Source organism: Schistocerca serialis, chromosome 9 (genome assembly GCF_023864345.2).
Source record: "Schistocerca serialis cubense isolate TAMUIC-IGC-003099 chromosome 9, iqSchSeri2.2, whole genome shotgun sequence".
In the NCBI taxonomy this organism is placed as follows: Eukaryota; Metazoa; Arthropoda; class Insecta; order Orthoptera; family Acrididae; genus Schistocerca; species Schistocerca serialis.
The window spans coordinates 530,582,771-530,654,859 of record NC_064646.1 but is presented as its reverse complement, the minus strand read 5'-3'; positions in this window follow the sequence as shown (position 1 = coordinate 530,654,859).

Here is a 72,089-nt window from a genome sequence, read left to right as displayed (position 1 = left end):
CCCTCTGACCTTCTTATTGACGATGAAACACAGAAATTGCAACGGAATTAAATACAAAAGGCACAATGCCGACTTAAGTAGAAGAAGACTAACTCTTCTTACTTTCTATGTTTTGAACCATTCCTGTGACACTAGTTATAGATTCTGATGCTTCAATTCAGGTCTACTGTATCCCTAGGACCTTCTTTTTGTGATGAAACACAGAAATTGCGACGGAATTAAATACAAAAGGCACAATGCCGACTTAAGTACAAGAAGACTGACTCTTCTAACTGTCTATGTTTAAAACCATTCATGTGACACTAGTTACAGATTCCGATGCTTCACTCCAGGTTTACTGTATCCCTTGGACCTTCTTATTGACGATGAAACACAGAAATTGCATCGGAATTAAATACAAAAAGCACAATGCCGACTTAAGTAAAAGAAGACTGACTCTTCTAACTGTCTATGTTTAAAACCATTCCTGTGACACTAGTTATAGATTCGGATGCTTCACTTCAGGTTTACTGTATCCCTATGACTTTCTTATTGACGATGAAACGCAGAAATTGCATCGGAATTAAATAGAAAAGGCACTATGCTGACTTACGTACAAGACGACTGACTTTTCTTACTGTCTAAGTTTTGAACAATTCCTGTGACACTAGTTATAGATTCCGATGCTTCACTTCAGGTTTATTGTATCCCTCTGACCTTCTTATTGACTATGAAACACAGACATTGCATCGTAATTAAATAGAAACGCCACAATGCCTACTTAAGTACAAGAAGACAGACTCTTCATACTGGCTATGTTTTGAACCATCCTGTGACACTAGTTATAGATTCCGATGCTTGACTTCAGTTTTACTGTATCCCTTGGACCTTCTTATTGACGATGAATCACAGAAATTGCATCGGAATTAAATACAAAAGGCACAATGCCGTCTTAAGTGCAAGAAGATTGACTCTTCTTACTGACAATTTTTTGAACCATTCCTGTGACACTAGTTATAGATTCCGATGCTTCACTTCAGGTTTACTGTATCCCTCTGACCTTCTTATTGACGATGAAACACTGAAATCGCATCGGAATTAAATACAAAAGGCACAATGCCGACTTAAGTACAAGAAGACTGACGCTTCTTACTGACTATGTTTTGAACCATTCCTGTGACACTAGTTATAGATTCCGAAGCTTCACTCCAGGTTTACTGTATCCCTTGGACCTTCTTATTGACGATGAAACACAGATATTGCATCGGAACTAAATAGAAAAGGCACAATGCAGACTTAAGTACAAGAAGACTGACTCTTCTTACTGTTTATGTTTTAAACCGTTCCTGTGACACTAGTTATAGATTCCGATGCTTCATTCCAGGTTTACTGCATCCCTATGACCTTCTTGTTGACGATGAAACACAGAAATTGCATCGGAATTAAATAGAAAAGGCACAATGCCGACTTAAGTACAAGACGACTGACTTTGCTTACTGTCTATGTTTTGAACCATTTCTGTGACACTAGTTATAGATTCCGATGCTTCACATCTGCTTTACTGTATCCCTTGGACCTTCTTATTGACGATGAAACACAGAAATTGCATCGGAATTAAATAGAAAAGTCACAATGCCGACTTAAGTACAAGAAGACTGACTCTTATTACTGACTATGTTTTGAACCATTCCTGTGACACTAGTTATAGATCCCGATGCTTCACTTCAGGTTTATTGTATCCCTCTGACCTTCTTATTGACGAGGAAACACAGATATTGCATCGGAATTAAATAGAAACGCCACAATGCCTACTTAAGTACAAGAAGACAGACTTTTCATACTGGCTATGTTTTGACCATCCTGTGACACTAGTTATAGATTCCGATGCTTGACTTCAGTTTTACTGTATCCCTTGGACCTTCTTATTGACGATGAAACACAGAAATTGCATCGGAATTAAATACAATAGGCACAATGCCTTCTTAAGTGCAAGAAGAGTGACTCTTCTTACTGACAATTTTGTGAACCATTCCTGTGACACTAGTTATAGATTCCGATGCTTCACTTCAGGTTTACTGTATCCCTATGACCTTCATATTGACGATGAAACACAGAATTTGAATCGGAATTAAATACATAATGCACAATGCCGAATTAAGTACATGAAGACTGACTCTTCTTACAGTCTATGTTTTGAACCATTCCTGTGACACTAGTTATAGACACCGATGTTTCACTCCAGGTTTACTGTATCTCTTGGACCTTCTTATTGACTATGAAACACAGAAATTGCATCGGAATTAAATACAAAAAGCACAATGCCATCTTAAGTAAAAGAAGTCAGACTTCCCTTACTGTCTATGTTTTGAACGATTCCTGTGACACTAGTTATAGATTCCGATGCTTCACTCTAGGTTTACTGTATCCCTCGGACCTGCTTATTGACGATGAAACACAGAAATTGCATCACAATTAAATAGAAAATGCACAATGATGTCTTAAGTACAAGAAGACTGACTCTTCTTACTGACTATGATTTGAACGATTCCTGTGACACTAGTTATAAATTCCGATGCTTCACTTCAGGTTTACTGTATACGTTGGACCTTCGTATTGACGATGAAACGCAGAAATTGCATGGGAATTAAATAGAAAAGGCACAATGCCGACTTAAGTACAAGAATACTGACTCATCTTACTGTCTATGTATTGAACCGTCTCTGGGACACTAGTTATAGATTCCGATGCATCACTCAAGGTATACTGTATCCCCTGGACCTCCTTATTGACGATGAAACACAGAAAGTGCATCGGAATTAAATAAAAAAGGCACAATGCCGACTTAAGTACAAGAAGACTGACTCTTCTTACTGACTATGTTTGAACCATTCCTGTGACACTAGTTATGGATTATGATACTTCACTTAAGGTTTACTGTATCCCTCTGACCTTCTTATTGACGATGAAACACTGAAATTGCATCGGAATTAAATACAACAGGCGCAATGCCGACTTAAGTACAAGAAGACTGACTCTTCTTACTGACTATGTTTTGATCCATTCTTGTGACACTAGTTATAGATTCCAATGCTTCACTTCAGGTTTACTGTATCCCTTAAATCTTCTTATTGACGACGAAACGCAGAAATTGCATCGGAATTAAACACAAAAGGCACAATGCCGACTTAAGTACAAGAAGACTGACTCTTCAAACTATCTATGTTTTGAACCATTCCTGTGACTCTAGTTATAGATTCCGATGCGTCACTTCAGGTTTACTGTATCCCTCTGACCTTCTTATTGACGATGAGACACAGAAATTGCATCGGAATTAAATACAAAAGGCACAATGCCGACTTAAGTAGAAGAAGACTAACTCTTCTTACTTTCTATGTTTTGAACCATTCCTGTGACACTAGTTATAGATTATGATGCTTCAATTCAGGTCTACTGTATCCCTAGGACCTTCTTTTAGTGATGTAACACAGAAATTGCATCGGAATTAAATAGAAAAGGCACTATGCCGACTTACGTACAAGACGACTGACTTTTCTTACTGTCTATGTTTTGAACCATTCCTGTGACACTAGTTATAGATTCCGATGCTTCACATCTGGTTTACTGTATCCCTTGGACCTTCTTATTGACGATGAAAAACAGAAATTGCATCGGAATTAAATAGAAAAGTCACAATGCCGACTTAAGTACAAGAAGACTGACTCTTCTTACTGACTATATTTTAAGCCATTCCTGTGACACTAGTTATAGATCCCGATGCTTCACTTCAGGTTTATTGTATCCCTCTGACCTTCTTATTGACTATGAAACACAGACATTGCATCGTAATTAAATAGAAACGCCACAATGCCTACTTAAGTACAAGAAGACAGACTCTTCATACTGGCTATGTTTTGAACCAACCTGTGACACTAGTTATAGATTCCGATGCTTGACTTCAGTTTTACTGTATCCCTTGGACCTTCTTATTGACATTGAAACACAGAAATTGCATCGGAATTAAATACAAAAGGCACAATGCCGTCTTAAGTGCAAGAAGATTGACTCTTCTTACTGACAATTTTTTGAACCATTCCTGTGACACTAGTTATAGATTCCGATGCTTCACTTCAGGTTTACTGTATCCCTCTGACCTTCTTATTGACGATGAAACACTGAAATCGCATCGGAATTAAATACAAAAGGCACAATGCCGAATTATTTACAAGAAGACTGACTCTTCTTACTGTCAATGTTTTGAACGATTCCTGTGACACTAGTTATATACTCCGATGCTTCACTCCAGGTTCAATGTAACCCTTGGACCTTCATATTCACGATGAAACTCAGAAATTACATCGGACCTAAATACAAAAGGCACAATGCCGACTTAAGTAAAAGAATACTGACTCTTCTTACTGTCTATGCTTTTAACCATCCCTGTGACACTAGTTATAGATTCCGATGCTTCACTCCAGGTTTACTGTATCCCTTGGTCCTTCTTTTTGACGATGAAACATAGAAATTGCATCGGAATGAAATACAAAAGGCACAATGCCGACTTAAGGACAAGAAGACTGACTCTTCTTACTGACTATGATTTGAACCATTCCTGTGACACTAGTTATAAATACCGATGCTTCACTTCAGGTTTACTGTATCCCTTGGACCTTCTTATTGACGATGAAACACAGAAATTGCGTCGGAATTAAATACAAAAGGCACAATGCAGAATTAAGTACAAGAAGACTGAGTCTTCTTACTGTCTATGTTTTGAACCATTCCTGTGACACTAGTTATAGATTCCGAAGCTTCACTCCAGGTTTACTGTATCCCTTGGACCCTCTTATTGAGGATGAAACACAGAAATTGCATCGGAATTAAAAAAAAATCACAATGCCGACTAAAGTACAAGAAGACTGACTCTTCTTACAGTCTATGTTTTGAACCATTCCTGTGACACTAGTTATAGATTCCGGTGCTTCACTCCAGGTTTACAGTATCCCTTGGACCTTCTTATTGACGATTAAACACAGAAATTGCATCAGAATGAAATAGAAAATGCACAATGCCGACTTAAGTACAAGAAGACTGACGCTTCTTACTGACTATGTTTTGAACCATTCCTGTTACACTAGTTATAGATTCCGATGCTTCACTTCAGGTTTACAGTATCCCTTGGACCTTCTCATTGACGATGAAAATCAGATATTGCATCGGAACTAAATAGAAAAGGCACAATGCAGACTTAAGTACAAGAAGACTGACTCTTCTTACTGTTTATGTTTTGAACCGTTCCTGTGACACTAGTTATAGATTCCGATGCTTCATTCCAGGTTTACTGTATCCCTTGGACCTTCTTATTGACGATGAAACACAGAAATTGGATCGGAATGAAATACAAAAGGCACAATGCCGACTTAAGTACAAGACGACTGACTTTTCTTATTGTCTATGTTTTGAACCATTCCTGTGACACTAGTTTTAGATTCCGATGCTTCACATCTGGTTTACTGTATCCCTTGGCCATTCTTATTGACGATGAACACAGAAATTGCATCAGAATTAAATAGAAAAGGCACAATGCCGACTTCAGTACAAGACGGCTGACGATTCTTACTGACTATGTTTTGAACCATTCCTGTGACACCAGTTATAGATTCCGATTTTTCACTTCAGGGTTACTGTATCCCTTGGACCTTCTTATTGACGATGAAACACAGATATTGCATCGGAATTAAATAGAAAAGGCGCAATGCCGACTTAATTACAAGAAGACTGTCTCTTCTTACTGTTTATGCTTTGAACCAATCCTGTGACACTAGTTATAGATTCCGATGCTTCAATTCAGGTCCACTGTATCCCTTGGACCTTCTTATTGACGATGAATTTCAGAGATTGCATCGGAATATAATACAAAAGGCACAATGCCGACTGAAGTACAAGAAGACTGACTCTTCCTACTGTCAATGTTTTGAACCATTCCTGTGACACTAGTAATAGATCCCGATGCTTCACTTCAGGTTTACTGTATCCCTCAGATCTTCTTATTGACGATGAAACACAGAAATTGCATCGAAATTAAATACAAAAGGCACAATGTCGAGTTAAGTACAAGAAGACTGACTCTTCTTACTGTCTATGCTTTGAACCATTCTTGTGACACTAGTTATAGATACCGATGCTTCAATTCAGGTCTACTGTATCCCTTGGACCTTCTTATTGACGATGAAACACAGAGATTGCATCGGAATATAATACAAAAGGCACAATGCCGACTTAAGTACAAGAAGACTGACTCTTCCTACTGTCAATGTTTGGAACCATTCCTGTGACACTAGTAATAGATCCCGATGCTTCACTTCAGGTTTACTGTATCCCTCTGATCTTCTTACTGAGGATGAAACACAGAAATTGCATCGGAATTAAATACAAAAGGCACAATGTCGAGTTAAGTACAAGAAGACTGATTGCTCCTACTGTCTATGTTTAAAACCACTCCTGTGACACTAGTTATAGATTCCGATGCTTCACTACCGGTTGACTGTATCCCTCTGATCTTCTTATTGACGATGAAACAAAGAAATTGCATCGGAATTAAATACAAAAGGCACAATGCCGACTTAAGTACAAGAAGACTGACTCTTTTTACTGACTATGCTTTGAACCATTCCTGTGACACTAGTTATAGATTCGGATGCTTCACTTCAGGTTTACTGCATCCCTATGACCTTCTTGTTGACGATGAATCACAGAAATTGCATCGGAATTAAATAGAAAAGGCACAATGCCGACTTAAGTACAAGACGACTGACTTTTCTTACTGTCTATGTTTTGAACCATTCCTGTGACACTAGTTATAGATTCCGATGCTTCACATCTGCTTTACTGTATCCCTTGGACCTTCGTATTGACGATGAAACACAGAAATTGCATCGGAATTAAATAGAAAAGTCACAATGCCGACTTAAGTACAAGAAGACTGACTCTTCTTACTGACTATGTTTTGAACCATTCCTGTGACACTAGTTACAGATCCCGATGCTTCACTTCAGGTTTATTGTATCCCTCTGACCTTCTTATTGACGAGGAAACACAGACATTGCATCGGAATTAAATAGAAACGCCACAATGCCTACTTAAGTACAAGAAGACAGACTTTTCATACTGGCTATGTTTTGACCATCCTGTGACACTAGTTATAGATTCCGATGCTTGACTTCAGTTTTACTGTATCCCTTGGACCTTCTTATTGACGATGAAACACAGAAATTGCATCGGAATTAAATACAATAGGCACAATGCCTTCTTAAGTGCAAGAAGAGTGACTCTTCTTACTGACAATTTTGTGAACCATTCCTGTGACACTAGTTATAGATTCCGATGCTTCACTTCAGGTTTACTGTATCCCTATGACCTTCATATTGACGATGAAACACAGAATTTGAATCGGAATTAAATACATAATGCACAATGCCGAATTAAGTACATGAAGACTGACTCTTCTTACAGTCTATGTTTTGAACCATTCCTGTGACACTAGTTATAGACACCGATGTTTCACTCCAGGTTTACTGTATCTCTTGGACCTTCTTATTGACGATGAAACAGAGAAATTGCATCGGAATTAAATACAAAAAGCACAATGCCATCTTAAGTAAAAGAAGTCAGACTTCCCTTACTGTCTATGTTTTGAACGATTCCTGTGACACTAGTTATAGATTCCGATGCTTCACTCTAGGTTTACTGTATCCCTCGGACCTGCTTATTGACGATGAAACACAGAAATTGCATCACAATTAAATAGAAAATGCACAATGATGTCTTAAGTACAAGAAGACTGACTCTTCTTACTGACTATGATTTGAACGATTCCTGTGACACTAGTTATAAATTCCGATGCTTCACTTCAGGTTTACTGTATACGTTGGACCTTCGTATTGACGATGAAACGCAGAAATTGCATGGGAATTAAATAGAAAAGGCACAATGCCGACTTAAGTACAAGAATACTGACTCATCTTACTGTCTATGTATTGAACCGTCTCTGGGACACTAGTTATAGATTCCGATGCATCACTCAAGGTATACTGTATCCCCTGGACCTCCTTATTGACGATGAAACACAGAAAGTGCATCGGAATTAAATAAAAAAGGCACAATGCCGACTTAAGTACAAGAAGACTGACTCTTCTTACTGACTATGTTTGAACCATTCCTGTGACACTAGTTATGGATTATGATACTTCACGTAAGGTTTACTGTATCCCTCTGACCTTCTTATTGACGATGAAACACTGAAATTGCATCGGAATTAAATACAACAGGCGCAATGCCGACTTAAGTACAAGAAGACTGACTCTTCTTACTGACTATGTTTTGATCCATTCTTGTGACACTAGTTATAGATTCCAATGCTTCACTTCAGGTTTACTGTATCCCTTAAATCTTCTTATTGACGACGAAACGCAGAAATTGCATCGGAATTAAACACAAAAGGCACAATGCCGACTTAAGTACAAGAAGACTGACTCTTCATACTATCTATGTTTTGAACCATTCCTGTGACTCTAGTTATAGATTCCGATGCGTCACTTCAGGTTTACTGTATCCCTCTGACCTTCTTATTGACGATGAGACACAGAAATTGCATCGGAATTAAATACAAAAGGCACAATGCCGACTTAAGTAGAAGAAGACTAACTCTTCTTACTTTCTATGTTTTGAACCATTCCTGTGACACTAGTTATAGATTCTGATGCTTCAATTCAGGTCTACTGTATCCCTAGGACCTTCTTTTTGTGATGTAACACAGAAATTGCATCGGAATTAAATAGAAAAGGCACTATGCCGACTTACGTACAAGACGACTGACTTTTCTTACTGTCTATGTTTTGAACCATTCCTGTGACACTAGTTATAGATTCCGATGCTTCACATCTGGTTTACTGTATCCCTTGGACCTTCTTATTGACGATGAAAAACAGAAATTGCATCGGAATTAAATAGAAAAGTCACAATGCCGACTTAAGTACAAGAAGACTGACTCTTCTTACTGACTATATTTTAAGCCATTCCTGTGACACTAGTTATAGATCCCGATGCTTCACTTCAGGTTTATTGTATCCCTCTGACCTTCTTATTGACTATGAAACACAGACAAATTCATCGTAATTAAATAGAAACGCAACAATGCCTACTTAAGTACAAGAAGACAGACTCTTCATACTGGCTATGTTTTGAACCAACCTGTGACACTAGTTATAGATTCCGATGCTTGACTTCAGTTTTACTGTATCCCTTGGACCTTCTTATTGACATTGAAACACAGAAATTGCATCGGAATTAAATACAAAAGGCACAATGCCGTCTTAAGTGCAAGAAGATTGACTCTTCTTACTGACAATTTTTTGAACCATTCCTGTGACACTAGTTATAGATTCCGATGCTTCACTTCAGGTTTACTGTATCCCTCTGACCTTCTTATTGACGATGAAACACTGAAATCGCATCGGAATTAAATACAAAAGGCACAATGCCGAATTATTTACAAGAAGACTGACTCTTCTTACTGTCAATGTTTTGAACGATTCCTGTGACACTAGTTATATACTCCGATGCTTCACTCCAGGTTCAATGTAACCCTTGGACCTTCATATTCACGATGAAACTCAGAAATTACATCGGACCTAAATACAAAAGGCACAATGCCGACTTAAGTAAAAGAATACTGACTCTTCTTACTGTCTATGCTTTTAACCATCCCTGTGACACTAGTTATAGATTCCGATGCTTCACTCCAGGTTTACTGTATCCCTTGGTCCTTCTTTTTGACGATGAAACATAGAAATTGCATCGGAATGAAATACAAAAGGCACAATGCCGACTTAAGGACAAGAAGACTGACTCTTCTTACTGACTATGATTTGAACCATTCCTGTGACACTAGTTATAAATACCGATGCTTCACTTCAGGTTTACTGTATCCCTTGGACCTTCTTATTGACGATGAAACACAGAAATTGCGTCGGAATTAAATACAAAAGGCACAATGCAGAATTAAGTACAAGAAGACTGAGTCTTCTTACTGTCTATGTTTTGAACCATTCCTGTGACACTAGTTATAGATTCCGAAGCTTCACTCCAGGTTTACTGTATCCCTTGGACCCTCTTATTGACGATGAAACACAGAAATTGCATCGGAATTAAAAAAAAATCACAATGCCGACTAAAGTACAAGAAGACTGACTCTTCTTACAGTCTATGTTTTGAACCATTCCTGTGACACTAGTTATAGATTCCGGTGCTTCACTCCAGGTTTACAGTATCCCTTGGACCTTCTTATTGACGATTAAACACAGAAATTGCATCAGAATGAAATAGAAAATGCACAATGCCGACTTAAGTACAAGAAGACTGACGCTTCTTACTGACTATGTTTTGAACCATTCCTGTTACACTAGTTATAGATTCCGATGCTTCACTTCAGGTTTACAGTATCCCTTGGATCTTCTCATTGACGATGAAAATCAGATATTGCATCGGAACTAAATAGAAAAGGCACAATGCAGACTTAAGTACAAGAAGACTGACTCTTCTTACTGTTTATGTTTTGAACCATTCCTGTGACACTAGTTATAGATTCCGATGCTTCATTCCAGGTTTACTGTATCCCTTGGACCTTCTTATTGACGATGAAACACAGAAATTGGATCGGAATGAAATACAAAAGGCACAATGCCGACTTAAGTACAAGACGACTGACTTTTCTTATTGTCTATGTTTTGAACCATTCCTGTGACACTAGTTTTAGATTCCGATGCTTCACATCTGGTTTACTGTATCCCTTGGCCATTCTTATTGACGATGAACACAGAAATTGCATCAGAATTAAATAGAAAAGGCACAATGCCGACTTCAGTACAAGACGGCTGACGATTCTTACTGACTATGTTTTGAACCATTCCTGTGACACCAGTTATAGATTCCGATTTTTCACTTCAGGGTTACTGTATCCCTTGGACCTTCTTATTGACGATGAAACACAGATATTGCATCGGAATTAAATAGAAAAGGCGCAATGCCGACTTAATTACAAGAAGACTGTCTCTTCTTACTGTTTATGCTTTGAACCAATCCTGTGACACTAGTTATAGATTCCGATGCTTCAATTCAGGTCCACTGTATCCCTTGGACCTTCTTATTGACGATGAATTTCAGAGATTGCATCGGAATATAATACAAAAGGCACAATGCCGACTGAAGTACAAGAAGACTGACTCTTCCTACTGTCAATGTTTTGAACCATTCCTGTGACACTAGTAATAGATCCCGATGCTTCACTTCAGGTTTACTGTATCCCTCAGATCTTCTTATTGACGATGAAACACAGAAATTGCATCGAAATTAAATACAAAAGGCACAATGTCGAGTTAAGTACAAGAAGACTGACTCTTCTTACTGTCTATGCTTTGAACCATTCTTGTGACACTAGTTATAGATACCGATGCTTCAATTCAGGTCTACTGTATCCCTTGGACCTTCTTATTGACGATGAAACACAGAGATTGCATCGGAATATAATACAAAAGGCACAATGCCGACTTAAGTACAAGAAGACTGACTCTTCCTACTGTCAATGTTTGGAACCATTCCTGTGACACTAGTAATAGATCCCGATGCTTCACTTCAGGTTTACTGTATCCCTCTGATCTTCTTACTGAGGATGAAACACAGAAATTGCATCGGAATTAAATACAAAAGGCACAATGTCGAGTTAAGTACAAGAAGACTGATTGTTCCTACTGTCTATGTTTAAAACCACTCCTGTGACACTAGTTATAGATTCCGATGCTTCACTACCGGTTTACTGTATCCCTCTGATCTTCTTATTGACGATGAAACAAAGAAATTGCATCGGAATTAAATACAAATGGCACAATGCCGACTTAAGTACAAGAAGACTGACTCTTTTTACTGACTATGCTTTGAACCATTCCTGTGACACTAGTTATAGATTCGGATGCTTCACTTCAGGTTTACTGCATCCCTATGACCTTCTTGTTGACGATGAATCACAGAAATTGCATCGGAATTAAATAGAAAAGGCACAATGCCGACTTAAGTACAAGACGACTGACTTTTCTTACTGTCTATGTTTTGAACCATTCCTGTGACACTAGTTATAGATTCCGATGCTTCACATCTGCTTTACTGTATCCACTGGACCTTCGTATTGACGATGAAACACAGAAATTGCATCGGAATTAAATAGAAAAGTCACAATGCCGACTTAAGTACAAGAAGACTGACTCTTCTTACTGACTATGTTTTGAACCATTCCTGTGACACTAGTTACAGATCCCGATGCTTCACTTCAGGTTTATTGTATCCCTCTGACCTTCTTATTGACGAGGAAACACAGACATTGCATCGGAATTAAATAGAAACGCCACAATGCCTACTTAAGTACAAGAAGACAGACTTTTCATACTGGCTATGTTTTGACCATCCTGTGACACTAGTTATAGATTCCGATGCTTGACTTCAGTTTTACTGTATCCCTTGGACCTTCTTATTGACGATGAAACACAGAAATTGCATCGGAATTAAATACAAAAAGCACAATGCCATCTTAAGTAAAAGAAGTCAGACTTCCCTTACTGTCTATGTTTTGAACGATTCCTGTGACACTAGTTGTAGATTCCGATGCTTCTCTCTAGGTTTACTGTATCCCTCGGACCTGCTTATTGACGATGAAACACAGAAATTGCATCACAATTAAATAGAAAATGCACAATGATGTGTTAAGTACAAGAAGACTGACTCTTCTTACTGACTATGATTTGAACGATTCCTGTGACACTAGTTATAAATTCCGATGCTTCACTTCAGGTTTACTGTATACCTTGGACCTTCGTATTGACGATGAAACGCAGATATTGCATGGGAATTAAATAGAAAAGGCACAATGCCGACTTAAGTACAAGAATACTGACTCATCTAACTGTCTATGTATTGAACCGTCTCTGGGACAGTAGTTATAGATTCCGATGCTTCACTCAAGGTTTACTGTATCCCCTGGACCTCCTTATTGACGATGAAACACAGAAATTGCATCGGAATTAAATAAAAAAGGCGCAATGCCGACTTAAGTACAAGAAGACTGACTCTTCTTACTGACTATGTTTGAACCATTCCTGTGACACTAGTTATGGATTATGATACTTCACTTAAGGTTTACTGTATCCCTCTGACCTTCTTATTGACGATGAAACACTGAAATTGCATCGGAATTAAATACAACAGGCGCAATGCCGACTTAAGTACAAGAAGACTGACTCTTCTTACTGACTATGTTTTGATCCATTCTTGTGACACTAGTTATAGATTCCAATGCTTCACTTCAGGTTTACTGTATGCCTTGCACCTTCTTATTGACGACGAAACACAGAAATTGCATCGGAATTAAACACAAAAGGCCCAATGCCGACTTAAGTACAAGAAGACTGACTCTTCTTACTATCTATGTTTTGAACCATTCCTGTGACTCTAGTTATAGATTCCGATGCGTCACTTCAGGTTTACTGTATCCCTCTGACCTTCTTATTGACGATGAAACACAGAAATTGCATCGGAATTAAATACAAAAGGCACAATGCCGACTTAAGTAGAAGAAGACTAACTCTTCTTACTTTCTATGTTTTGAACCATTCCTGTGACACTAGTTATAGATTCTGATGCTTCAATTCAGGTCTACTGTATCCCTAGGACCTTCTTTTTGTGATGAAACACAGAAATTGCGACGGAATTAAATACAAAAGGCACAATGCCGACTTAAGTACAAGAAGACTGACTCTTCTAACTGTCTATGTTTAAAACCATTCATGTGACACTAGTTACAGATTCCGATGCTTCACTCCAGGTTTACTGTATCCCTTGGACCTTCTTATTGACGATGAAACACAGAAATTGCATCGGAATTAAATACAAAAAGCACAATGCCGACTTAAGTAAAAGAAGACTGACTCTTCTAACTGTCTATGTTTAAAACCATTCCTGTGACACTAGTTATAGATTCGGATGCTTCACTTCAGGTTTACTGTATCCCTATGACTTTCTTATTGACGATGAAACGCAGAAATTGCATCGGAATTAAATAGAAAAGGCACTATGCTGACTTACGTACAAGACGACTGACTTTTCTTACTGTCTAAGTTTTGAACAATTCCTGTGACACTAATTATAGATTCCGATGCTTCACATCTGGTTTACTGTATCCCTTGGACCTTCTTATTGACGATGAAAAACAGAAATTGCATCGGAATTAAATAGAAAAGTCACAATGCCGACTTAAGTACAAGAAGACTGACTCTTCTTACTGACTATATTTTAAGCCATTCCTGTGACACTAGTTATAGATCCCGATGCTTCACTTCAGGTTTATTGTATCCCTCTGACCTTCTTATTGACTATGAAACACAGACATTGCATCGTAATTAAATAGAAACGCCACAATGCCTACTTAAGTACAAGAAGACAGACTCTTCATACTGGCTATGTTTTGAACCATCCTGTGACACTAGTTATAGATTCCGATGCTTGACTTCAGTTTTACTGTATCCCTTGGACCTTCTTATTGACGATGAATCACAGAAATTGCATCGGAATTAAATACAAAAGGCACAATGCCGTCTTAAGTGCAAGAAGATTGACTCTTCTTACTGACAATTTTTTGAACCATTCCTGTGACACTAGTTATAGATTCCGATGCTTCACTTCAGGTTTACTGTATCCCTCTGACCTTCTTATTGACGATGAAACACTGAAATCGCATCGGAATTAAATACAAAAGGCACAATGCCGAATTATTTACAAGAAGACTGACTCTTCTTACTGTCAATGTTTTGAACCATTCCTGTGACACTAGTTATATACTCCGATGCTTCACTCCAGGTTCAATGTAACCCTTGGACCTTCATATTCACGATGAAACTCAGAAATTACATCGGACCTAAATACAAAAGGCACAATGCCGACTTAAGTAAAAGAATACTGACTCTTCTTACTGTCTATGCTTTTAACCATCCCTGTGACACTAGTTATAGATTCCGAAGCTTCACTCCAGGTTTACTGTATCCCTTGGACCCTCTTATTGACGATGAAACACAGAAATTGCATCGGAATTAAAAAAAATCACAATGCCGACTAAAGTACAAGAAGACTGACTCTTCTTACAGTCTATGTTTTCAACCATTCCTGTGACACTAGTTATAGATTCCGGAGCTTCACTCCAGGTTTACAGTATCCCTTGGACCTTCTTATTGACGATGAAACACAGAAATTGCATCAGAATGAAATAGAAAATGCACAATGCCGACTTAAGTACAAGAAGACTGACGCTTCTTACTGACTATGTTTTGAACCATTCCTGTGACACTAGTTATAGATTCCGAAGCTTCACTCCAGGTTTACTGTATCCCTTGGACCTTCTTATTGACGATGAAACACAGATATTGCATCGGAACTAAATAGAAAAGGCACAATGCAGACTTAAGTACAAGAAGACTGACTCTTCTTACTGTTTATGTTTTAAACCGTTCCTGTGACACTAGTTATAGATTCCGATGCTTCATTCCAGGTTTACTGCATCCCTATGACCTTCTTGTTGACGATGAAACACAGAAATTGCATCGGAATTAAATAGAAAAGGCACAATGCCGACTTAAGTACAAGACGACTGACTTTGCTTACTGTCTATGTTTTGAACCATTCCTGTGACACTAGTTATAGATTCCGATGCTTCACATCTGCTTTACTGTATCCCTTGGACCTTCTTATTGACGATGAAACACAGAAATTGCATCGGAATTAAATAGAAAAGTCACAATGCCGACTTAAGTACAAGAAGACTGACTCTTCTTACTGACTATGTTTTGAACCATTCCTGTGACACTAGTTATAGATCCCGATGCTTCAATTCAGGTTTATTGTATCCCTCTGACCTTCTTATTGACGAGGAAACACAGATATTGCATCGGAATTAAATAGAAACGCCACAATGCCTACTTAAGTACAAGAAGACAGACTTTTCATACTGGCTATGTTTTGACCATCCTGTGACACTAGTTATAGATTCCGATGCTTGACTTCAGTTTTACTGTATCCCTTGGACCTTCTTATTGACGATGAAACACAGAAATTGCATCGGAATTAAATACAATAGGCACAATGCCTTCTTAAGTGCAAGAAGAGTGACTCTTCTTACTGACAATTTTGTGAACCATTCCTGTGACACTAGTTATAGATTCCGATGCTTCACTTCAGGTTTACTGTATCCCTATGACCTTCATATTGACGATGAAACACAGAATTTGAATCGGAATTAAATACATAATGCACAATGCCGAATTAAGTACATGAAGACTGACTCTTCTTACAGTCTATGTTTTGAACCATTCCTGTGACACTAGTTATAGACACCGATGTTTCACTCCAGGTTTACTGTATCTCTTGGACCTTCTTATTGACGATGAAACACAGAAATTGCATCGGAATTAAATACAAAAAGCACAATGCCATCTTAAGTAAAAGAAGTCAGACTTCCCTTACTGTCTATGTTTTGAACGATTCCTGTGACACTAGTTATAGATTCCGATGCTTCACTCTAGGTTTACTGTATCCCTCGGACCTGCTTATTGACGATGAAACACAGAAATTGCATCACAATTAAATAGAAAATGCACAATGATGTCTTAAGTACAAGAAGACTGACTCTTCTTACTGACTATGATTTGAACGATTCCTGTGACACTAGTTATAAATTCCGATGCTTCACTTCAGGTTTACTGTATACGTTGGACCTTCGTATTGACGATGAAACACAGAAATTGCATCGGAATTAAATAGAAAAGTCACAATGCCGACTTAAGTACAAGAAGACTGACTCTTCTTACTGACTATGTTTTGAACCATTCCTGTGACACTAGTTACAGATCCCGATGCTTCACTTCAGGTTTATTGTATCCCTCTGACCTTCTTATTGACGAGGAAACACAGACATTGCATCGGAATTAAATAGAAACGCCACAATGCCTACTTAAGTACAAGAAGACAGACTTTTCATACTGGCCATGTTTTGACCATCCTGTGACACTAGTTATAGATTCCGATGCTTGACTTCAGTTTTACTGTATCCCTTGGACCTTCTTATTGACGATGAAACACAGAAATTGCATCGGAATTAAATACAAAAAGCACAATGCCATCTTAAGTAAAAGAAGTCAGACTTCCCTTACTGTCTATGTTTTGAACGATTCCTGTGACACTAGTTGTAGATTCCGATGCTTCTCTCTAGGTTTACTGTATCCCTCGGACCTGCTTATTGACGATGAAACACAGAAATTGCATCACAATTAAATAGAAAATGCACAATGATGTGTTAAGTACAAGAAGACTGACTCTTCTTACTGACTATGATTTGAACGATTCCTGTGACACTAGTTATAAATTCCGATGCTTCACTTCAGGTTTACTGTATACCTTGGACCTTCGTATTGACGATGAAACGCAGAAATTGCATGGGAATTAAATAGAAAAGGCACAATGCCGACTTAAGTACAAGAATACTGACTCATCTAACTGTCTATGTATTGAACCGTCTCTGGGACAGTAGTTATAGATTCCGATGCTTCACTCAAGGTTTACTGTATCCCCTGGACCTCCTTATTGACGATGAAACACAGAAATTGCATCGGAATTCAATAAAAAAGGCGCAATGCCGACTTAAGTACAAGAAGACTGACTCTTCTTACTGACTATGTTTGAACCATTCCTGTGACACTAGTTATGGATTATGATACTTCACTTAAGGTTTACTGTATCCCTCTGACCTTCTTATTGACGATGAAACACTGAAATTGCATCGGAATTAAATACAACAGGCGCAATGCCGACTTAAGTACAAGAAGACTGACTCTTCTTACTGACTATGTTTTGATCCATTCTTGTGACACTAGTTATAGATTCCAATGCTTCACTTCAGGTTTACTGTATGCCTTGCACCTTCTTATTGACGACGAAACACAGAAATTGCATCGGAATTAAACACAAAAGGCCCATTGCCGACTTAAGTACAAGAAGACTGACTCTTCTTACTATCTATGTTTTGAACCATTCCTGTGACTCTAGTTATAGATTCCGATGCGTCACTTCAGGTTTACTGTATCCCTCTGACCTTCTTATTGACGATGAAACACAGAAATTGCATCGGAATTAAATACAAAAGGCCCAATGCCGACTTAAGTAGAAGAAGACTAACTCTTCTTACTTTCTATGTTTTGAACCATTCCTGTGACACTAGTTATAGATTCTGATGCTTCAATTCAGGTCTACTGTATCCCTAGGACCTTCTTTTTGTGATGAAACACAGAAATTGCGACGAAATTAAATACAAAAGGCACAATGCCGACTTAAGTACAAGAAGACTGACTCTTCTAACTGTCTATGTTTAAAACCATTCATGTGACACTAGTTACAGATTCCGATGCTTCACTCCAGGTTTACTGTATCCCTTGGACCTTCTTATTGACGATGAAACACAGAAATTGCATCGGAATTAAATACAAAAAGCACAATGCCGACTTAAGTAAAAGAAGACTGACTCTTCTAACTGTCTATGTTTAAAACCATTCCTGTGACACTAGTTATAGATTCGGATGCTTCACTTCAGGTTTACTGTATCCCTATGACTTTCTTATTGACGATGAAACGCAGAAATTGCATCGGAATTAAATAGAAAAGGCACTATGCTGACTTACGTACAAGACGACTGACTTTTCTTACTGTCTAAGTTTTGAACAATTCCTGTGACACTAATTATAGATTCCGATGCTTCACATCTGGTTTACTGTATCCCTTGGACCTTCTTATTGACGATGAAAAACAGAAATTGCATCGGAATTAAATAGAAAAGTCACAATGCCGACTTAAGTACAAGAAGACTGACTCTTCTTACTGACTATATTTTAAGCCATTCCTGTGACACTAGTTATAGATCCCGATGCTTCACTTCAGGTTTATTGTATCCCTCTGACCTTCTTATTGACTATGAAACACAGACATTGCATCGTAATTAAATAGAAACGCCACAATGCCTACTTAAGTACAAGAAGACAGACTCTTCATACTGGCTATGTTTTGAACCATCCTGTGACACTAGTCATAGTTTCCGATGCTTGACTTCAGTTTTACTGTATCCCTTGGACCTTCTTATTGACGATGAATCACAGAAATTGCATCGGAATTAAATACAAAAGGCACAATGCCGTCTTAAGTGCAAGAAGATTGACTCTTCTTACTGACAATTTTTTGAACCATTCCTGTGACACTAGTTATAGATTCCGATGCTTCACTTCAGGTTTACTGTATCCCTCTGACCTTCTTATTGACGATGAAACACTGAAATCGCATCGGAATTAAATACAAAAGGCACAATGCCGAATTATTTACAAGAAGACTGACTCTTCTTACTGTCAATGTTTTGAACCATTCCTGTGACACTAGTTATATACTCCGATGCTTCACTCCAGGTTCAATGTAACCCTTGGACCTTCTTATTCACGATGAAACTCAGAAATTACATCGGACCTAAATACAAAAGGCACAATGCCGACTTAAGTAAAAGAATACTGACTCTTCTTACTGTCTATGCTTTTAACCATCCCTGTGACACTAGTTATAGATTCCGAAGCTTCACTCCAGGTTTACTGTATCCCTTGGACCCTCTTATTGACGATGAAACACAGAAATTGCATCGGAATTAAAAAAAAATCACAATGCCGACTAAAGTACAAGAAGACTGACTCTTCTTACAGTCTATGTTTTGAACCATTCCTGTGACACTAGTTATAGATTCCGGAGCTTCACTCCAGGTTTACAGTATCCCTTGGACCTTCTTATTGACGATGAAACACAGAAATTGCATCAGAATGAAATAGAAAATGCACAATGCCGACTTAAGTACAAGAAGACTGACGCTTCTTACTGACTATGTTTTGAACCATTCCTGTGACACTAGTTATAGATTCCGAAGCTTCACTCCAGGTTTACTGTATCCCTTGGACCTTCTTATTGACGATGAAACACAGATATTGCATCGGAACTAAATAGAAAAGGCACAATGCAGTCTTAAGTACAAGAAGACTGACTCTTCTTACTGTTTATGTTTTAAACCGTTCCTGTGACACTAGTTATAGGTTCCGATGCTTCATTCCAGGTTTACTGCATCCCTATGACCTTCTTGTTGACGATGAAACACAGAAATTGCATCGGAATTAAATAGAAAAGGCACAATGCCGACTTAAGTACAAGACGTCTGACTTTGCTTACTGTCTATGTTTTGAACCATTCCTGTGACACTAGTTATAGATTCCGATGCTTCACATCTGCTTTACTGTATCCCTTGGACCTTCTTATTGACGATGAAACACAGAAATTGCATCGGAATTAAATAGAAAAGTCACAATGCCGACTTAAGTACAAGAAGACTGACTCTTCTTACTGACTATGTTTTGAACCATTCCTGTGACACTAGTTATAGATCCCGATGCTTCACTTCAGGTTTATTGTATCCCTCTGACCTTCTTATTGACGAGGAAACACAGATATTGCATCGGAATTAAATAGAAACGCCACAATGCCTACTTAAGTACAAGAAGACAGACTTTTCATACTGGCTATGTTTTGACCATCCTGTGACACTAGTTATAGATTCCGATGCTTGACTTCAGTTTTACTGTATCCCTTGGACCTTCTTATAGACGATGAAACACAGAAATTGCATCGGAATTAAATACAATAGGCACAATGCCTTCTTAAGTGCAAGAAGAGTGACTCTTCTTACTGACAATTTTGTGAACCATTCCTGTGACACTAGTTATAGATTCCGATGCTTCACTTCAGGTTTACTGTATCCCTATGACCTTCATATTGACGATGAAACACAGAATTTGAATCGGAATTAAATACATAATGCACAATGCCGAATTAAGTACATGAAGACTGACTCTTCTTACAGTCTATGTTTTGAACCATTCCTGTGACACTAGTTATAGACACCGATGTTTCACTCCAGGTTTACTGTATCTCTTGGACCTTCTTATTGACGATGAAACACAGAAATTGCATCGGAATTAAATACAAAAAGCACAATGCCATCTTAAGTAAAAGAAGTCAGACTTCCCTTACTGTCTATGTTTTGAACGATTCCTGTGACACTAGTTATAGATTCCGATGCTTCACTCTAGGTTTACTGTATCCCTCGGACCTGCTTATTGACGATGAAACACAGAAATTGCATCACAATTAAATAGAAAATGCACAATGATGTCTTAAGTACAAGAAGACTGACTCTTCTTACTGACTATGATTTGAACGATTCCTGTGACACTAGTTATAAATTCCGATGCTTCACTTCAGGTTTACTGTATACGTTGGACCTTCGTATTGACGATGAAACGCAGAAATTGCATGGGAATTAAATAGAAAAGGCACAATGCCGACTTAAGTACAAGAATACTGACTCATCTTACTGTCTATGTATTGAACCGTCTCTGGGACACTAGTTATAGATTCCGATGCATCACTCAAGGTATACTGTATCCCCTGGACCTCCTTATTGACGATGAAACACAGAAAGTGCATCGGAATTAAATAAAAAAGTCACAATGCCGACTTAAGTACAAGAAGACTGACTCTTCTTACTGACTATGTTTGAACCATTCCTGTGACACTAGTTATGGATTATGATACTTCACTTAAGGTTTACTGTATCCCTCTGACCTTCTTATTGACGATGAAACACTGAAATTGCATCGGAATTAAATACAACAGGCGCAATGCCGACTTAAGTACAAGAAGACTGACTCTTCTTACTGACTATGTTTTGATCCATTCTTGTGACACTAGTTATAGATTCCAATGCTTCACTGCAGGTTTACTGTATCCCTTAAATCTTCTTATTGACGACGAAACGCAGAAATTGCATCGGAATTAAACACAAAAGGCACAATGCCGACTTAAGTACAAGAAGACTGACTCTTCATACTATCTATGTTTTGAACCATTCCTGTGACTCTAGTTATAGATTCCGATGCGTCACTTCAGGTTTACTGTATCCCTCTGACCTTCTTATTGACGATGAAACACAGAAATTGCATCGGAATTAAATACAAAAGGCACAATGCCGACTTAAGTAGAAGAAGACTAACTCTTCTTACATTCTATGTTTTGAACCATTCCTGTGATACTAGTTATAGATTCTGATGCTTCAATTCAGGTCTACTGTATCCCTAGGACCTTCTTTTTGTGATGTAACACAGAAATTGCATCGGAATTAAATAGAAAAGGCACTATGCCGACTTACGTACAAGACGACTGACTTTTCTTACTGTCTATGTTTTGAACCATTCCAGTGACACTAGTTATAGATTCCGATGCTTCACATCTGGTTTACTGTATCCCTTGGACCTTCTTATTGACGATGAAAAACAGAAATTGCATCGGAATTAAATAGAAAAGTCACAATGCCGACTTAAGTACAAGAAGACTGACTCTTCTTACTGACTATATTTTAAGCCATTCCTGTGACACTAGTTATAGATCCCGATGCTTCACTTCAGGTTTATTGTATCCCTCTGACCTTCTTATTGACTATGAAACACAGACATTGCATCGTAATTAAATAGAAACGCCACAATGCATACTTAAGTACAAGAAGACAGACTCTTCATACTGGCTATGTTTTGAACCAACCTGTGACACTAGTTATAGATTCCGATGCTTGACTTCAGTTTTACTGTATCCCTTGGACCTTCTTATTGACATTGAAACACAGAAATTGCATCGGAATTAAATACAAAAGGCACAATGCCGTCTTAAGTGCAAGAAGATTGACTCTTCTTACTGACAATTTTTTGAACCATTCCTGTGACACTAGTTATAGATTCCGATGCTTCACTTCAGGTTTACTGTATCCCTCTGACCTTCTTATTGACGATGAAACACTGAAATCGCATCGGAATTAAATACAAAAGGCACAATGCCGAATTATTTACAAGAAGACTGACTCTTCTTACTGTCAATGTTTTGAACGATTCCTGTGACACTAGTTATATACTCCGATGCTTCACTCCAAGTTCAATGTAACCCTTGGACCTTCATATTCACGATGAAACTCAGAAATTACATCGGACCTAAATACAAAAGGCACAATGCCGACTTAAGTAAAAGAATACTGACTCTTCTTACTGTCTATGCTTTTAACCATCCCTGTGACACTAGTTATAGATTCCGATGCTTCACTCCAGGTTTACTGTATCCCTTGGTCCTTCTTTTTGACGATGAAACATAGAAATTGCATCGGAATGAAATACAAAAGGCACAATGCCGACTTAAGGACAAGAAGACTGACTCTTCTTACTGACTATGATTTGAACCATTCCTGTGACACTAGTTATAAATACCGATGCTTCACTTCAGGTTTACTGTATCCCTTGGACCTTCTTATTGACGATGAAACACAGAAATTGCGTCGGAATTAAATACAAAAGGCACAATGCAGAATTAAGTACAAGAAGACTGAGTCTTCTTACTGTCTATGTTTTGAACCATTCCTGTGACACTAGTTATAGATTCCGAAGCTTCACTCCAGGTTTACTGTATCCCTTGGACCCTCTTATTGACGATGAAACACAGAAATTGCATCGGAATTAAAAAAAAATCACAATGCCGACTAAAGTACAAGAAGACTGACTCTTCTTACAGTCTATGTTTTGAACCATTCCTGTGACACTAGTTATAGATTCCGGTGCTTCACTCCAGGTTTACAGTATCCCTTGGACCCTCTTATTGACGATTAAACACAGAAATTGCATCAGAATGAAATAGAAAATGCACAATGCCGACTTAAGTACAAGAAGACTGACGCTTCTTACTGACTTTGTTTTGAACCATTCCTGTTACACTAGTTATAGATTCCGATGCTTCACTTCAGGTTTACAGTATCCCTTGGACCTTCTCATTGACGATGAAAATCAGATATTGCATCGGAACTAAATAGAAAAGGCACAATGCAGACTTAAGTACAAGAAGACTGACTCTTCTTACTGTTTATGTTTTGAACCGTTCCTGTGACACTAGTTATAGATTCCGATGCTTCATTCCAGGTTTACTGTATCCCTTGGACCTTCTTATTGACGATGAAACACAGAAATTGGATCGGAATGAAATACAAAAGGCACAATGCCGACTTAAGTACAAGACGACTGACTTTTCTTATTGTCTATGTTTTGAACCATTCCTGTGACACTAGTTTTAGATTCCGATGCTTCACATCTGGTTTACTGTATCCCTTGGCCATTCTTATTGACGATGAACACAGAAATTGCATCAGAATTAAATAGAAAAGGCACAATGCCGACTTCAGTACAAGACGGCTGACGATTCTTACTGACTATGTTTTGAACCATTCCTGTGACACCAGTTATAGATTCCGATTTTTCACTTCAGGGTTACTGTATCCCTTGGACCTTCTTATTGACGATGAAACACAGATATTGCATCGGAATTAAATAGAAAAGGCGCAATGCCGACTTACTTACAAGAAGACTGTCTCTTCTTACTGTTTATGCTTTGAACCAATCCTGTGACACTAGTTATAGATTCCGATGCTTCAATTCAGGTCCACTGTATCCCTTGGACCTTCTTATTGACGATGAATTTCAGAGATTGCATCGGAATATAATACAAAAGGCACAATGCCGACTGAAGTACAAGAAGACTGACTCTTCCTACTGTCAATGTTTTGAACCATTCCTGTGACACTAGTAATAGATCCCGATGCTTCACTTCAGGTTTACTGTATCCCTCAGATCTTCTTATTGACGATGAAACACAGAAATTGCATCGAAATTAAATACAAAAGGCACAATGTCGAGTTAAGTACAAGAATACTGACTCTTCTTACTGTCTATGCTTTGAACCATTCTTGTGACACTAGTTATAGATACCGATGCTTCAATTCTGGTCTACTGTATCCCTTGGACCTTCTTATTGACGATGAAACACAGAAATTGAATCGGAATTAAATAGAAAAGTCACAATGCCGACTTAAGTACAAGAAGACTGACTCTTCTTACTGACTATATTTTAAGCCATTCCTGTGACACTAGTTATAGATCCCGATACTTCACTTCAGGTTTATTGTATCCCTCTGACCTTCTTATTGACTATGAAACACAGACATTGCATCGTAATTAAATAGAAACGCCACAATGCATACTTAAGTACAAGAAGACAGACTCTTCATACTGGCTATGTTTTGAACCAACCTGTGACACTAGTTATAGATTCCGATGCTTGACTTCAGTTTTACTGTATCCCTTGGACCTTCTTATTGACATTGAAACACAGAAATTGCATCGGAATTAAATACAAAAGGCACAATGCCGTCTTAAGTGCAAGAAGATTGACTCTTCTTACTGACAATTTTTTGAACCATTCCTGTGACACTAGTTATAGATTCCGATGCTTCACTTCAGGTTTACTGTATCCCTCTGACCTTCTTATTGACGATGAAACACTGAAATCGCATCGGAATTAAATACAAAAGGCACAATGCCGAATTATTTACAAGAAGACTGACTCTTCTTACTGTCAATGTTTTGAACGATTCCTGTGACACTAGTTATATACTCCGATGCTTCACTCCAAGTTCAATGTAACCCTTGGACCTTCATATTCACGATGAAACTCAGAAATTACATCGGACCTAAATACAAAAGGCACAATGCCGACTTAAGTAAAAGAATACTGACTCTTCTTACTGTCTATGCTTTTAACCATCCCTGTGACACTAGTTATAGATTCCGATGCTTCACTCCAGGTTTACTGTATCCCTTGGTCCTTCTTTTTGACGATGAAACATAGAAATTGCATCGGAATGAAATACAAAAGGCACAATGCCGACTTAAGGACAAGAAGACTGACTCTTCTTACTGACTATGATTTGAACCATTCCTGTGACACTAGTTATAAATACCGATGCTTCACTTCAGGTTTACTGTATCCCTTGGACCTTCTTATTGACGATGAAACACAGAAATTGCGTCGGAATTAAATACAAAAGGCACAATGCAGAATTAAGTACAAGAAGACTGAGTCTTCTTACTGTCTATGTTTTGAACCATTCCTGTGACACTAGTTATAGATTCCGAAGCTTCACTCCAGGTTTACTGTATCCCTTGGACCCTCTTATTGACGATGAAACACAGAAATTGCATCGGAATTAAAAAAAAATCACAATGCCGACTAAAGTACAAGAAGACTGACTCTTCTTACAGTCTATGTTTTGAACCGTTCCTGTGACACTAGTTATAGATTCCGGTGCTTCACTCCAGGTTTACAGTATCCCTTGGACCCTCTTATTGACGATTAAACACAGAAATTGCATCAGAATGAAATAGAAAATGCACAATGCCGACTTAAGTACAAGAAGACTGACGCTTCTTACTGACTTTGTTTTGAACCATTCCTGTTACACTAGTTATAGATTCCGATGCTTCACTTCAGGTTTACAGTATCCCTTGGACCTTCTCATTGACGATGAAAATCAGATATTGCATCGGAACTAAATAGAAAAGGCACAATGCAGACTTAAGTACAAGAAGACTGACTCTTCTTACTGTTTATGTTTTGAACCGTTCCTGTGACACTAGTTATAGATTCCGATGCTTCATTCCAGGTTTACTGTATCCCTTGGACCTTCTTATTGACGATGAAACACAGAAATTGGATCGGAATGAAATACAAAAGGCACAATGCCGACTTAAGTACAAGACGACTGACTTTTCTTATTGTCTATGTTTTGAACCATTCCTGTGACACTAGTTTTAGATTCCGATGCTTCACATCTGGTTTACTGTATCCCTTGGCCATTCTTATTGACGATGAACACAGAAATTGCATCAGAATTAAATAGAAAAGGCACAATGCCGACTTCAGTACAAGACGGCTGACGATTCTTACTGACTATGTTTTGAACCATTCCTGTGACACCAGTTATAGATTCCGATTTTTCACTTCAGGGTTACTGTATCCCTTGGACCTTCTTATTGACGATGAAACACAGATATTGCATCGGAATTAAATAGAAAAGGCGCAATGCCGACTTAATTACAAGAAGACTGTCTCTTCTTACTGTTTATGCTTTGAACCAATCCTGTGACACTAGTTATAGATTCCGATGCTTCAATTCAGGTCCACTGTATCCCTTGGACCTTCTTATTGACGATGAATTTCAGAGATTGCATCGGAATATAATACAAAAGGCACAATGCCGACTGAAGTACAAGAAGACTGACTCTTCCTACTGTCAATGTTTTGAACCATTCCTGTGACACTAGTAATAGATCCCGATGCTTCACTTCAGGTTTACTGTATCCCTCAGATCTTCTTATTGACGATGAAACACAGAAATTGCATCGAAATTAAATACAAAAGGCACAATGTCGAGTTAAGTACAAGAATACTGACTCTTCTTACTGTCTATGCTTTGAACCATTCTTGTGACACTAGTTATAGATACCGATGCTTCAATTCAGGTCTACTGTATCCCTTGGACCTTCTTATTGACGATGAAACACAGAGATTGCATCGGAATATAATACAAAAGGCACAATGCCGACTTAAGTACAAGAAGACTGACTCTTCCTACTGTCAATGTTTGGAACCATTCCTGTGACACTAGTAATAGATCCCGATGCTTCACTTCAGGTTTACTGTATCCCTCTGATCTTCTTACTGAGGATGAAACACAGAAATTGCATCGGAATTAAATACAAAAGGCACAATGTCGAGTTAAGTACAAGAAGACTGATTGTTCCTACTGTCTATGTTTAAAACCACTCCTGTGACACTAGTTATAGATTCCGATGCTTCACTACCGGTTTACTGTATCCCTCTGATCTTCTTATTGACGATGAAACACAGAAATTGCATCGGAATTAAATACAAAAGGCACAATGACAACTTAAGTTCAAGAAGACTGACTATTCTTACTGTCTATGCTTTGCACCATTCCTGTGACACTAGTTATCGATTCCGATGCTTCAATTCAGTTCTACTGTATCCCTTGGACCTTCTTATTGACGATGAAACACAGAGATTGCATCGGAATATAATACAAAAGGCACAATGCCGACTGAAGTACATGAAGACAGACTCTTCCTACTGTCAATGTTTTGAACCATTCCTGTGACACTAGTAATAGATCCCAATGCTTCACTTCAGGTTTACTGTATCCCTTAGATCTTCTTATAGACGATGAAACACAGAAATAGCATCGAAATTAAATACAAAAGGCACAATGCCGAATTAAGTACAAGAAGACTGACTCTTCTTACTGTCTATGTTTTGAACCATTCCTGTGACACTAGTAATAGACTCCGATGTTTCACTCCAGTTTTACTGTATCTCTTGAACCTTCTTATTGACGATGAAACACAGAAATTGCATCGGACTAAATACAAAAAGCACAATGCCATCTTAAGTAAAAGTAGTCTGACTTTCCTTACTGCCTATGTTTTGAACGAATCCTGTGACACTAGTTATAGATTCCGATGCTTCACTCTAGGTTTACTGTATCCCTTGGACCTTCTTATTGACGACGAAACACAGAAATTGCATCACAATTAAATAGAAAATGCTCAATGATGTGTTAAGTACAAGAAGACTGACTCTTCTTACTGACTATGATTTGAACCATTCCTGTGACACTAGTTATAAATTCCGATGCTTCACTTCAGGTTTACTGTATACCTTGGACCTTGTTATTGACGATGAAACGCAGAAATTGCATGGGAATTAAATAGAAAAGGCACAATGCCGACTTAAGTACAAGAATACTGACTCATCTTACTGTCTATGTATTGAATCGTGTCTGGGACACTAGTTATAGATTCCGATGCTTCACTCAAGGTTTACTGTATCCCCCGGACCTCCTTATTGACGATGAACCACAGAAATTGCATCGGAATTAAATAAAAAAGGCACAATGCCGACTTAAGTACAAGAAGACTGACTCTTCTTACTGACTATGTTTGAAACATTCCTGTGACACTAGTTATGGATTATGATACTTCACTTCAGGTTTACTGTATCCCTCTGACCTTCGTATTGACGAAGAAACACTGAAATTGCATCGGAATTAAATACAACAGGCGCAATGCCGACTTAAGTACAAGAAGACTGACCCTTCTTACTGACTATGTTTTGATCCATTCTTGTGACACTAGTTATAGATTCCAATGGTTCACTTCAGGTTTACTGTATTCCTTAAACCTTCTTATTGACGACGAAACACAGAAATTGCATCGGAATTAAACACAAAATGCACAATGCCGGCTTAAGTACAAGAAGACTGACTCTTCGTACTATCTATGTTTTGAACCATTCCTGTGACTCTAGTTATAGATTCCGATGCGTCACATCAGGTTTACTGTATCCCTCTGACCTTCTTATTGACGATGAAACACAGAAAATGCATCGGAATTAAATACAAAAGGCACAATGCCGACTTAAGTAGAAGAAGACTAACTCTTCTTACTTTCTATGTTTTGAACCATTCCTGTGACACTAGTTACAGGTTCTGATGCTTCAATTCAGGTCTACTGTATCCCTAGTACCTTCTTTTTGTGATGAAACACAGAAATTGCGACGGAATTAAATACAAAAGGCACAATGCCGACTTAAGTACAAGAAGACTGGCTCTTCTAACTGTCTATGTTTAAAGCCATTCCTGTGACACTAGTTATAGATTCCGATGCTTCACTCCAGGTTTACTGTATCCCTTGGACCTTCTTATTGACGATGAAACACAGAAATTGCATCGGAATTAAATACAAAAGGCACAATGCCGACTTAAGTACAAGAAGACCTACTCTTCTTACTGACTATGTTTTGAACCATTCCTGTGACACTAGTTATAAATTCCGATGCTTCACTTCAGGTTTACTGTATCCCTTGGACTTTCTTATTGACGATGAAACACAGAAATTGCATCGGAATTAAATACAAAAGGCAAAATGCCGACTCAAGTAAAAGAAGACTGACTCTTCCTACTGTCCCATGTTTTGAACCCTTCCTGTGACACTAGTAAGACATTCCGATGCTTCACTTCAGGTTTACTGTATCCCTCTGATCTTCTTATTGACGATGAAACACAGAAATTGCATCGGAATTAAATACAAAAGGCACAATGCCGACTTAAGTACTAGAAGACTGACTCTTTTTACTGACTATGTTTTGAACCATTCCTGTGACACTAGTTATAGATTCGGATGCTTCACTTCAGGTTTACTGTATCCCTACGACTTTCTTATTGACGATGAAACACAGAAATTGCATCGGAATCAAATAAAAAAGGCACAATGCCTACTTAAGTACATGAAGACAGACTCTTTTTACTGACTATGTTTTGAACCATTCCTGTGACACTAGTTATAGATTCCGATGCTTGACTTCAGTTTTACTGTATCCCTTCGACCTTCTTATTGACGATGAAACACAGAAATTGCATCGGAATTAAATACAAAAGGCACAATGCCGTCTTAAGTGCAAGAAGATTGACTCTTCTTACTGACAATTTTTTGAACCATTCTTGTGTCACTAGTTATAGGTTCCGATGCTTCACTTCAGGTTTACTGTATCCCTCTGACCTTCTTATTGACGATGAAACACTAAAATCCCATCGGAAATTAATACAAAAGGCACAATGCCGAATTATTTACAAGAAGACTGACTCTTCTTACTGTCTATGTTTTGAACCATTCCTGTGACACTAGTTATATACTCCGATGCTTCACTCCAGGTTCAGTGTATCCCATGGACCTTCATATTCACGATGAAACTCAGAAATTACATCGGAACTAAATACAAAAAGCACAATGCCGACTTAAGTAAAAGAAGACTGACACTTCTTACTGTTTATGTTTTGAACCGTTCCTGTGACACTACTTATAGATTCCGATGCTTCATTCCAGGTTTACTGTATCCCTCAGACCTTCCTATTGACGATGAAACACAGAAATTGCATCCGAATGAAATACAAAAGGCACAATGCCGACTTAAGTACATGAAGACTGACTCTTCCTACTATCTATGTTTTGAACCAATCCTGTGACACTAGTTATAGATCCCGATGCCTCACTTCAGGTTTACTGTATCATTCTGACCTTCTTATTAACGATGAAACACAGAAATTGCATCGGAAATAAATACAAAAGGCGCAATGCCGACTTAAGTACAAGAAGACTGACTCATCTTACTGTCTATGCTTTGAACCATTCTTGTGACACTAGTTATAGATACCGATGCTTCAATTCAGGTCTACTGTATCCCTTGGACCTTCTTATTGACGATGAAACACAGAGATTGCATCGGAATATAATACAAAAGGTACAATGCCGACTTAAGTACAAGAAGACTGACTCTTCCTACTGTCAATGTTTGGAACCATTCCTGTGACACAAGTAATAGATCCCGATGCTTCACTTCAGGTTTACTGTAGCCCTCTGATCTTCTTATTGAGGATGAAACACAGAAATTGCATCGGAATTAAATACAAAAGGCACAATGTCGAGTTAAGTACAAGAAGACTGATTGTTCCTACTGTCTATGTTTAAAACCATTCCTCTGACACTAGTTATAGATTCCGATGCTTCACTACAGGCTTACTGTATCCCTCTGATCTTCGTATTGACGATAAAACACAGAAATTGCATCGGAATTAAATACAAAAGGCACAATGACGACTTAAGTTCAAGAAGACTGACTCTTCTTACTGTCTATGTTTTGAACCATTCCTGTGACACTAGTTATAGATTACGATGCTTCATTTCGGGTCTACTGTATCCCTTGGACCTTCTTATTGACGATGAAACACAGAGATTGCATCGGAATATAATACAAAAGGCACAATGCCGACTTAAGTACAAGAAGACTGACTCTTCCTACTGTCAATGATTTGAACCATTCCTGTGACACAAGTAATAGATCCCGATGCTTCACTTCAGGTTTACTGTATCCCTCTGATCTTCCTATTGACGATGAAACACAGAAATTGCGTCGGAATTAAATACAAAAGGCACAATGCCGACTTAAGTTCAAGAAGACTGATTGTTTTTACTGACTATGTTTTGAACCATTCCTTTGGCACTAGTTATAGGTTCGGATGCTTCACTTCAGGTTTACTGTAACCCTCTGATCGTCTTATTGACGATGAAACACAGAAATTGCATCGGAATTAAATACAAAAGGCACATTGCCGAATTAAGTACAAGAAGACTGACTCTTCTTACTGTCTATGCTTTGAACCATTCCTGTGACACTAGTTATAGACTCCGATGTTTTACTCCAGGTTTACTGTATCCCTTGGACCTTCTTATTGACGATGAAACACAGAAATTGCATCGGAATTAAATACAAAAGGCACAATGCCGACGTAACTAAAAGAAATCTGACTTTTCTTACTGTCTATGTTTTGAACCATTCCTGTGACACTAGTTATAATTTCCGATGCTTCACTTCAGGTTTACTGTATCCCTTGGACCTTCTTATTGACGATGAAACACAGAAATTGCATCGGAATTAAATAGAAAAGGCCCAATGCCCACTTAAGTACAAGAAGACTGACTCCTCCTACTGTCTATGTTTTGAACCATTCCAGTGACACTAGTTATAGATCCCGATGCTTCACTTAAGGTTTACTGTATCCCTCTCACCTTCTTATTGACGATGCAACACAGAAATTGCATCGGAATTAAATACAAAAGGCACAATGCAGACTTAAGTACAAGAAGACTGACTGCTTTTACTGACTATGTTTTGAACCATTCCTGTGACACTAGTTATAGATTTGGATGCTTCACTTCAGGTTTACTGTATCCCTCTGACCTTCTTATTGACGATGAAACACAGAAATTGCATCGGAATTAAATAGAAAAGGCACAATGTCGACATAAGTACAAACGACTGACTTTTCTTACTGTCTATGTTTAAAGCCATTCCTGTGACACTAGTTATAGATTCCGATGCTTCACTCCAGGTTTACTGTATCCCTTGGGCCTTCTTATTGAGGATGAAACACAGAAATTGCATGGGAATTAAATACAAAAGGCACAATGCCGACTTAAGTACAAGAAGACCTACTCTTCTTACTGACTATGTTTTGAACCATTCCTGTGACACTAGTTATAAATTCCGATGCTTCACTTCAGGTTTACTGTATCCCTTGGACCTTCTTATTGACGATGAAACACAGAAATTGCATCGGAATTAAATACAAAAGGCACAATGCCGACTCAAGTACAAGAAGACTGACTCTTCCTACTGTCCCATGTTTTGAACCCTTCCTGTGACACTAGTAAGACATTCCGATGCTTCACTTCAGGTTTACTGTATCCCTCTGATCTTCTTATTGACGATGAAACACAGAAATTGCATCGGAATTAAATACAAAAGGCACAATGCCGACTTAAGTACTAGAAGACTGACTCTTTTTACTGAAAATGTTTTGAACCATTCCTGTGACACTAGTTATAGATTCGGATGCTTCACTTTCGGTTTACTGTATCCCTACGACTTTCTTATTGACGATGAAACACAGAAATTGCATCGGAATTAAATAGAAAAGGCACAATGCCGACTTAAGTACAAGACGACTGACTTTTCTTACTGTCTATGTTTTGAACCATTCCTGTGACACTAGTTATAGATTCCGATGCTTCACATCTGGTTTCCTGTATCCCTTGGACCTACTTATTGACGATGAAAAACAGAAATTGCATCGGAATTAAATAGAAAAGTCACAATGCCTACTTAAGTACATGAAAACAGACTCTTCATACTGGCTATGTTTTGAACCATCCTGTGACACTAGTTATAGATTCCGATGCTTGACTTCAGTTTTACTGTATCCCTTGGACCTTCTTATTGACGATGAAACACAGAAATTGCATCGGAATTAAATACAAAAGGCACAATGCCGTCTTAAGTGCAAGAAGATTGACTCTTCTTAATGACAATTTTTGAACCATTCCTGTGACACTAGTTATAGATTCCGATGCTTCACTTCAGGTTTACTGTATCCCTCTGACCTTCTTATTGACGATGAAACACTGAAATCGCATCGGAATTATTTACAAAAGGCACAATGCCGAATTATTTACAAGAAGACTGACTCTTCTTACTGTCTATGTTTTGAACCATTCCTGTGACACTAGTTATATACTCCGATGCTTCACTCCAGGTTCAGTGTATCCCTTGGACCTTCATATTCACGATGAAACTCAGAAATTAGATCGGAACTAAATACAAAAAGCACAATGCCGACTTAAGTAAAAGAAGACTGACTCTTCTTACTGTTTATGTTTTGAACCGTTCCTGTGACACTAGTTATAGATTCCGATGCTTCATTCCAGGTTTACTGTATCCCTAGAACCTACTTATTGACGATGAAACACAGAAATTGGATCGGAATGAAATACAAAAGGCTCAATGCCGATTTAAGTACAAGACGACTGACTTTTCTTACTGTCTATGTTTTGAACCATTCCTTTGACACTAGTTATAGATTCCGATGCTTCACATCTGGTTTACTGTATCCCTTGGACCTTCTTATTGACGATGAAACACATAAATTGCATCAGAATTAAATAGAAAAGGCACAATGCCGACTTAAGTACAAGAAGTCTGACGATTCTTACTGACTATGTTTTGAACCATTCCTGTGACACTAGTTATAGTTTCCGATGCTTCACTTGAGGTTTACTGTATCCCTAGGACCTTCTTATTGACGATGAAACACAGAAATTGCATCGGAATTAAATACAAAAGGCTCAATGCCGATTTAAGTACAAGACGACTGACTTTTCTTACTGTCTATGTTTTGAACCATTCCTGTGACACTAGTTATAGATTCCGATGCTTCACATCTGGTTTACTGTATCCCTTGGACCTTCTTATTGACGATGAAACACATAAATTGCATCAGAATTAAATAGAAAAGGCACAATGCCGACTTAAGTACAAGAAGTCTGACGATTCTTACTGACTATGTTTTGAACCATTCCTGTGACACTAGCTATAGATTCCGATTTTTCACTTCAGCGTTACTGTATCCCTTGGACCTTCTTATTGACGATGAAACACAGATATTGCATCAGAATTAAATAGAAAAGTCGCAATGCCGACTTAAATACAAGAAGACTGTCTCTTCTTACTGTTTATGCTTTGAACCATTCCTGTGACACTAGTTATAGATTCCCATGCTTCACTTCAGGTTTATTGTATCCCTCAGACCTTCCTATTGACGATGAAACACCGAAATTGCATCCGAATTAAATACAAAAGGCACAATGCCGACTTAAGTACATGAAGACTGACTCTTCCTACTGTCTAAGTTTTGAACCAATCCTGTGACACTAGTTATAGATTCCGATGCCTCACTTCAGGTTTACTGTATCATTCTGACCTTCTTATTAACGATGAAACACAGAAATTGCATCGCAAATAAATACAAAAGGCGCAATGCCGACTTAAGTACAAGAAGACTGACTCTTCTTACTGTCTATGCTTTGAACCATTCCTGTGACACTAGTTATAGATTCCGATGCTTCATTTCAGGTCTACTGTATCCCTTGGACCTTCTTATTGACGATGAAACACAGAGATTGCATCGGAATATAATACAAAAGGCACAATGCCGACTTAAGTACAAGAAGACTGACTCTTCCTACTGTCAATGATTTGAACCATTCCTGTGACACAAGTAATAGATCCCGATGCTTCACTTCAGGTTTACTGTATCCCTCTGATCTTCCTATTGATGATGAAACACAGAAATTGCGTCGGAATTAAATACAAAAGGCACAATGCCGACTTAAGTTCAAGAAGACTGACTGTTTTTACTGACTATGTTTTGAACCATTCCTGTGGCACTAGTTATAGATTCGGATGCTTCACTTCAGGTTTACTGTATCACTCTGACCGTCTCATTGACGATGAAACACAGAAATTGCATCGGAATTTAATACAAAAGGCACATTGCCGAATTAAGTACAAGAAGACTGACTCTTCTTACTGTCTATGTTTTGAACCATTCCTGTGACACTAGTTATAGACTCCGATGTTTCACTCCAAGTTTACTGTATCCCTTGGACCTTCTTATTAACGATGAAACACAGAAATTGCATCGGAATTAAATGGAAAAGGCACAATGCCCACTTAAGTACAAGAAGACTGACTCCTCCTACTGTCTATGTTTTGAACCATTCCAGTGACACTAGCTACAGATCCCGATGCTTCAATTCAGGTTTACTGAATCCCTCTCACCTTCTTATTGACGATGCAACACAGAAATTGCATCGGAATTAAATACAAAAGGCACAATGCCGACTTAAGTACAAGAAGACTGACTGTTTTTACAGACTATGTTTTGAACCATTCCTGTGACACTAGTTATAGATTTGGATGCTTCACTTCAGGTTTACTGTATCCCTCTGACCTTCTTATTGACGATGAAACACAGAAATTGCATCGGAATTAAATAGAAAAAGCACAATGTCGACATAAGTACAAACGACTAACTTTTCTTACTGTCTATGTTTTGAACCATTCCTGTGACACTAGTTATGGATTCCGATGCTGCACTTCAGGTTTACTGTATCCCTTGCGCTTTGCTATTGACGATGATACACAGTTATTGCATCGGAATTAAATATAAAAGGCACAATGCCGACTTATGTACAAGAAAACTGACCCATCTTACTGTCTATGATTTGAACCATTCCTGTGACACTAGTTATAGATTCCGATGCTTCACTTCAGGTTTACTGTATCCCTTGGACCTTCTTATTGACGATGAAACACAGAAATTGCATCGGAATTAAATAGAAAAGGCACAATGCCGATGTAAGTAAAAGAAGACTGAGTCTTCTTACTGTCTGTGTTTTGAACCATTCCTGTGACACTAGTTATAGATTCCGATGCTTCACTTCAGGTTTACTGTATCCCTCTCATCTTCTTATTGACGATGAAACACAGAAATTGCATCGGAATTAAATACAAAATGCACAATGCCGACTTAAGTACAAGAAGTCTGACGATTCTTACTGACTATGTTTTGAACCATTCCTGTGACACTAGTTATAGATTCCGATTTTTCACTTCAGCGTTACTGTATCCCTTGGACCTTCTTATTGACGATGAAACACAGATATTGCATCGGAATTAAATAGAAAAGTCGCAATGCCGACTTAATTACAAGAAAACAGTCTCTTCTTACTGTTTATGCTATGAACCATTCCTGTGACACTAGTAATAGATTCCGATGCTACACATCTGGTTTACTGTATGCCTTGGACCTTCTTATTGACGATGAAAAACAGAAATTGCATCGGAATTAAATAGAAAAGTCACAATGCCGACTTAAGTACAAGAAGACTGACTCTTCTTACTGACAATTTTTTGAACCATTCCTGTGACACTAGTTATAGATTCCGATGCTTCACTTCAGGTTTACTGTATCCCTCTGACCTTCTTATTGACGATGAAACACTGAAATCGCATCGGAATTAAATACAAAAGGCACAATGCCGAATTATTTACAAGAAGACTGACTCTTCTTACTGTCTATGTTTTGAACCATTCCTGTGACACTAGTTATATACTCCGATGCTTCACTCCAGGTTCAGTGTATCCCTTGGACCTTCATATTCACGATGAAACTCAGAAATTAGATCGGAACTAAATACAAAAAGCACAATGCCGACTTAAGTAAAAGAAGACTGACTCTTCTTACTGTTTATGTTTTGAACCGTTCCTGTGACACTAGTTATAGATTCCGATGCTTCATTCGAGGTTTACTGTATCCGTAGAACCTTCTTATTGACGATGAAACACAGAAATTTGATCGGAATGAAATACAAAAGGCACAATGCCGACTAAAGTACCAGAAGACTGACTCTTCTTACAGTCTATGTTTTGAACCATTCCTGTGACACTAGTTATAGATTCCGATGCTTCACTTGAGGTTTACTGTATCCCTAGGACCTTCTTATTGACGATGAAACACAGAAATTGCATCGGAATTAAATACAAAAGTCTCAATGCCGATTTAAGTACAAGACGACTGACTTTTCTTACTGTCTATGTTTTGAACCATTCCGGTGACACTAGTTATAGATTCCGATGCTTCACATCTGGTTTACTGTATCCCTTGGACCTTCTTATTGACGATGAAACACATAAATTGCATCAGAATTAAATAGAAAAGGCACAATGCCGACTTAAGTACAAGAAGTCTGACGTTTCTTACTGACTATGTTTTGAACCATTCCTGTGACACTAGCTATAGATTCCGATTTTTCACTTCAGCGTTACTGTATCCCTTGAACCTTCTTATTGACGATGAAACACAGATATTGCATCGGAATTAAATAGAAAAGTCGCAATGCCGACTTAAATACAAGAAGACTGTCTCTTCTTACTGTTTATGCTTTGAACCATTCCTGTGACACTAGTTATAGATTCCCATGCTTCACTTCAGGTTTATTGTATCCCTCAGACCTTCCTATTGACGATGAAACACAAAAATTGCATCCGAATTAAATACAAAAGGCACAATGCCGACTTAAGTACATGAAGACTGACTCTTCCTACTGTCTATGTTTTGAACCAATCCTGTGACACTAGTTATAGATTCCGATGCCTCACTTCAGGTTTACTGTATCATTCTGACCTTCTTATTAACGATAAAACACAGAAATTGCATCGCAAATAAATACAAAAGGCGCAATGCCGACTTAAGTTCAAGAAGACTGACTGTTTATACTGACTATGTTTTGAACCATTCCTGTGGCACTAGTTATAGATTCGGATGCTTCACTTCAGGTTTACTGTATCACTCTGACCGTCTTATTGACGATGAAACACAGAAATTGCATCGGAATTTAATACAAAAGGCACATTGCCGAATTAAGTACAAGAAGACTGACTCTTCTAACTGTCTATGTTTTGAACCATTCCTGTGACACTAGTCATGGACTCCGATGTTTCACTCCAAGTTTACTGTATCCCTTGGACCTTCTTATTGACGATGAAACACAGAAATTGCATCGGAATTAAATACAAAAGGCACAATGCCGACGTAAGTAAAAGAAATCTGACTTTTCTTACTGTCTATGTTTTGAACCATTCCTGTGACACTAGTTATAATTTCCGATGCTTCACTTCAGGTTTACTGTATCCCTTGGACCTTCTTATTGACGATGAAACACAGAAATTGCATCGGAAATTAATGGAAAAGGCACAATGCCCACTTAAGTACAAGAAGACTGACTCCTCCTACTGTCTATGTTTTGAACCATTCCAGTGACACTAGCTATAGATCCCGATGCTTCAATTCAGGTTTACTGTATCCCTCTCACCTTCTTATTGACGATGCAACACAGAAATTGCATCGGAATTAAATACAAAAGGCACAATGCCAACTTAAGTACAAGAAGACTGACTGTTTTTACTGACTATGTTTTGAACCATTCCTGTGACACTAGTTATAGATTTGGATGCTTCACTTCAGGTTTACTGTATCCCTCTGACTTTCTTATTGACGATGAAACACAGAAATTGCATCGGAATTAAATAGAAAAAGCACAATGTCGACATAAGTACAAACGACTGACTTTTCTTACTGTCTATGTTTTGAACCATTCCTGTGATACTAGTTATGGATTCCGATGCTTCACTTCAGGTTTACTGTATCCCTTGGACTTTCCTATTGACGATGATACACAGTTCTTGCATCGGAATTAAATACAAAAGGCACAATGCCGACTTATGTACAAGAAAACTGACCCATCTTACTGTCTATGATTTGAACCATTCCTGTGACACTAGTTATAGATTCCGATGCTTCACTTCAGGTTTACTGTATCCCTTGGACCTTCTTATTGACGATGAAACACAGAAATTGCATCCGAATTAAATACAAAAGGCACAATGCCGATGTAAGTAAAAGAAGACTGAGTCTTCTTACTGTCTGTGTTTTGAACCATTCCTGTGACACTAGTTATAGATTCCGATGCTTCACTTCAGGTTTACTGTATCCCTCTCATCTTCTTATTGACGATGAAACACAGAAATTGCATCGGAATTAAATACAAAATGCACAATGCCGACTTAAGTGCAAGAAGACTGACTCATCTTACTGTCTATGTTTTGAACCATTCCTGTGACACTAGTTATAATTTCCGATGCTTCACTTCAGGTTTACTGTATCCCTTGGACCTTCTTACTGACGATGAAACACAGAAATTGCATCGGAATTAAAAACAAAAGGCACAATGCCGACTTAAGTACAAGAAGACTGACTCTGGTTACTGTTTATGTTTTGAACCATATCTGTGACACTAGTTACAGATTCCCATGCACCACTTCACGTTTATTGTATCCCTCTGACCTTCCTATTGACGATGAAACACAGATATTGCATCCAAATTAAATACAAAAGGCACAATGCCGACTTAAGTACAAGAAGACTGACTCCTCCTCCTGCCTATGTTTTGAACCATTCCTGTGACACTACTTATAGATCCCGATGCTTCACTTCAGGTTTACTGTATCCCTCTCACCTTCTTATTGACGATGAAACACAGAAATTGCATCGGAATTAAATACAAATGGCACAATGCCGACTAAAGTACCAGAAGACTGACTCTTCTTACAGTCTATGTTTTGAACCATTCCTGTGACACTAGTTATAGATTCCGATGCTTCACTTGAGGTCTACTGTCTCTCTAGGACCTTCTTATTGACGATGAAACACAGAAATTGCATCGGAATTAAATACAAAAGGCACAATGCCGATTTAAGTACAAGACGACTGACTTTTCTTACTGTCTATGTTTTGAACCATTCCTGTGACACTAGTTATAGATTCCGATGCTTCACATCTGGTTTACTGTATCCCTTGGACCTTCTTATTGACGATGAAACACAGAAATAGCATCAGAATTAAATAGAAAAGGCACAATGCCGACTTAAGTACAAGAAGTCTGACGATTCTTACTGACTATGTTTTGAACCATTCCTGTGACACTAGTTATAGATTCCGATTTTTCACTTCAGCGTTACTGTATCCCTTGGACCTTCTTATTGACGATGAAACACAGATATTGCATCGGAATTAAATAGAAAAGTCGCAATGCCGACTTAATTACAAGAAAACTGTCTCTTCTTACTGTTTATGCTTTGAACCATTCCTGTGACACTAGTTATAGATTCCGATGCTTCACTTCAGGTTTACTGTATCCCTCTCATCTTCTTATTGACGATGAAACACAGAAATTGCATCCGAATTAAATACAAAAGGCACAATGCCGACGTAAGTACATGAAGACTGACTCTTCCTACTGTCAATGTTTGGAACCATTCCTGTGACACTAGTAACAGATCCCGATGCTTCACTTCAGGTTTACTGTATCCCTCTGATCTTCTTATTGAGGATGAAACACAGAAATTGCATCGGAATTAAATACAAAAAGCACAATGTCGAGTTAAGTACAAGAAGACTGATTGTTCCTACTGTCTATGCTTAAAACAATTCCTGTGACACTAGTTATAGATTCTGATGCTTCACTACAGGCTTACTGTATCCCTCTGATCTTCTTATTGACGATGAAACACAGAAATTGCATCGGAATTAAATACAAAATTCACAATGACGACTTAAGTTCAAGAAGACTGACTCTTCTTACTGTCTATGTTTTGAACCATTCCTGTGACACTAGTTATAGATTTGGATGCTTCACTTCAGGTTTACTGTATCCCTCTGACCTTCTTATTGACGATGAAACACAGAAATTGCATCGGAATTAAATAGAAAAGGCACAATGTCGACATAAGTATAAACGACTGACTTTTCTTACTCTCTATGTTTTGAACCATTCCTGTGACACCAGTTATGGATTCCGATGCTTCACTTCAGGTTTACTGTATCCCTTGGACTTTCCTGTTGACGATGATACACAGTTATTGCATCGGAATTAAATACAAAAGGCACAATGCCGACTTATGTACAAGAAAACTGACCCATCTTACTGTCTATGATTTGAACCGTTCCTGTGACACTAGTTATAGAGTCCGATGCTTCACTTCAGGTTTACTGTATCCCTTGGACCTTCTTATTGACGATGAAACACAGAAATTGCATCGGAATTAAATAGAAAAGGCACAATGCCGATGTAAGTAAAAGAAGACTGAGTCTTCTTACTGTCTGTGTTTTGAACCATTCCTGTGACACTAGTTATAGATTCCGATGCTTCACTTCAGGTTTACTGTATCCCTCTCATCTTCTTATTGACGATGAAACACAGAAATTGCATCGGAATTAAATACAAAATGCACAATGCCGACTTAAGTGCAAGAAGACTGACTCATCTTACTGTCTATGTTTTGAACCATTCCTGTGACACTAGTTATAATTTCCGATGCTTCACTTCCGGTTTACTGTATCCGTTGGACATTCTTATTGACAATGAAACACAGAAATTGCATCGGAATTAAAAACAAAAGGCACAATGCCGACTTAAGTACAAGAAGACTGACTCTGCTTACTGTTTATGTTTTGAACCATATCTGTGACACTAGTTACAGATTCCCATGCACCACTTCACGTTTATTGTATCCCTCTGACCTTCCTATTGACGATGAAACACAGAAATTGCATCCAAATTAAATACAAAAGGCACAATGCCGACATAAGTACAAGAAGACTGACTCCTCCTACTGTCTATGTTTTGAACCATTCCTGTGACACTACTTATAGATTCCGATGCTTTACTTCAGGTTTACTGTATCCCTCTCACCTTCTTATTGACGATGAAACACAGAAATTGCATCGGAATTAAATACAAAAGGCACAATGCCGACTTAAGTACAACAAGACTGACTCTTCTTACTGTCTATGTTTTGAACCATTCCTGTGAAACTAGTTATAGAATCTGATGCTTCCCTACAGGCTTACTGTATCCCTCTGATCTTCTTATTGACGATGAAACACAGAAATTGCATCGGAATTAAATACAAAAGGCACAATGACGACTTAAGTACAAGAAGACTGACTCTTCTTACTGTCTATGCTTTGAACCATTCTTGTGACACTAGTTATAGATACCGATGCTTCAATTCAGGTCTACTGTATCCCTTGGACCTTCTTATTGACGATGAAACACAGAGATTGCATCGGAATATAATACAAAAGGTACAATGCCGACTTAAGTACAAGAAGACTGACTCTTCCTACTGTCAATGTTTGGAACCATTCCTGTGACACTAGTAATAGATCCCGATGCTTCACTTCAAGTTTACTGTATCCCTCTGATCTTCTTATTGAGGATGAAACACAGAAATTGCATCGGAATTAAATACAAAAGGCACAATTTCGAGTTAGGTACAAGAAGACTGATTGTTCCTACTGTCTATGTTTGAAACAATTCCTGTGAAACTAGTTATAGATTCTGATGCTTCCCTACAGGCTTACTGTATCCCTCTGATCTTCTTATTGACGATGAAACACAGAAATTGCATCGGAATTAAATACAAAAGGCACAATGACGACTTAAGTTCAAGAAGACTGACTCTTCTTACTGTCTATGTTTTGAACCATTCCTGTGACACTAGTTATAGATTTGGATGCTTCACTTCAGGATTACTGTATCCCTCTGACCTTCTTATTGACGATGAAACACAGAAATTGCATCGGAATTAAATAGAAAAGGCACAATGTCGACATAAGTACAAACGACTGACTTTTCTTACTGTCTATGTTTTGAACCATTCCTGTGACACTAGTTATGGATTCCGATGCTTCACTTCAGGTTTACTGTATTCCTTGGACTTTCCTATTGACGATGATACACAGTTATTGCATCGGAATTAAATACAAAAGGCACAATGCCAACTTATGTACAAGAAAACTGACCCATCTTACTGTCTATGATATGAACCATTCCTGTGACACTAGTTATAGATTCCAATGCTTCACTTCAGGTTTACTGTATCCCTTGGACCTTCTTATTGACGATGAAACACAGAAATTGCATTGGAATTAAATAGAAAAGGCACAATGCCGATGTAAGTAAAAGAAGACTGAGTCTTCTTACTGTCTGTGTTTTGAACCATTACTGTGACACTAGTTATAGATTCCGATGCTTCACTTCAGGTTTACTGTATCCCTTGGACCTTCTTATTGTGATGAAACACAGAAATTGCATCGGAGATAAATACAAAAGGCACAATGCCGACTTAAGTACAAGAAGACTGACTGTTTTTACTGACTATGATTTGTACCATTCCTGTGACTCTAGTTATAGATTCGGATGCTTCCCCTCAGGTTTACTGTATCCCTTGGACCTTCTTATTGACGATGAAACACAGAAACTGCATCGGAATTAAATAGTAAAAGCCCAATGCCGATGTAAGTACAAGAAGACTAAGTCTACTTAATGCCTGTGTTTTGAACCATACCTGTGACACTGGTTATTGGTTCCGATGCTTCACTTCAGGTTTACTGTATCCCTCTCATCTTCTTATTGACGATGAAACACTGATATCGCATCGGAATTAAATACAAAAGGCACAATGGCGAATTATTTACAAGAAGACTGACTCTTCTTACTGTCTATGTTTTGAACCATTCCTGTGACACTAGTTGTATACTCAGATGCTTCACTCCAGGATCAATGTATCCCTTGGACCTTCATATTCACGATGAAACACAGAAATTTCATCGGAACTAATTAGAAAAGGCACAATGCAGACTTAAGTACAAGAAGACTGACTCTTCTTACTGTTTATGTTTTGAACCGTTCCTGTGACACTAGTTATAGATTCCGATGATTCATTCCAGTTTTACTGTATCCCTTGGACCTTCTTATTGACGATGAAACACAGAAATTGGATCGGGATGAAATACAAAAGGCACAATGCCGACTAAAGTACCCGAAGACTGACTCTTCTTAGAGTCTATGTTTTGAACCATTCCTGTGACACTAGTTATAGATTCCGATGCTTCACTTGAGGTTTACTGTATTCCCTGGACCTTCTTATTGTGATGAAACACAGAAATTGCATCGGAAATAAATACGAAAGGCACAATGCCGACTTAAGTACAAGAAGACTGACTGTTTTTACTGACTATGATTTGTACCATTCCTGTGACTCTAGTTATAGATTCGGATGCTTCACTTCAGGTTTACTGTATCCCTTGGACCTTCTTATTGACGATGAAACACAGAAACTGCATCGGAATTAAATAGTAAAAGCCCAATGCCGATGTAAGTACAAGAAGACTAAGTCTTCTTAATGCCTGTGTTTTGAACCATACCTGTGACACTGGTTATAGGTTCCGATGCTTCACTTCAGGTTTACTGTATCCCTCTCATCTTCTTATTGACGATGAAACACTGATATCGCATCGGAATTAAATACAAAAGGCACAATGGCGAATTATTTACAAGAAGACTGACTCTTCTTACTGTCTATGTTTTGAACCATTCCTGTGACACTAGTTGTATACTCCGATGCTTCACTCCAGGATCAATGTATCCCTTGGACCTTCATATTCACGATGAAACACAGAAATTTCATCGGAACTAAATAGAAAAGGCACAATGCAGACATAAGTACAAGAAGACTGACTCTTCTTACTGTTTATGTTTTGAACCGTTCCTGTGACACTAGTTATAGATTCCGATGATTCATTCCAGTTTTACTGTATCCCTTGGACCTTCTTATTGACGATGAAACACAGAAATTGGATCGGGATGAAATACAAAAGGCACAATGCCGACTAAAGTACCCGAAGACTGACTCTTCTTAGAGTCTATGTTTTGAACCATTCCTGTGACACTAGTTATAGATTCCGATGCTTCACTTGAGGTTTACTGTATTCCCTGGACCTTCTTATTGACGATGAATTACAGAAATTGCATCGGAATTAAATACAAAAGGCACAATGCCGACTTAAGTACAAGACGATTGACTTTTCTTACTGTCTATGTTTTGAACCATCACTGTGACACTAGTTATAGATTCCGATGCTTCACATCTGGTTTACTGTATCCCTTGGACCTTCTTATTGACGATGAAATGCCGATATTGCATCAGAATTAAATAGAAAAGGCCCAATGCCGACTTAAGTACAAGAAGATTGACGATTCTTACTGACTATGTTTTGAACCATTCCTGTGACACTAGTTATTGATTCCGATTTTTCACTTCAGGGTTACTGTATCCCTTGGACCTTCTTATTGACGATGAAACACAGATATTGCATCGGAATTAAATAGAAAAGGCGCAATGACGACTTAATTACAAGAAGACTGTCTCTTCTTACTGTTTATGTATTGAACCATTCCTGTGACACTAGTTATAGATTCCCATGCCTCACTTCAGGTTTACTGTATCCCTCTGACCTTCTTATTAACGATGAAACACAGAAATTGCATCGGAAATAAATACAAAAGGCGAAATGCCGACTTAAGTACAAGAAGACTGACTCTTCTTACTGTCTATGATATGAACCATTCCTGTGACACTTGTTATAGATTCCGATGCTTCAATTCAGGTCTACTGTATCCCTTGGACCTTCTTGTTGACGATGAAACACAGAGATTGCATCGGAATATAATACAAAAGGCACGATGCCGACTTAAGTACAAGAAGACTGACTCTTCCTACTGTCAATGTTTTGAACCATTCCTGTGACACTAGTAATAGATCCCGATGCTTCACTTCAGGTTTACTGTATCCCTCTGATCTTCTTATTGAGGATGAAACACAGAAATTGTATCGGAATTAAATACAAAAGGCACAATGTCGAGTTAAGTACAAGAAGACTGACTGTTCCTACTGTCTATGTTTAAAACCATTCCTGTGACACTAGTTATAGATTCCGATGTTTCACTACCGGTTTACTGTATCCCTCTGATCATCTTATTGACGATGAAAAACAGAAATTGCATCGGAATTAAATAGAAAAGGCACAATGTCGACATAAGTACAAACGACTGACTTTTCTTACTGTCTATGTTTTGAACCATTCCTGTGACACTAGTTATGGATTCCGATGCTTCACTTCAGGTTTACTGTATCCCTTGGACTTTCCTATTGACGATGATACACAGTTATTGCATCGGAATTAAATACAAAAGGCACAATGCCGACTTATGTACAAGAAAACTGACCCATCTTACTGTCTATGATTTGAACCATTCCTGTGACACTAGTTATAGATTCCGATGCTTCACTTCAGGTTTACTGTATCCCTTGGACCTTCTTATTGACGATGAAACACAGAAATTGCATCGGAATTAAATAGAAAAGGCACAATGCCGATGTAAGTAAAAGAAGACTGAGTCTTCTTATTGTCTGTGTTTTGAACCATTCCTGTGACACTAGTTATAGATTCCGATGCTTCACTTCAGGTTTACTGTATCCCTCTCATCTTCTTATTGACGATGAAACACAGAAATTGCATCGGAATTGAATACAAAATGCACAATGCCGACTTAAGTGCAAGAAGACTGACTCATCTTACTGTCTATGTTTTGAACCATTCCTGTGACACTAGTTATAATTTCCGATGCTTCACTACAGGTTAACTGTAACCCTTGGACCTTCTTATTGACGATGAAACACAGAAATTGCATCGGAATTAAAAACAAAAGGCACAATGCCGACTTAAGTACAAGAAGACTGACTCTGATTACTGTTTATGTTTTGAACCATATCTGTGACACTAGTTACAGATCCCCATGCACCACTTCACGTTTATTGTATCCCTCTGACCTTCCTATTGACGATGAAACACAGAAATTGCATCCAAATTAAATACACAAGGCACAATGCCGACTTAAGTACAAGAAGACTGACTCCTCCTACTGTCTATGTTTCGAACCATTCCTGTGACACTACTTATGGATCCCGATGCTTCACTTCAGGTTTACTGTATCCCTCTCACCTTCTTATTGACGATGAAACACAGAAATTGCATCGGAATTAAATACAAAAGGCACAATGCCGACTTAAGTACAAGAAGACTGACTCTTCTTACTGTATATGTTTTGTACCATTCCTGTGACACTAGTTATAGATTCCGATGCTTCACTTCAGGTTTACTGTATCCCTTGGACCTTCTTATTGTGATGAAACACAGAAATTGCATCGGAGATAAATACAAAAGGCACAATGCCGACTTAAGTACAAGAAGACTGACTGTTTTTACTGACTATGATTTGTACCATTCCTGTGACTCTAGTTATAGATTCGGATGCTTCACTTCAGGTTTACTGTATCCCTTGGACCTTCTTATTGACGATGAAACACAGAAACTGCATCGGAATTAAATAGTAAAAGCCCAATGCCGATGTAAGTACAAGAAGACTGAGTCTTCTTAATGCCTGTGTTTTGAACCATACCTGTGACACTGGTTATAGGTTCCGATGCTTCACTTCAGGTTTACTGTATCCCTCTCATCTTCTTATTGACGATGAAACACTGATATCGCATCGGAATTAAATACAAAAGGCACAATGGCGAATTATTTACAAGAAGACTGACTCTTCTTACTGTCTATGTTTTGAACCATTCCTGTGACACTAGTTGTATACTCCGATGTTTCACTCCAGGATCAATGTATCCCTTGGACCTTCATATTCACGATGAAACACAGAAATTTCATCGGAACTAAATAGAAAAGGCACAACGCCGACTTAAGTACAAGAAGACTGACTCTTCTTACTGTTTATGTTTTGAACCGTTCCTGTGACACTAGTTATAGATTCCGATGATTCATTCCAGTTTTACTGTATCCCTTGGACCTTCTTATTGACGATGAAACACAGAAATTGGATCGGGATGAAATACAAAAGGCACAATGTCGACTAAAGTACCCGAAGGCTGACTCTTCTTAGAGTCTATGTTTTGAACCATTCCTGTGACACTAGTTATAGATTCCGATGCTTCACTTGAGGTTTACTGTATTCCCTGGACCTTCTTACTGACGATGAATTACAGAAATTGCATCGGAATTAAATACAAAAGGCACAATGCCGACTTAAGTACAAGACGATTGACTTTTCTTACTGTCTATGTTTTGAACCATCACTGTGACACTAGTTATAGATTCCGATGCTTCACATCTGGTTTACTGTATCCCTTGGACCTTCTTATTGACGATGAAACGCCGATATTGCATCAGAATTAAATAGAAAAGGCCCAATGCCGACTTAAGTACAAGAAGTCTGACGATTCTTACTGACTATGTTTTGAACCATTCCTGTGACACTAGTTATTGATTCCGATTTTTCACTTCAGGGTTACTGTATCCCTTGGACCTTCTTATTGACGATGAAACACAGATATTGCATCGGAATTAAATAGAAAAGGCGCAATGCCGACTTAATTACAAGAAGACTGTCTCTTCTTACTGTTTATGTATTGAACCATTCCTGTGACACTAGTTATAGATTCCCATGCCTCACTTCAGGTTTACTGTATCCCTCTGACCTTCTTATTAACGATGAAACACAGAAATTGCATCGGAAATAAATACAAAAGGCGAAATGCCGACTTAAGTACAAGAAGACTGACTCTTCTTACTGTCTATGATATGATCCATTCCTGTGACACTAGTTATAGATTCCGATGCTTCAATTCAGGTCTACTGTATCCCTTGGACCTTCTTGTTGACGATGAAACACAGAGATTGCATCGGAATATAATACAAAAGGCACGATGCCGACTTAAGTACAAGAAGACTGACTCTTCCTACTGTCAATGTTTTGAACCATTCCTGTGACACTAGTAATAGATCCCGATGCTTCACTTCAGGTTTACTGTATCCCTCTGATCTTCTTATTGAGGATGAAACACAGAAATTGTATCGGAATTAAATTCAAAAGGCACAATGTCGAGATAAGTACAAGAAGACTGACTGTTCCTACTGTCTATGTTTAAAACCATTCCTGTGACACTAGTTATAGATTCCGATGTTTCACTACCGGTTTACTGTATCCCTCTGATCTTCTTATTGACGATGAAAAACAGAAATTGCATCGGAATTAAATACAAAAGGCACAATGACGACTTAAGTTCAAGAAGACTGACTCTTCTTACTGTCTATGTTTTGCACCATTCCTGTGACACTAGTTATAGAGTCCGATGCTTCAATTCAGGTCTACTGTATCCCTTGGACCTTCTTATTGACGATGAAACACAGAGATTGCATCGGAATATAATACAAAAGGCACAATGCCGACTGAAGTACAAGAAGACTGACTCTTCCTACTGTCAATGTTTTGAACCATTCCTGTGACTCTAGTAATAGATCCCGATGCTTCACTTCAGGTTTACTGTATCCCTCTGATCTTCTTATTGTCGATGAAACACAGAAATTGCATCGGAATTAAATACAATAGGCACAATGTCGAGTTAAGTACAAGAAGACTGACTCTTCTTACTGTCTATGTTTAAAACCATTCCTGTGCCACTAGTTATATATTCCGATGCTTCACTACAGGTTTACTGTATCCCTCTGATCTTCTTATTGACGATGAAACACAGAAATTGCATCGGAATTAAATGCAAAAGGCACAATTACGACTTAAGTTCAAGAAGACTGACTCTTCTTACTGTCTATGTTTTGAACCATTCCTGTGACAATAGTTATAGATTCCGATGCTTCAATTCAGGTCTACTGTATCACTTGGACCTTCTTATTGACGATGAAACACAGAGATTGCATCGGAATATAATACAAAAGGCACAATGCCGACTTAAGTACAAGAAGACTGACTCTTCCTACTGTCAATGATTTGAACCATTCCTGTGACACTAGTAATAGATCCCGATGCTTCACTTCAGGTTTACTGTGTCCCTCTGATCTTCCTATTGACGATTAAACACAGAAATTGCGTCGGAAGTAAATACAAAAGGCACAATGCCGACTTAAGGTCAAGAAGACTGACTGTTTTTACTGACTATGTTTTGAACCATTCCTGTGGCACTAGTTATAGATTCGGATGCTTCACTTCAGGTTTACTGTATCCCTCTGACCTTCTTATTGACGATGAAACACAGAAATTGCATCGGAATTAAATAGAAAATGCACAATGCCGACTTAAGTACAAGACGACTGACTTTTCTTACAGTCTATGTTTTTAACCATTTCTGTGACACTATTTATAGATTCCGATGCTTCACTTCAGGTTTTCTGTATCCCTCTCATCTTCTTATTGACGATGAAACACAGAAATTGCATCGGAATTAAATACAAAAGGCACAATGCAGTCTTAAGTACATGAAGACTGACTCACCTTACTGTATATGTTTTGAACCATTCCTCTGACACTAGTTATAATTTCCGATGCTTCACTTCAGGTTTACTGTATCCCTTGGCCCTTCTTATTGACGATGAAACACAGAAATTGCATCGGAATTAAATACAAACGGCAGAATGCCGACTTAAGTGCAAGAAGACGGACTCTTCTTACTGACTATGCTTTCAACCATTCCTGTGACACTAGTTATAGATTCCGATGTTTCACTTCAGGTTTACTGTATCCCTCTGACCGTCTTATTGACGATGAAACACAGAAATTGCATCGGAATTTAATACAAAAGGCACATTGCCGATTTAAGTACAAGAAGACTGACTCTTCTTACTGTCTATGTTTTGAACCATTCGTGTGACACTAGTTATAGACTCCGATGTTTCACTCCCGGTTTACTGTATCCCTTGGACCTTCTTGTTGACGATGAAACACAGAAATTGCATCGGGATTCAATACAAAAGGCACAATGCCGACGTAAGTAAAAGAAGTCTGACTTTTCTTACTGTCTATGTTTTGAACCATTCCTGTGACAATAGTTATAATTTCCGATTCTTCACTTCAGGTTTACTGTATCCCTTGGACCTTCTTATTGACGATGAAACACAGAAATTGTATCGGAATTAAATACAAAAGGCACAATGCCGACTTAAGTGCAAGAAGACTGACTCTTCTTACTGACTATGTTTCAATCATTCCTGTGACACTAGTTATAGATTCCGATGTTTCACTTCAGGTTTACTGTATCCCTCTGACCGTCTTATTAACGAGGAAACACAGAAATTGCATCGGTATTAAATACAAAAGGCACAATGCCGAATTAACTAGAAGAAGACTGACTCTTCTTACTGTCTATGTTTTGAACCATTCCTGTGACTCTAGTTATAGACTCCGATGCTTCACTCCAGGTTACTTTATCCCTTGGACCTTCTTGTTGACGATGAAACACAGAAATTGCATCGGAATTAAATACAAAAGGCACAATGCCGACGTAAGTAAAAGAAGTCTGACTTTTCTTACTGTCTATGGTTTGAACCATTCCTGTGACACTAGTTATAGATTCCGATGCTTCACTCCAGGTTTACTGTATCCCTTGGACCTTCTTATTGACGATGAAACAAAGAAATGGCATCAGAATTGAATAGAAAATGCACAATGATGACTTAATTACAAGAAGTCTGACTCTTCTTACTGACTATGATTTGAACCATTCCTGTGACACTAGTTATAGATTCCGATGCATCACTTCTGGTCTACTGTATCCCTTGGATCTTCTTATTGACGATGAAACAGAGAAAATGCATCGGAATTAAATACAAATGGCACAATGCCGACATAAGTACAAGAATACTGACTCATCTTACTGTCTATGATTTGAACCGTCCCTGTGACACTAGTTATAGATTCCGATCCTTCACTCCAGGTTTACTGTATCCCTTGGACCTTCTTATTGACTATGAAACACAGAAATTCCATCGGAATTAAATACAAAAGGCACAATGCCGTTTTAAGTACAAGAAGACTGACTCTTCTTACAGTCTATGTTTTGAACCATTCCTGTGACACTAGTTATAGATTCCGGTGCTTCACTCCAGGATTACAATATCCCTTGGACCTTCTTATTGACGATGAAACACAGAAATTTCATCTGAATTAAATAGAAAAGGCACAATGCCGACTTTAGTACAAGAAGACTGACTCCTCCTACTGTCTATGTTTTGAACCATTCCTTTGACACTAGTTATAGATCCCGATGCTTCACTTCAGGTTTACTGTATCCCTCTCACCTTCGTATTGACGATGCAACACAGAAATTGCATCGGAATTAAATACAAACGGCACAATGCCGACTTAAGTACAAGAAGACTGACTGTTTTTACTGATTATGTTTTGAACCATTCCTGTGACACTAGTTATAGATTTGGATGCTTCACTTCAGGTTTACTGTTTCCCTCTGACCTTCTTATTGACGATGAAACACAGAAATTGCATCGGAATTAAATAGAAAAGGCACAATGCCGACATAAGTACAAACGACTGACTTTTCTTACTGTCTATGTTTTGAACCATTCCTGTGACACTAGTTATAGTTTCCGATGCTTCACTTTAGGTTTACTGTATCCCTTGGACCTTCCTATTGACGATGAAACACAGAAATTGCATCGGAATTAATAACAAAAGGCACAATGCCGACTTAAGTACAAGAAGACTGACTCTTCTTACTGTTTATGTTTTGAACCATTTCTGTGACACTAGTTATAGATTCCCAAGAACCACTTCAGGTTTATTGTATCCCTCTGACCTTTCTATTGACGATGAAACACAGAAATTGCATCGGAATTATATACAAAAGGCACAATGCCGCCTTATGTACAAGAAAACTGACCCATCTTACTGTCTATGATTTGAACCATTCCTTTGACACTAGTTATTGATTCCGATGCTTCACTTCACGTTTACTGTATCCCTCTGACCTTCTTATTGACGATGAAACACAGAAATTGCATCGGAAATAAATAGAAAAGGCACAATGCCGACTTAAGTACAAACGACTGTCTTTTCTTACTGTCTATGTTTTGAACCATTCCTGTGACACTAGTTATAGATTCCGATGCTTCACTTCAGGTTTACTGTATCCCTTGGACCTGCCTATTGACGATGAAACACAGAAATTGCATCGGAATAAAATACAAAAGGCACAATGCCGACATATGTACAAGAAAACTGACCAATCTTACTGTCTATGATTTGAACCATTCCTGTGACACTAGTTATTGATTCCGATGCTTCACTTAAGGTTTACTGTATCCCTTGGACCTTCTTATTGTGATGAAACACAGAAATTGCATCGGAGATAAATACAAAAGGCACAATGCCGAATTAAGTACAAGAAGACTGACTGTTTTTACTGACTATGATTTGAACCATTCCTGTGACACTAGTTATAGATTCGGATGCTTCACTTCAGGTTTACTGTATCCCTCTGACCTTCTTATTGACGATGAAACACAGAAATTGCATCGGAATTAAATAAAAAAGGCACAATGCCGACTTAAGTACAAACGGCTGACTTTTCTTACTGTCTATGTTTTGAACCATTCCTGTGACACTAGTTATAGATTCCGATGCTTCACTTCAGGTTTACTGTATCCCTTGGACCTTCCTTTTGACGATGAAACACAAAAATTGCATCGGAATTAAATACAAAAGGCACAATGCCGACTTAAGTACAAGAAGACTGACCCTTCTTACTGTCTATGATTTGAACCATTCCTGTGACACTAGTTATAGATTCCGATACTTCACTTCAGGTTTACTATATCCCTTGGACCTTCTTATTGACGATGAAACACAGATATTGCATCGGAATTAAATAGAAAAGGCACAATGCCGATGTAAGTACAAGAAGACTGAGTCTTCTTACTGCCTGTGTTTTGAACCGTTCCTGTGACACTAGTTATAGGTTCCGATACTTCACTTCAGGTTTACTGTATCCCTCTGACCTTCTAATTGACGATGAAACACAGAAATTGCATCGGAATTATATACAAAAGGCACAATGCCGAATTAAGTACAAGAAGACTGACTCTTCTTACTGTCTATGTTTTGAACCATTCCTGTGACACTAGTTATAGACTCCGATGCTTCACTCCAGGTTTACTGTATCCCTTGGACCTTCTTATTGACGATGAAACACAGAAATTGCATCGGAATTAAGTACAAAAGGGACAATGCCGACTTAAGTAAAAGAAGTCTGACTTTTCTTACTGTCTATGTTTTGAACCATTCCTGTGACACTAGTTATAGATTCCGATGCTTCACTTCAGGTTTACTGTATCCCTTGGACCTTCTTATTGACGATGAAACACAGAAATTGCATCGGAATTAAATAGAAAAGGCACAATGCCGACTTAAGTACAAGAAGACTGACTCTTCTTACTGACTATGTTTTGAACCACTCCTGTGACACTAGTTATCGATCCCGATGTTTCACTTCAGGTTTATTGTATCCCTCTGACCTTCTTATTGACGAGGAAACACAGACATTGCATCGGAATTAAATAGAAACGCCACAATGCCTACTTAAGTACAAGAAGACAGACTCTTCATACTGGCTATGTTTTGAACCATCCAGTGACACTAGTTATAGATTCCGATGCTTCACTTCAGTTTTACTGTATCCCTTGGACCTTCTTATTTACGATGAAACACAGAAATTGCATCGGAATTAAATACAAAAGGCACAATGCCGACTTAAGTACAAGAAGACTGACTCTTCTTACTGTTTATGTTTTGAACCATTCCTGTGACACTAGTTATAGATTCCCATGCACCACTTCAGGTTTATTGTATCCCTCTGACCTTCCTATTGACGATGAAACACAGAAATTGCATCCGAATTAAATACAAAAGGCACAATGCCGACTTAAGTACAAGAAGACTGACTCCTCCTACTGTCAATGATTCGAACCATTCGTGTGACACTAGTTATAAATCCCGATGCTTCACGTCAGGTTTACTGTATCCCTTGGACCTTCTTATTGACGATGAAACACAGAAATTGCATTGGAATTAAAAAGAAAAGGCACATTGCCGATGTAAGTACAAGAAGACTGAGTCTTCTTACTGCCTGTGTTTTGAACCATTCCTGTGACACTAGTTATAGGTTCCGATGCTTCACTTCAGGTTTACTGTATCCCTCTCATCTTCTTATTGACGATGAAACACAGAAATTGCATCGGAATTAAATACAAAAGGCACAATGCCAACATAAGTACAAGAAGACTGACTCTTCTTACTGTCTATGTTTTGAACCATTCCTGTGACACTAGTTATTGACTCCGATGCTTCACCTCTTGTTTAATGTATCCCTTGGACCTTCTTATTGACGATGAAACACAGAAATTGCATCGGAATTAAATACAAAAGGCACAATGCCGACTTAAGTAAAAGAAGTCTGACTTTTCTTACTGTCTATGTTTTGAACCATTCCTGTGACACTAGTTATAGATTCCGATGCTTCACTCCAGGTTTACTGTGTCCCTTGGACCTTCTTATTGACGATGAAACACAGAAATTGCATCAGAATTGAATAGAAAATGCACAATGATGACTTAAGTACAAGAAGACTGACTCTTCTTACTGACTATGATTTGAACCATTCCTGTGACACTAGTTATAGATTCTGATGCTTCACTTCATGTTTACAGTATCCCTTGGACCTTCTTATTGACGATGCAACACGGATATTGCATCGGTATTAAATAGAAAAGGCACAATGCCGAATTAAGTACAAGAAGACTGACTCTTCTTACTGTCAATGCTTTGAACCATTCCTGTGACACTAGTTATAGATTCCGATGCTTCACTCCAGGTTTACTGTATCCCATGGACCTTCTTATTGACGATGAAACACAGAAATTGGATCGGAATGAAATACAAAAGGCACAATGCCGACTAAAGTACCAGAAGACAAACTCTTCTTACAGTCTATGTTTTGAACCATTCCTGTGACACTAGTTATAGATTCCGGTGCTTCACTCCAGGTTTACTGAATCCCTTGGACCTTTTTATTGACGATGAAACACAGATATTGCATCAGAATTAAATAGAAAAGGCACAATGCTGACTTAAGTACAAGAAGACTGACGCTTCATACTGACTATGCTTTGAACCATTCCTGTGACCCTAGTTAGATATTTCGGTTTTTCACTTCAGGGTTACTGTATCCCTTGGACCTTCTTATTGACGATGAAACACAGAAATTGCATCGGAATTAAATAGAAAAGCCACAATGCCGACTTAAGTACAAGACGACTGACTTTTCATACTGTCTATGTTTTGAACCATTCCTGTGACACTAGTTATAGATTCCGATGCTTCACTTCAGGTTTACTGTATCCCTTGGACCTTCTTATTGACGATGAAACACAGAAATTGCATCGGAATTAAATAGAAAAGGCACAATGCCGACTTAAGTACAAGAAGACTGACTCTTCTAACTGACTATGTTTTGAACCACTCCTGTGACACTAGTTATCGATCCCGATGTTTCACTTCAGGTTTATTGTATCCCTCTGACCTTCTTATTGACGAGGAAACACAGACATTGCATCGGAATTAAATAGAAACGCCACAATGCCTACTTAAGTACAAGAAGACAGACTCTTCATACTGGCTATGTTTTGAACCATCCAGTGACACTAGTTATAGATTCCGATGCTTGACTTCAGTTTTACTGTATCCCTTGGACCTGCTTATTTACGATGAAACACAGAAATTGCATCGGAATTAAATACAAAAGGCACAATGCCGACTTAAGTGCAAGAAGACTGACTCTTCTTACCGACTATTTTTTGAACCATTCCTGTGACACTAGTTATAGATTCCGATGCTTCACTTCAGGTTTACTGTATCCCTCTGACCTTCTTATTGACGATGAAACACAGAAATTGCATCGGAATTAAATACAAAATGCAAAATGCCGAATTAAGTACAAGAAGACTGACTCTTTTACTGTCTATGCTTTTAACCATTCCTGTGACACTAGTTATAGACTCCGATGCTTCACTCCAGGTTTACTGTATCCCTTGGACCTTCTTATTGACGATGAAACACAGAAATTGCATCGGAATTAAATACAAAATGCACAATGCCGACTTAAGTAAAAGAAGTCTGACTTTTCTTACTGTCTATGTTTTGAACCATTCCTGTGACACTAGTTATAGATTCCGATTCTTCACTCCAGGTTTACTGTATCCCTTGGACCTTCTTATTGACGATGAAACACAGAAATTGCATCAGAATTAAATAGAAAATGCACAATGATGACTTAAGTACAAGAAGACTGACTATTCTTACTGACTATGATTTGAACCATTCCTGTGACACTAGTTATAGATTCCGATGCTTCACTTCAGGTTTACTGTATACCTTGGACCCTCTTATTGACGATGAAACACAGAAATTGCATCGGAATTAAATAGAAAAGGCACAATGCTGACTTAAGTACAAGAATACTGACTCATCTTACTGTCTATGTTTTGAACCGTCCCTAGGACACTAGTTATAGATTCCGATGCTTCACTCCAGGTTTACTGTATCCCTTGGACCTCCTTATTGTCGATGAAACACAGAAATTGCATCGGAATTCACTACAAAAGGCACAATGCCGACATAAGTACAAGGAGACTGACTCTTCTTACTGACTATGTTTTGAACCATTCCTGTGACACAAGTTATAGATTCCGATACTTCGCTTCAGGGTTACTGTGTCCCTCTGACCTTCTTATTGACTATGAAACACAGAAATTGCATCGGAATTAAATACAACAGGTACAATGCCGAATTAAGTACAAGAAGACTGACTCTTCTTACTGTCTATGTTTTTAACCATATTTGTGACACTAGTTATAGATTGCGATGCTTCACGTCAGGTTTACTGTATCCCTTGGTCCTTCTTTTTGACGATGAAACACAGAAATTGCATCGGAATGAAATACAAAATGCACAATGCCGACTTAAGTACAAGAAGACTGACTCTTCTTACTGTCTATGTTTGTACCATTCCTGTGATTCTAGTTATAGATTCCGATGCTCTACTTCAGGTTTACTGTATCCCTCTGACCTTCTTATTAACGATGAAACACAGAAATTGCATCGGAATTAAATACAAAAGGTACCATGCCGACTTAAGTACAAGAAGACTGACTCTTCTTACTGTCTATGTTTGTACCATTCCTGTGACTCTAGTTATATATTCCGATGCTTCAATTCAGGTCTACTGTATCCCTTCGACCTTCTTATTGACGATGAAACACAGAAATTGCATCGGAATTAAATACAAAAGGCACAATGCCGACTTAAGTACAATAAGACTGACTCTTCTAACTATCTATGTTTAAAACCATTCTGTGACACTAGTTATAGATTCCGATGCCTCACTCCAGGTTTACTGTATCCCTTGGACCTTCTTATTGACGAAGAAACACAGAAATTGCATCGAAATAAAATACAAAAGGCATAATGCCGACTTAAGTACAAGAAGACTGACTCTTGTTACTGTTTATGTTTGAACCATTCCTGTGACTCTAGTTATTGATTCCGTTGCTTCACTTCAGGTTTACTGTATCCCTCTGACCTTCTTATTGACGATTAAACACAGAAATTGCATTGGAATTATATACAAAAGGTACAAAGCCGACTTACATACATGAAGACGGACTCTTCTTGCTGTCTATGTTTTGAACCATTCCTGTGATACTAGTTATATATTCCGATGCTTCACTTCAGGTTTACTGTATCCCTTGGACCCTCTTATTGACGATGAAACACAGAAATTGCATCGGAATTAAATAGAAAAGGCACGATGCCGACTTAAGTACAAGAAGACTGACTCTTCTTACTGTCTATGTTTTGAACCATTCCTGTGACACTACTTATAGATCCCGATGCTTCACTTCAGGTTTACTGTATCCCTTGGACCTTCGTATTGACGATCAAACACAGAAATTGCATCGGAATAAAATTCAAAAGGCACAATGCCGACTTAAGTACAAGAAGACTGACTCTTCCTACTGTCAATGTCTTGAACCATTCCTGTGACACTAGTAATAGATTCCGATGCTTCACGTCAGGTTTACTGTATCCCTCTGTCTTCATATTGACGATGAAACACAGAAATTGCATCGGAATTAAATACAAAAGGCACAATGCCGACTTAAGTACAAGAAGACTGAATCTTCTTACAGTCTATGTTTTGAACCATTCCTGTGACACTAGTTATAGATTCCGATGCGTCACTTCAGGTTTACTGTATCCCTTGAACCATCTTATTGACGATGAAACATAGAAATTGCGTCGGAATTAAACACAAAAGGCACAATGCCGACTTAAGTACAAGAAGACTGACTCTTCTTACTGTCTATGATTTGAACCATTCCTGCGACACTAGTTATAGATTCCGATGGTTCACTTAAGGTTTACTGTATCCCTTAGTCCTTCGTATTGACGATAAAACACAGAAATGGCATCGGAATTAAATACAAAAGGCACAATGCCGACTAAAGTACAAGAAGACTGACTGTTCTTACTGACTATGTTTTGAATCATTCCTGTGACACATGTTATAGATTCCGATGCTTCACTTCAGGTTTACTGTATCCCTCTGATCTTCTTATTGACAATGAAACACAGAAATTAAATCGGAATTAAATATAAAAGGCAATATGCCGACATAAGTACAAGAAGACTGACTCATCTTACTGTCTGTGTTTTGAACCATTCCTGTGACACTAGTTATAGATTCCGATGCTTCACTTCAGGTTTACTGTATCCCTTGGACCTTCTTAATGACGATGAAACACAGAAATGGCATCGGAATCAAATACAAAAGGCACAATGCCGACTTAAGTACAAGAAGACTGACTCTTCTTACTGACTATGTTTTGAACCATTCCTGTGACACTAGTTATAGATTCCGATGCTTCACTTCAGGTTTACTGTATCCCTTGGACCTTCTTATTGACGATGAAACACAGAAATTGCATCGGAATTAAATAGAAAAGGCACGATGCCGACTTAAGTACAAGACGACTGACTTTTCTTACTGTCTATGTTTTGAACCATTCCAGTGACACTAGTTAGAGATTCCGATGCTTCACTTCTGGTTTACTGTATGCCTTGGACCATCGTTTGACGATCAAACACAGACATTGCATCGGAATAAAATACAAAAGGCACAATGCCGACTTACGTACAACAAGACTGACTCTTCCTACTGTCAATGTTTTGAACCATTCCTGTGACACTAGTAATAGATTCCGATGCTTCACTTCAGGTTTACTGTATCCCTCTGTCTTCATATTGACGAAGAAACATAGAAATTGCATCGGAATTAAATACAAAAGTCACAACGCCGACTTAAGTACAAGAAGACTGACTCTTCTTACTGTCTATGTTTGTACCATTCCTGTGACTCTAGTTATAGATTCCGATGCTTCACTTCAGGTTTACTGTATCCCTCTGACCTTCTTATTAACGATGAAACACAGAAATTGCATCGGAATTAAATACAAAAGGTACCATGCCGACTTAAGTACAAGAGGACTGACTCTTCTTACTGTCTATGATTTGAACCATTCCTGTGACACTAGTTATAGATTCCGATGCTTCAATTCAGGTCTACTGTATCCCTTCGACCTTCTTATTGACGATGAAACACAGAAATTGCACCGGAATTAAATACAAAAGGCACAATGCCGACTTAAGTACAAGAAGACTGACTCTTCTAACTATCTATGTTTAAAACCATTCCTGTGACACTAGTTATAGATTCCGATGCTTCACTCCAGGTTTACTGTATCCCTTGGAACTTCTTATTGACGAAGAAACACAGAAATTGCATCGGAATAAAATACAAAAGTCATAATGCCGACATAAGTACAAGAAGACTGACTCTTGTTACTGTCTATGTTTGAACCATTCCTGTGACTCTAGTTATAGATTCCGATGCTTCACTTCAGGTTTACTGTATCCCTCTGACCTTCTTATTGACAATTAAACACAGAAATTTAATCGGAATTAAATACAAAAGGTACAAAGCCGACTTACGTACATGAAGACGGACTCTTCTTGCTGTCTATGTTTTGAACCATTCCTGTGATACTAGTTATAGATTCCGATGCTTAGCTTCAGGTTTACTGTATCCCTCGGACTTCTTATTGACGATGAAACACAGAAATTGCATCGGAATTAAATAGAAAAGGCACGATGCCGATTTAAGTACAAGAAGACTGACTCTTCTTACTGTCTATGTTTTGAACCATTCCTGTGAGACTAGTTATAGATTCCGATGCTTCACTTCAGGTTTACTGTATCCCTTGGACCTTCGTATTGACGATCAAACACAGAAATTGCATCGGAATAAAATTCAAAAGGCACAATGCCGACTTAAGTACAAGAAGACTGACTCTTCTTACAGTCTATGTTTTGAACCTTTCCCGTGACACTAGTTATAGATTCCGATGCGTACCTTCAGGTTTACTGTATCCCTTGGACCTTCTTATTGACGATGAAACACAGAAATTGCGTCGGAATTAAACACAAAAGGCACAATGCCGACTTAAGTACAAAAAGACTGACTTTTCTTACTGACTATGTTTTGAACCATTTCTGTGACACTAGTTATAATTTCCGATGCTTCACTTCAGGTTTCCTGTATCCCTCTGACCTTCTTATTGACGATGAAACACAGAAATTGTATCGGAATTAAATACAAAAGGCACAATGCCGACTTAAGTACAAGAAGACTGACTCTTCTTACTGACTATGTTTTGAACCATTCCTGTGACACTAGTTATAGATTCCGATGCTTCACTTCAGGTTTACTGTATCCCTTGGACCTTCTTATTGACGATTAAACACAGAAATTGCATCGGAATTAAATACAAAATGCACAATACCGACATAAGTACAAGAAGACTGACTCATCTTACTGTCTATGATTTGAGCCATTCCTGCGACACTAGTTATAGATTCCGATGCTTTACTTAAGGTATACTGTATCCCTTAGTCCTTCGTATTGACGATAATACACAGAAATAGCATCGGAATTATATACAAATGGCACACTGCCGACTTAAGTACAAGAAGACTGACTCTTCCTACTGTCAATGCTTTGAACCATTCCTGTGACACATGCTATAGATTCCGATGCTTCACTTCAGGTTTACTGTATCCCTCTGATCTTCTTATTGACAATGAAACACAGAAATTATATCGGAATTAAATACAAAAGGCAATATGCCGACATAAGTACAAGAAGACTGACTCATCTTACTGTCTGTGTTTTGAACCATTCCTGTGACACTAGTTATAGATTCCGATACTTCACTTCAGGTTTACTGTATCCCTTGGACCTTCTTATTGACGATGAAACACAGAAATTGCATCGGAATTAAACACAAAAGGCACAATGCCGACTTAAGTACAGAAAGACTGACTCTTCTTACTGACTATGATTTGAACCATTCCTGTGACACTAGTTATAGATTCCGATGCTTCACTTTAGGTTTACAGTATCCCTCTGACCTACGTATTGACGATGAAACACAGAAATTTCATCGGAATTAAATACAAAAGGCACAATGCCGACTTAAGTACAAGAAGACTGACTCTTTTTACTGACTATGTTTTGAACCATTCCTGTGACACTAGTTATAGACCCCGATGCTTCACTCCAGGTTTACGGGATCCCTTGGACCTTCTTATGACGATGAAACACAGAAATTGCATCGGAATTAAATACAAAAGGCATAATGCCGACTTAAGTACAAGAAGACTGACTCTTCTTACCAACTATGTTTTGAACCATATCTGTGACACTAGTTATAAATACAGATGCTTCACTTCAGGTTTACTGTATCCCTTGGACCTTTCTATTGACGATGGAACACAGAAATTGCATCGGAATTAAATACAAAAGGCACAATGCAGAATTAAGTACAAGAAGACTGACTCTTCTTACTGTCTATGTTTTGAACCATTCCTGTTACACTAGTAATAGATTCCGATGCTTCACTCCAGGTTTACTGTTTCCCTTGGACCCTCTTATTGACGAGGAAACACAGAAATTGCATCGGAAATAAACAGAAAAGGCACAATGCCGAGTTAAGTACAAGAAGACTAACGCTTCTTACTGACTATGCTTTGAACCATTCCTGTGACACTAGTTATAGATTCCGATGCTTCACTTCAGGTTTACTGTATCCCTTGGACCTTCTTATTGACGATGAAACACAGATATTGCATCGGAATTAAATAGAAAATGCACAATTTCGACTTAAGTATAAGAAGACTGACTCTTCTTACTGTTTATGTTTTGAACCATTCCTGTGACACTAGTTATAGATTCCGATGCTTCAGTTTAGGTTTACTATATCCCTCTGACCTTCCAATTGACGATGAAATACAGAAATTGCATCCGAATTCAATACAAAAGGCACGATGCTGACTTAAGTACAAGAAGACTGACTCTTCATACTGTTTATGTTTTGAACCATTCCTGTGACACTAGTTATAGATTCCGATAACTTCAGTTCAGGTTTATTGTATCACTCCGTCTTCTTATTGACGATGAAACACAGAAATTGCATCGGAATTAAATACAAAAGGCACAATGCCGACTTAAGTTCAAGAAGACTGACTCTTCTTACTGTTTATGCTTTGAACCATTCCTGTGACACTAGTTATAGATTCCCATGCACCACTTCAGGTTTATTGTATCCCTCTGACCTTCCTATTGACGATGAAACACAGAAATTGCATCCGAATTAAATACAAAAGGCACAATGACGACTTAAGTACAAGAAGACTGACTCCTCCTACTGTCTATGTTTCGAACCATTCCTGTGACACTAGTTATAAATCCCGATGCTTCACTTCAGGTTTACTGTATCCCTCTCACCTTCTTATTGACGATGAAACACAGATATTGCATCGGAAATAAATACAAAAGGCACAATGCCGACTTAAGTACAAGAAGACTGACTCTTCTTACTGTCTATGTTTTTAACCATTCCTGTGACACTAGTTATAGATTCCGGTGCTTCCCTTCAGGTTTACTGTATCCCTTGGACCTTCTCATTGTGATGAAACACAGAAATTGCATCGGAAATAAATACAAAAGGCACAATGCCGACTTAAGTACAAGAAGACTGACTGTTTTTGCTGACTATGATTTGAACCATTCCTGTGACACTAGTTATAGATTCGGATGCTTCACTTCAGGTTTACTGTATCCCTCTGACCTTCTTATTGACGATGAAACACAGAAATTGCTTCGGAATTAAATAAAAAAGGCACAATGACGACTTAAGTACAAACGACTGACTTTTGTTACTGTCTATGTTTTGAACCATTCCTGTGACACTAGTTATAGATTCCGATGCTTCACTCCAGGTTTACTGTATCCCTTGGACCTTCTTATTGACGATGAAACACAGAAATTGCATCAGAATTGAATAGAAAATGCACAATGATGACTTAAGTACAAGAAGACTGACTCTTCTTACTGACTATGATTTGAACCATTCCTGTGACACTAGTTATAGATTCTGATGCTTCACATCAGGTTTACAGTATCCCTTGGACCTTCTTATTGACGATGCAACACAGATATTGCATCGGTATTAAATAGAAAAGGCACAATGCCGACTTAAGTACAAGAAGACTGACTCTTCTTACTGTCAATGCTTTGAACCATTCCTGTGACACTAGTTATAGATTCCGATGCTTCACTCCAGGTTTACTGTATCCCATGGACATTCTTATTGACGATGAAACACAGAAATTGGATCTGAATGAAATACAAAAGGCGCAATGCCGACTAAAGTACCAGAAGACAATCTCTTCTTACAGTCTATGTTTTGACCATTCCTGTGACACTAGTTATAGATTCCGGTGCTTCACTCCAGGTTTACTGAATCCCTTGTACCTTCTTATTGACGAAGAAACACAGATATTGCATCAGAATTAAATGGAAAAGGCACAATGCTGACTTAAGTACAAGAAGACAGACGCTTCTTACTGACTATGCTTTGAACCATTCCAGTGACACTAGTTATATATTCCGCTTTTTCACTTCAGGGTTACTGTATCCCTTGGACCTTCTTATTGACGATGAAACACAGAAATTGCATCAAAATTTAATAGAAAAGGCACAATGCCGACTTAATTACAAGAAGACTGACTCTTCTTACTGTTTATGTTTTGAACCATTCCTGTGACACTAGTTATAGATTCCGATTCTTCAATTCAGGTCTACTGTATCCCTTCGACCTTCTTATTGACGATGAAACACAGAAATTACATCCGAAATAAATACAAAAGGCACAATGCCGACTTAAGTACAAGAAGACTGACTCCTCCTACTGTCTATGTTTTGAACCATTCCTGTGACACTAGTTATAGATCCCGATGCTTCACTTCAGGTTTACTGTATCCCTTGAACCTTCTTATAGACGATGAAACACAGAAATTGCATCGGAATTAAATACAAAAGGCACAATGCCGACTTAAGTAAAAGAAGTCTGACTTTTCTTACTGTCTATGTTTTGAACCATTCCTGTGACACTAGTTATAGATTCCGATGCTTCACTCCAGGTTTACTGTATCCCTTGGACCTTCTTATTGACGATGAAACACAGAAATTGCATCAGAATTGAATAGAAAATGCACAATGATGACTTAAGTACAAGAAGACTGACTCTTCTTACTGACTATGTTTTGAACCATTCCTGTGACACTAGTTATAGATTCTGATGCTTCACTTCAGGTTTACAGTATCCCTTGGACCTTCTTATTGACGATGCAACACAGATATTTCATCGGTATTAAATAGAAAAGGCACAATGCCGACTTAAGTACAAGAAGACTGACTCTTCTTACTGTCAAAGCTTTGAACCATTTCTGTGACACTAGTTTTAGATTCCGATGCTTCACTCCAGGTTTACTGTATCCCATGGACCTTCTTATTGACGATGAAACACAGAAATTGGATCGGAATGAAATACAAATGGCACAATGCCGACTAAAGTACCAGAAGACAAACTCTTCTTACAGCCTATGTTTGAACCATTCCTGTGACACTAGTTATAGATTCCGGTGCTTCACTCCAGGTTTACTGAATCCCTTGTACCTTCTTATTGACGATGAAACACAGAAATTGCATCGAAATTTAATAGAAAAGGCACAATGCCGACTTAATTACAAGAAGACTGACTCTTCTTACTGTTTATGTTTTGAACCATTCCTGTGACACTAGTTATAGATACCCATGCATCATTTCAGGTTTATTGTATCCCTCTGACCTTCCTATTGACGATGAAACACAGATATTGCATCGGAATTAAATACAAAATGCACATTGCCGACTTAAGTACAAGAAGACTGACTCTTCTAACTGTCTATGTTTTTACCATTCCAGTGACACAAGTTATAGATTCCGATGCTTCACTTCAGGTTTACTGTATCCCTGGGACCTTCTTATTGTGATGAAACACAGAAATTGCATTGGAATTAAATACAAAAGGCACAATGCCGACTTAAGTACAAGAAGAATGACTCCTTTTGCTGACTATGTTTTGAACCATTCCTGTGACACTTGGTATAGATTCGAATGCTTCTCTTCAGGTTTACTGTATCCCTCTGACCTTCTTATTGGCGATGAAACACAGAAATTGCATCGGAATTAAATAGAAAAGGCACAATGCCGACTTAAGTACAAGAAGACTGACTCTTCTTACTGACTATGCATTGAACCACTCCTGTGACACTAGTTATAGATCCCGATGTTTCACTTCAGGTTTATTGTATCCCTCTGACCTTCTTATTGACGAGGAAACACAGACATTGCATCGGAATTAAATAGAAACGCCACAATGCCTACTTAAGTACAAGAACACAGACTCTTCATACTGGCTATGTTTTGAACCATCCAGTGACACTAGTTATAGATTCCGATGCTTGACTTCAGTTTTACTGTATCCCTTGGACCTTCTTATTGACGATGAAACACAGAAATTGCATCGGAATTAAATACAAAAGGCACAATGCCGACTTAAGTGCAAGAAGACTGACTCTTCTTACTGACTATTTTTTGAACCATTCCTGTGACACTAGTTATAGATTCCGATGCTTCACTTCAGGTTTACTGTATCCCTTGGACCTTCTTATGGACGATGAAACACAGAAATTGCATCGGAATTAAATACAAAATGCACAATGCCGAATTAAGTACAAGAAGACTGACTCTTTTTACTGTCTATGCTTTTAACCATTCCTGTGACACTAGTTATAGACTCCGATGCTTCACTCCAGGTTTACTGTATCCCTTGGACCTTCCTATTGACGATGAAACACAGAAATTGCATCGGAATTAAATACTAATTGCGCAATGCCGACTTAAGTAAAAGAAGTCTGACTTTTCTTACTGTCTATGTTTTGAACCATTCCTGTGACACTAGTTATAGATTCCGATGCTTCACTCCAGGTTTACTGTATCCCTTGGACCTTCTTATTGACGATGAAACACAGAAATTGCATCAGAATTAAATAGAAAATGCTCAGTGATGACTTAGGTACAAGAAGACTGACTATTCTTACTGACTACGATTTGAACCATTCCTGTGACACTAGTTATAGATTCCGATGCTTCACTTCAGGTTTACTGTATACCTTGGACCTTCTTATTGACGATGAAACACAGAAATTGCATCGGAATTAAATAGAAAAGGCACAATGCCGACTTAAGTACAAGAATACTGACTCACCTTACTGTCTATGTTTTGAACCGTCCCTGGGACACTAGTTATAGGTTCTGATGCTTCACTCCAGGTTTAGTGTATCCCTTGGACCTGCTTATTGACGATTAAAACACAGAAATTGCATCGGAATTAAATACAAAAGGCACAATGCCGACATAAGTACAAGAAGACTGACACTTCTTACTGACTATGTTTTGAACCATTCCTGTGACACAAGTTATAGATTCCTATACTTCGCTTCAAGTTTACTGTGTCCCTCTGACCATCTTATTGACGATGAAACACAGAAATTGCATCGGAATTAAATACAAAAGGTACAATGCCGAATTAAGTACAAGAAGACTGACTCTTCTTACTGTCTATGTTTTTAACCATCTTTGTGACACTAGTTATAGATTGCGATGCTTCAGGTCAGGTTTACTGTATCCCTTGGTCCTTCTTTTTGACGATGAAACACAGAAATTGCATCGGAATAAAATACAAAAGGCACAATGCCGACTTAAGTACAAGAAGACTGACTCTTGTTACTGTCTATGTTTGAACCATTCCTGTGACTCTAGTTATAGATTCCGATGCTTCCCTTCAGGTTTACTGTATCCCTCTGACCTTCTTATTGACGATGAAACACAGAAATTGCATCGGAATTAAATACGAAAGGTACAATGCCGACTTAAGTACAAGAAGACTGACTCTTCTTACTGTCTATGTTTTGAACCATTCCTGTGATACTAGTTATAGATTCCGATGCTTTAATTCAGGTCTACTGTATCCCTTGGTCCTTCTTATTGACGATGAAACACAGAAATTGCATCGGAATTAAATACAAAAGGCACAATGCCCACCTAAGTACAAGAAGACTGACTCTTCTAACTATCTATGTTTAAAACCATTCCTGTGACACTAGTTATAGATTCCGATGCTTCACTCCAGGTTTACTGTATCCCTTGGACCTTCTTATTGACGAAGAAACACAGAAATTGCATCGGAATAAAATACAAAAGGCACAATGCCGACTTAAGTACAAGAAGACTGACTCTTGTTACTGTCTATGTTTGAACCATTCCTGTGACTCTAGTTATAGATTCCGATGCTTCACTTCAGGTTTTGTATCCCTCTGACCTTCTTATTGACGATGAAACACAGAAATTGCATCGGAATAAAATACAAAAGGCACAATGCCGACTTACGTACAAGAAGACTGACTCTTCCTACTGTCAATGTTTTGAACCATTCCTGTGACACTAGTAATAGATTCCGATGCCTCACTTCAGGTTTACTGTATCCCTATGTCTTCATATTGACGATGAAACAGAGAAATTGCATCGGAATTAAATACACAAGGCACAATGCCGACGTAAGTACAAGAAGACTGACTCATCTTACTGTCTATGTTTGTACCATTCCTGTGACTCTAGTTATAGATTCCGATGCTTAACTTCAGGTTTACTGTATCCCTCTGACCATCTTATTAACGATGAAACACAGAAATTGCATCTGAATTGAATACAAAAGGTACAATGCCGACTTAAGTACAAGAAGACTGACTCTTCTTACTGTCTATGATTTGAAGCATTCCTGTGACACTAGTTACAGATTCCGATTCTTCAATTCAGGTCTACTGTATCCCTTCGACCTTCTTATTGACGATGAAACACAGAAATTGCATCGGAATTAAATACAAAAGGCACAATGCCCACCTAAGTACAAGAAGACTGACTCTTCTAACTATCTATGTTTAAAACCATTCCTGTGACACTAGTTATAGATTCCGATGCTTCACTCCAGGTTTACTGTATCCCTTGGACCTTCTTATTGACGAAGAAACACAGAAATTGCATCGGAATAAAATACAAAAGGCACAATGCCGACTTAAGTACAAGAAGACTGACTCTTGTTACTGTCTATGTTTGAACCATTCCTGTGACTCTAGTTATAGATTCCGATGCTTCACTTCAGGTTTTGTATCCCTCTGACCTTCTTATTGACGATGAAACACAGAAATTGCATCGGAATTAAATACAAAAGGTACAAAGCCGACTTAAGTACAAGAAGACTGACTCTTCTTGCTGTCAATGTTTTGAACCATTCCTGTAACACTAGTAATAGATTCCGATGCTTCACTTCAGGTTTACTGTATCCCTTGGACCTTCGTATTGACGATCAAACACAGAAATTGCATCGGAGTGAAATTCAAAAGGCACATTGCCGACTTAAGTACAAGAAGACTGACTCTTCCTACTGTCAATGTTTTGAACCATTCCTGTGACACTAGTAATAGATTCCGATGCTTCACTTCAGGTTTACTGTATCCCTCTGTCTTCATATTGACGATGAAACACAGAAATTGCGTCGGAATTAAATACAAAAGGCACAATGCCGACTTAAGTACAAGAAGACTGACTCTTCTTACAGTCTACGTTTTGAACCATTCCTGTGACACTAGTTATAGATTCTGATGCGTCACTTCAGGTTTACTGTATCCCTTGGACCTTCTTATTGACGATGAAACACAGAAATTCCGTCGGAATTAAACACAAAAGGCACAATGCCGACTTAAGTACAAAAAGACTGACTTTACTTACTGACTATGTTTTGAACCATTTCTGTGACACTAGTTATAGATTCCGATGCTTCACTTCAGGTTTCCTGTATCCCTCTGACCTTCTTATTGACGATGAAACACAGAAATTGTATCGGAATTAAATACAAAAGGCACAATGCCGACTTAAGTACAAGAACACTGACTCTTCTTACTGACTATGTTTTGAACCATTCCTGTGACACTAGTTATACATTCCGATGCTTCAATTCAGATTTACTGTATCCCTTGGACCTTCTTATTGATGGTGAAACATAGAAATTGCAACGGAATTAAACACAAAAGGCACAATGCCGACTTAAGTACAAAAAGACTGATTTTTCTTACTGACTATGTTTTGAACCATTCCTGTGACACTAGTTATAGATTCCGATTCTTCACTTCAGGTTTCCTGTATCCCTCTGACCTTCTTATTGACGAGGAAACACAGAAATTGCATCGGAATTAAATAGAAACGCCACATTGCCGACTTAACTACATGAAGACTGACCCTTCTTACTGTCTATGTTTTGAACCATTCCTGTGACACTAGTTATAGATTCCGATGCTTCACTTCAGGTTTACTGTATCCCTTGGACCTTCTTATTGACGATGAAAAACAGAAATTGCATCGGAATCAAATACAATAGGCACAATGCCGACTTAAGTACAAGAAGACTGACTCTTCTTACTATCTATGTTTTG